Source organism: Lygodium microphyllum, chromosome 9 (genome assembly GCF_053477565.2).
Source record: "Lygodium microphyllum isolate KBCC chromosome 9, Lygodium_microphyllum_v1.1.10, whole genome shotgun sequence".
In the NCBI taxonomy this organism is placed as follows: Eukaryota; Viridiplantae; Streptophyta; class Polypodiopsida; order Schizaeales; family Lygodiaceae; genus Lygodium; species Lygodium microphyllum.
In genome coordinates, this window is record NC_141143.1 from 22,483,740 (window position 1) to 22,555,828 (window position 72,089).

The 72,089-nt window shown below is 41.6% G+C and overlaps 1 protein-coding gene across 1 annotated transcript; it reads right to left on the reverse strand.

The window, feature by feature from the left end:
- Window positions 1-19,852: 19,852 nt before the first annotated feature.
- LOC148030863 (putative ubiquitin-conjugating enzyme E2 18) lies at window positions 19,853-59,477 on the reverse strand. Its single transcript, XM_087685629.1, has 6 exons — window positions 59,293-59,477; window positions 59,022-59,125; window positions 58,139-58,241; window positions 57,880-57,943; window positions 20,450-20,538; window positions 19,853-20,206 (listed from the first exon to the last, which is right to left on the reverse strand). The coding sequence occupies exons 1-6, from the start codon at window positions 59,314-59,316 to the stop codon at window positions 20,111-20,113; spliced, it is 480 nt and encodes a 159-aa protein (XP_087541755.1). The 5' UTR covers window positions 59,317-59,477; the 3' UTR covers window positions 19,853-20,110.
- Between the last annotated feature and the right edge of the window lie 12,612 nt (window positions 59,478-72,089).

The window sequence follows — 72,089 nt, forward strand, 5'->3', positions numbered from 1 at the left end:
CATACCACAAAATTCTACTTCATTGCGAGGATTTATTGGATTATCTTCTTTCTATAGGAGATTCATCAAGAATTATGCCCATATAGCAGCTCCTCTCACTAACAGATTGAAAAAGGAAGCCTTCTTTTGGGATGCCACAACCACTATGAGTTTCAATGATCTGAAAATTCTTCTCATCTTAGTGTGCCTAGACTTTTCCAAGGAGTTCACTATATTTGCTGACGCTAGAGGCAAAGGTATTGTGGCTGTTTTATGCCAAGACCATGGTGTTATTGCTTATAAAAAAAGCAGGAATTTGGATGATAAAGAAAGAAAACTCCCTGTCTATGAGCAGCAAATGTTAGCTATTCTTCATGCAATCAAGAAGTGACACCACTACATCTATGGTAGCCATTTTAAGGTGAAGAGCAACCATTGTGTGCTGAAGTATTTCCTCTCTTAGCCAAATCGCTCTCCCAAACAAAGACCATGGTTAGCTACACTTCAGGGATATGATTTTGAGATTTCTCATATGGCAGGCAAGGATAATGTAGTGGCAAATGCCTTATCCAAGATGTGGGCATGTTCGGTTTCTATCATCTCTATCATACATAAGGATTGGGTTTAGGATATTCAAGAAGAATATCTTTTAGATTAGCACACTTCCAATATTATGAAGAAATTACAGCAAAACGATGGATTTGAATTTTCCAATTTCAAATGGCAAAATGGAATTCTTTGCTTTAAAGGGAGGGTATCCTTAGCCCCTCATTCATCATTTAGGCCTCGAATTTTACAAGAGATACATTCTTCTCCTTTGGCAGGACATATTGGATTGTTTAAAACCTTTGACAAGATCCATAAATGTTTCTATTGGAAGGGACTTTGGAAATATGTCAAGGAGTATGTGATGCAGTGCTCACCATGCCATCAGAATAAAGATTCAAATTTATTGTCTAGTGGTCTACTTCAGCCTTTTCATATCCCACATGGTAAATAAACTGATATCAGCATGGATTTTATTACATAACTTCCTACCACTAAGCAGGGATGGAATAGCATTTTTGTTGTGGTTGATCGTCTTACAAAATCAGCCCACTTCTTACCTACCAAAGTCCAATATTCAACCAAACAGGTGGCAGATCAATTCATGGAAGAAATTTTCAGACTTCATGGATTACATATAAATATTGTTTTTGACAGGGATTCCAAGTTCATGTGTAATTTTTGGAAAAGCCTTTTTACTTCCATGGATACCAAACTAACTCCAAGTAGTACTGCCTACCATCCACAAACTGATGGCCAAACTGAAAGGGTCAATAAATGGTTAGAAATCTATCTCAGACACTTTTGCCATGATACACAAAATGCATGGGATCATTGGATTCATCTTATAGAGTTCTATTACAATAATACTCATCACATGAGTATTGGTATGTCACCATTTGAGGCATTGTATGGATATAAAGTCCAAGTGCCTTCAGCATTGTTTCATGACGAAGTGAATCCTCTTGCTCAAGAAAAGTTGGAAAAGATGGAAGCCTTAATGAAGCAATGCAAAGAAAATATCAAGAAAGCACAAGAGACAATAAATTTATATGCTGATGATAAAAAAAGGCATGTGGATTTTAAAGAAGGAGAATGGGTATTTTTGAAAGTACCTAAGTCTCGTTATGTTTCTCTCAAGGGTGGACATAATAAGCTTGCACATCGCTATTATGGTCCATATCAAATCACAAGGAAAGTTGGAGATCTAGCTTACCAACTTGATTTGCCTTCAACCACACACATTTACAATGTTTTTCATGTGTTTCCAACTCAAGAAATACATTGGCCCTGACATACAAGTTCTTGAAGAACTACCTCTTGATGAAGATGGCTTAATCATCTATGAGCCCAAAAGGATTATTGGCAAGAGAGAGAAGGTTCTAAGGAACCATATTGTTATGGAATATCTTGTCAAGTGGAAAGGATTGCCTATGGAAGAATCATCTTGGCAACATGCTTCATATTTAGATCAGTTTCCATGGCTTCTTCAAGAAGATAATTAGTTCATTGCATAGTGGACAGCTTGCTATTATAATTTTTTGTCATGAAAATAATTGACATATCGACATCAAAATTGGATTTTGATGATATGAATGGATACCTTATGAAGTATACTTCATTTATATATCTCATATTCGTCATTCTAACATTTTTATCCAAAGTTATAGGTCATTTACTATCACTACCCTGTTCAGGATAGCATTCCATATTTCCAGTGTTTTGAGTTTTTTTTTATTCAATGGAATATTATATTCTTCAATGGACAATTTCAACAAGGATATTCAGCATTGGTCTCTCATTTCCTCACATTTACCATTCACTTGTCCTTTCAGTCTTCAAAGTTTTGAGGACAAAACTTTTGGCCAGGAATGGAATGTAATAAAGCAATTTTCATGCTACCTTAGTTAGATAATTGACCTATTTTAAACTGGAGTATAAAAGGCAAGAGGGTGCCAATGTAAATCATCTTTGTTAATCATTTTCACAACTCTGCTTCTTGGAGCTTGAAGGTAATTCCTTCCCCACCATTGTAAGGGGTGAGTTCCTTGCAATAGCAGTTATCGATTGATTCTCAAGCTAGCATGGCTTCAACATCTCTTGTAATTCTTGGTTGTAAGACATCTTGAATTAAGAACTGGCAAGCTATGGTTCTTAACATTTCTTGTTTTTTAGCATTTCTTGTTAGTCTTCTTGTAATTTCCATTGAAGAGGCAACTTTCATTACATCACTTACAATTGGATATGAGTCACTTGGCAATAACAATCTTGACAGTGAATTGGCCATACCATCAATTATGACGCCTAGTGCAAGGCAAAGTAGGTATGTGCCACCTCATGAGAGGCAAGCCCAGAAATACACCGCAATTGAGGAGGTCTAAAAGGGTCAGAAAACTAGTTGATAGGCTAACATACAATGGGTGTTCAACTAGACATTATGCATATATAACTAAAGTATCAGGCTACGGAAAGCCTACGAAGTTCAATGAGGCAATTACATATGAGAATTGGTGTGCTGCCATGGATGAGGAATACGCAACATTGGCTGAAAATGAGACATGGGAATCGGTATGTTTGCTTGAAGGCAAAGTATGCATTGGTTGCAAATGGGTTTATAAAATGAAATGCAAGTTAGATGGTTTGTCGGAAATGTATAAATCTTGGCTCATTGCAAAGGGATATGCACAACAGTACAGCCTAGATTATGAGGAAACTTTCAACCCCATTTCCAAGATGGCAATGGTGAGAACAGTCATTGCATTAGCGACTTCTTCTAAGGGCTGGAAATTATGGCAGATGGATGTCAAAAATTCATTCTTGAATGGTGACTTGCTTGAAGAGGTGTATATGGAGCAGCCTGAGGGTTATGTACACCCTAACTATTTGACATATGTGTGTAAGCTAAAAAAGGCCTTGTATGGGCTAAAATAGGCACGGAGAGTATGGAATGCTGACATAAGCACTTATTTGCAGAGCAGCTTGGTTTTCAAATAGGTCATGTAGATCACAGCTTGTTTACAGAGAAGAGAGAGCATGGTTATGTTTTTCTAGTGGTTTATGTCGATGATTTGATCATCATTGGAGATGATGATCATGGGATTGTTGAAATTAAAGCAATGTTACAAGCTAAATTCAAAGCCAAGGATCTTGGTGAGCTGAAGTACTTTCTCAGGATTGAGGTTGTGTCTACACCTTGAGGTATATGGTTGTTGCAAAAACAGTATGCTCATGATATGTTGCTGAAATATGGCATGATGGAGTGTAAAGCCATGAAAACACCATTGGATCAGAATGTCAAGCTTGCAGATGATGTTGGGATTGAGATCGAGAATGTCACTATGTATAGACAGATGGTGGGCAACTTGATTTACCTTTCTTTTACATGTCTTGACTTGAGTTATGCAGTGGGATTGATTAGCCAGTTTATGCAGAAACCTCATAAGCCACACTTAGATGCAGTCACGAGGATTATGCGGTACGCGAAGGGTACTGCTGATTATGGGATGTTTTATGAGCATGGAAAATCATGCAACTTGACACGTTATACAAATGCTGATTGGGCTGGTTGTGTCTATGACACGAGGTCAACCACTGATTATGCTTTCAGTTTGGGCAGCAGTATGATTAATTGGAGTAGTAAGAAGCAGCCCACCATTGCTTTATCTAGTACAGAGGGAGAATACAGGGGTGCATCCTTAGCGGCATGCAAAGCAATTTGGCTTGTGAAACTACTACATAATTTGGATATCCAGTTGGACAGTAAAGTCACATTGCATTGTGACAATCTCAAAAGTGTGATGCTGGCTAGCAACCCATCTATCATACTAGATCCAAACACAAAGAGGTTCTTTACCATTTCATCAAGGAAATGGTACTTGCAGGATGACAGATTGATCTACTTCATGTGAAGACAAAAGACTAGGTGGCAGATATCTTTACCAATTCACTTAGTAAAGAGAAATTCATTCATTTCAGGGACCTACTTGGAATATAGCACCTAGTTTGAGCTTGAGGGGGAGTGTTGAGACTTCAAGCTCAACTCATGTACACCGACACGACAACTAGTGTCAAACTTTCTCTAGCATGTGAGTCATAATCTATAAGTTGGGTACACTTAACTCTGGTAAAGTTAGTCAATGTGAGTAGTCATCAGGTCACTTTGACCTAGTTTTTTCTAGTCATTCAGTATATGCGTGTGACATACATGGAATAATATATGGGAGTTCACAACTCCCCTATTGCCTCATCTCTCTCTTCCTATCTTTTGACAACATTTGTTGTATGTATTCCACATGACAAAAAGGATAAAAATTCATTGTGGTCTCCATAGAAAAATATTTAGCCACCACATGGTCAAAACCTCAAGCAAAATACACACAACAAGGATAAAATTTCATTATGATCTTTATAAAAAAATATTTGGTCGGATGGTCAAAACCTTTATTCCAAGTATTTTACACAAGACTTATGATTAAAAGTCTTTGTGATGTTCACAAGAAAAGATTTAGCCATATGGTCAAAACATGTATTGTATGTAACCTAGATGATAGAAAGGATAATAATTCTTTGTGATGTCCATAGAACAAGATTTAGCCAAATGGTCAAAGCCTCTTTTGTATGTATTACACATGGCAACAAGGATAAACAATCTTTGTGATCTTCATAAGAAAATATTTGATCAAATTATCAAAACATTTATGTCATGTATTCCACATGTGACAACAAGGATAAAGAATTTTATGAGAAACATTGAACTCCAAAAGGAAGTAGAGTTGGTTGCATGTTCACTTTAGATTCTAGAATTCCTGCTATAAATGATGTTATGTATGCTAAAGGGAAAGGAGCAATCACAGACATAGAAATATGGCATTAGCATATTGGACATGCAAATGTGCAAAGGTTGAAATTCATGCAATCCTTCCAAACGATTGGTTGCAGGATTGCATACTTTTAAAAGTTGTAGAATTTCACAAAGTGTGTGAAGCATTTCAGTTTTGGTAAGCAGGCAAGACAACCTTTTTCACATGATAGAGATGTGAGCATAAATATACTTGATGTTGTGCACACAAATGTTTGAGGGCCTACACAAAACGTATCTCTTGGTGGCAATAAATACTTTATCACATTTATTAATGATTGTTTAAGGAAGTTGTGGGTATATTTCATGAAGAAAAAAAGTAATGTATTTGAGTTTTTCAAAACTTTCAAGGCTCTTGTTGAAATAGAAACATGCTTGAAAGTTATGTGCTTGAGATCAGATGGAGGGGAAGAGTACCTCTCTAATGAGTTTAGTCTCTTCTTGAGATCTCATACGATAAAGAGACGGCTTACTTGCAGCTATACCCCACACCAAAATGGGCTTGTAGAAAGAAAAAAATAGGCATATGGTAGAAGTTGTACGGGCATTGATGTGGCTAAAAAGAATATGTCAAATTATTTTTTGTCTGAAGTTGTTCCTACTAAGCTAAACTAAGATTTCTCAATAGAAATCCTACTCCTGAGAAAGAGAGAGCCCATAAGCAGTGGGTGGAAAGAGCTAGTAAAGTTATGCATTGGTTCTTCTTATATGCATATCATATGATATGGCCATCCAAATCACTAACTATCAAATGCCCAAGGATACATGGAAGATTCTTGTGAAAAACTATGGCAATGTCACCTATGCATGGAAAATTCAACTGAAGCAGCAATTCAATAACATGTCAAGAAATGGCGGAAGCATACATGCTTATACCACAAAAATTAAAACCATTGTAGATCAACTTCCTTCTATTGGATCAAAGGTTGAAGACGATGACATGATTGTAGGCTACTTTGAATGACTTGGGTAAGGAATACAAAGCCTTTGACACATCGATTTTTGTATGACCAAACCCTTGATTGAGACGAGTTACTTGCATTGTTGCTACATAAAGAAGTCAAACCTGGTTTGAATATAGATTCAAGTACCTCTCAAAGTAGAGGTATTTTCTTTTACTCTAGTTAGAGAGCTAGAGGTGGCAGGGCTCCTGGAGCCTCTTAAGGTCGTGATGACACTCAAAATGCTAATGGGAAACAGCAACAAAATGCTTGGCAAAATCAAAATGCACAAGGTCAAAGAGGATCAGGATCCTTTCGAGGATAGGGGAGATCACCTAAAGACAGAGGTGGTTCTTGGCAGTCTCATGATCAGTCCCTAGAGACAAAGATTTTCATTACTGTGGCTAGTATGGACATAAAGAAAATGATTTTCATAAAAAGTAGATTGACATGAAAGAAAAAGGCAAATAGCATGGTAACTATGCATCCTCTAGAAAATGCTACTGATGATCAATCATATAGACTATTTGTTATGACACATGTATTGAAGGGTATGCCTAAGAAAGTCAAGGTTGATGAAAAGTGGTACATTGACTCAAGTGAGTCAAATCATATGACCTCGCATGGATAATGGTTTGATGATATGACTACATGCTCTCATAGCTATGTATGTACTAGTGATGATACATAGCATGACATCAAGCATACAGATATTGTACCACTAGTCATGCATGATGAAAAGAAAAAAGAGGATGTATGATTTGTTGCATGTACCATCTATCACTAAAAATTTATTATTTGTAGAGAAAAATCTACAAGTCAGATTTAATAAAGATGGTTGTTTTATTGAAGAGTATGAAAGTGGTTGCAAGATTATTGCTAAAGACAAAAGGGCTGATAGGATATTTACCTTGGATACTACTATTTCTGAGTTAAAGGCATCCATGTTTTCTTATAACACTGGAGTAATTAGAGATATGAAAATCTGGCATAAGCACATTGGACATGTAAATATACAACATCAAAAAACCATGCAACAAAAGGATATTATACTTGGTCTCCCAAAATTTAAGTATATGGAGTTAGGACATGTATGCTCCACTTGCCAGTTTGGAAAGCAAGCAAGACTTTCATTTGTCAAACATGTCAAAAATAGTACTAGAACATTGCAGTTGGTGCATTCAAAATTTTGGGATCCGGCACATAATGCATCCTTTAGTGGTGCAAGATATTATGTCTCGTTTATTCACGATTTTAGCAGATTACTTGGTTATCTCTTTTGAAACACAAGGATGAAGTGCTAGATATTTTCAATGATTTTGAAACACATGCTAAAAAAGAGTTTGGATGGTGTATCTCATGGTTGAGATCTGATGAAGGCGATAAGTATGTCCCGTGAAGGATAAGTATAGCATTAAAAGGCAGCTTACATGCAATTATACTCCACAACAGAGTGGTGTGGCAAAGAAAAAAAATAGGGTGTTTATGGAAGTTGCAAGAGCCATGCAAAATTAGAAGAATTTATCGAAGTATTATTAGACTAAAGCAATTGAAACTATAATATATGTCCTAAACAGAACTCCTACATCTGGTATTCATGATCTTACATCGTATGAGAAACTATATAGGCACAAACTAGATATCAGCCATCTTAAAGCCTTTGAATGTGTTACTTACGTACATGTGTCAGATGGGAAGAGAAAGAAGTTAGATGCAAAGGCTGCTAAGTGTGTCTTTGTTGGCTATTCATAGGATAGAAAAGCCTATAAATGTTACAATTTAACAACCTGTGAGACATTGATTAGCAAGGATGTAGTGTTTGATGAGCTAGCTTCATGGTATGGTGGTCCAAATGTGGTTGTTTCTGATGGACTAGCAAATGATACTCATGCTAAAATTCGTACTATGAATAGTACCACTATTAGTGGGCCTACAAGAAGAGACACATCCTCTACTATTAGAGTCCATTGACAAGTCCCTTGTGCAGTCATAGTCTTATGTCCATCATTCCCAGTGACGCAAATATGTCAATGAGGGGAGATTAGATAAAGGCAAAGGAAGATAGGGTATGTGGTCTTGGTTATTTATGTAGATAACTTGATCATTACTGGAGATGATGACCATGATATTGCTAAAATTAAATCCATGTTGTTACAGGTGGAATTTAAAGTGAAAGACTTGGGAGAGCTAAAATATTTTCTTGGCATTGAGGTAGTGACTACATCTCAAGGAATTCGGTTACTACAAAAGTAGTATACACATGATATGCTAATTAAGTATGGAATGATGGATTGTAAGACCATGGAAACACCACTAGATCTGAATGTAAAGCTTGGATTTGATGTTGGTAGTGAGATAGAGAATGTTACAATGTATAGGTAGATGATGGGTAGCCTGATCTATCTTACCATTACTCATCCTGATCTTAGTTAGCTAATGGGAGTGATTATTCAATTTATGTAAAAGCCACGCAAGCCTCACTTAAATGCAGTTAATAGGAGGATTTTGTGGTATGTAAAGGGCACTTCTAATTATTGGTTTTTTTATGAGTTTGAAAAGCCACTTGATTTGACAGGATATACAAATGTTGATTGGGCTGGATGTGTATATGACAGCCGATCAACTAGTGGTTATGCTTTCAATCTTGGAAATAGTATGGTATGGTCAATTGGAACAGTAGAAAGCATCCGTTTGCTCTCTCTAGCATAGAGGTAGAGTATAGAGATGCAGCCTTAGCTACATGTGATGCATTTTGGCTCTTGAAACTATTACATGACTTGGGTACATAGATGGGTAGCAAGGTCAAGCATTGTGACAACAGTGTGTTGTTGGCTAGCAACCCAATTTACCATGCTAAATCAAAGCATATAGAAGCTCATTATTACTTCAGCAGGAAAATGATAATTGCACGAAAAATAGATCTACTTCATGTGAAGACTAAAGACTAGGTAGCTAACATCTTTACCAAATCACTTGGTAGAGTTAAGTTTGTTTCCTTCAAGGAATTACTTGAAGCACAGCAGTTGACTTGAGCTTGAGGAGGAGTGTTGAAAATCAAGCTCATCAATGGTATTGGCACCAACTCTACTTAGTATAGCTATAGCTAGTTGTTACCATTCATGTGTGCCATAATAATGAATCGGTTAGACTTAACTCATGTTAAAGATGTATCGTTAGTTAATGACCTACTTGTATACACTATATGTGTAACTGAGACTTAGAATCTTGTGTGTTACACAATGAATGAATAATGGAAAAGAGAGAGTACACTGCTCTTTGTTCATGGCTCCCATCTTATTTGTCGCATCTCCTCTCGTTGAACACAACATAGAGGAAAAGAAAATCAATGTGGTTTTACGTGCAAAGATGCTTTGGAGAAATAAGGAAAGCCTAGAAAGAAACTAACCATCTTATCCCAAAGGCCACATTTATTAGAGTGGTCAATGATATTTCAAATAGATGTCCACGGTTGCCACAATTGATATACTCCAAAGAAAGTGGCAACTTTCAACTATTTTGTGTTTACAAGAGGCTACAAAAGACTTCATCATAGATTTTATGAATGATGCTTACATTGTTGTTGCTCATGCACACAAGGTCACATTGATGAACAAGGACTTCAATATGGTGACTAAACTTAGGTATAGGTTATTGAAGTGAATGCCTAGCATTGATTATAAATCCTTTGAATCCTCAATGTTTCCCCAAAGTTGAGGAAGGTCATAGAGCCTATCATTGAAGATGTTAGTCACTTATATCCAACTAAAACTATAGCTCAAAGAGAGACTACCATGGATGAGAAAATCAAAGATGATGTTGAAAGTGAGGATATTATTTGCAAGAGGAAAATTGATTCCATTGGCCCAATTAACTATGAGAGGATGGGCAAGATATTTGGCCAAATGGTTGTGAATGTCTCTCGAGATCCAGATAAAGAGAATTATCTTAGCATACGTCCAAAAGACAAGACTATGGTAGAGAAAAAAGATATGAAGCTATCAAATTCTATTGTTTATTATTATCTTAGGTGAGGTTTATTTTGGTTTTATGAACTTTTTCAAAGTGCCTTGCACTTCCATTCTCTTATTTTAAGTTTTTTTCCTATATAGGGCATACATTGCTTCTCTTAGCAATGAAATTACAAGGAACATTTTCATTATTGATCCACTTCTCTCTATAGATCTTTTTTCAAAGTCTAGTTCAAATATTTTAAGATTCCTTATGTTTTTTATAGTGCGCCACACACACATATTTTCTTTGTGTATGTGGAAAGGTAAATAAATCCCTTATATATAGTTACTTTGGTGATTTTTTTTTTTCATATTTGTTGCTAACTAATATTTTCTTTATAGTGGATATTGGAGTCTGATCTACTTCAATATTGTTTCTTGAGAGGTTATCCTTATGAATTCTCTTTCAAGAATTCATGTTATGGCAAAAATATATCATAACTATTCTTCTCTTATATTCTAGATTTCTTGCAAGTAGTCTTTATTATTTCCTAACAAGTTTTTACTTCTAATGCTGCTAGACTTGTTACCACCTATTTGGATGCCACTTTCAAATCTATTGCTAGCTTTGAGAAACCTTTTAAGTTTCTTGTTCAAGAAGTGCCACTACAAATGATGCACACAATTGCAGATGGAGAGTTATCTTGAATGTTTGTAGGACTATAGACTTAAAGTTGCTGAATATAGGTGAGGTGAATGTAAGTATATTGCCTTTTGCTTTTAAGTTAAAATCATATTGTGTTGAAGAGCACCCTGCCACGGCACAAATAGAACCACAAACCGGCTAGGTAGAGGCTGCAAATACATTGCTGGCCACAAAACCTGCAAGAAACCTTTCTTCCTCACCAAGAACCATGCTCCAAAACACACAAGAGGAAGGCACACAAGAAATTGAGAAATTCTTCCATCCTCACCCTCTTCCTCTTCCTCACTCTCCATTAGAAATGAGCATGAAGCACAAGAGAGGGAAACAAGAACAAGAAAGATGAGAGTTGTGCCAAAATGAGAGAGAGAAAGAAATGAACCGTGAGAGGAGAAGATAAAGGAAGAGAGAGGGTGTAACCACCTCAACCTCCCACCTCCCCAAATCCCACGACTGCAACCACCTCCTTTTCCTTTCTTGAATTATGAAATTCAAATTTGCATACATTGGCTAAGGTCTAAAGACCCTTCATTTTTAGCATAAGACAAAAGGATTTGACCTTTCCTTTTCCTAACAATATTTTATAGTGTGTCTCTTTTGGACTACACATTTTACATTGCTTCATATTTGATTTTTGACAAAGGGGTACAATTGCAAAGTATCAATTTAACAAAAGTTGTTTCCATGTGAGCACATTTCTGTGCCTTTATTTGCACTGATTTCCTGGTCATCATTTCCTCCCACACTTAAGTGTGAAGCGTCCCCGCGAACAAATTTGAAGAAGAACCACGATCAGCTCTTGGAAAAATCTTCATCATCTTTCTTCAATCTTCATTTCTTTTCTTCATTGTCTTTGAATTGTCATTGTATAAGGAGGGAAATAACACACAAAATAGAATCACAACTAGGACGTTAAAGCCTAGGTCACAAAACACTACACAAGAAAAATTCACCAAGCACACAAAAGATACGGCTTTCAACCAACTTGCACACAAGAATCACTTCACACTAAGGATAGAAAGAAAAACAACCACACCATGAAACTCGACAAAAAAACCCAAAGAAGATATAACCTTGATGCACACCCTCACAAGAGATAAGTCAATTTAAAGCACTCCACCCGATTGTTTTGAAAGAGGAAAGGAGAGATAGGTTCAAAAAAGAAAAGACAAACTAAATTGGATTTTAGTGTGTTTCGAAAGGTAATCTTGGCAAAGAAAGGCATTTGTAGGTAGGCATTGCATATGAATGGGCATTATAGGTATTTAAGTGTTTAGATTTTGATTTTTTTCGTTTGGAAGGTTTCAAGATTTGAAAATTATAGGAATTAGAGAATATCAAAAGAAAGAGGATAATAGTGAATAACTGTTCGTGGCGCTGTGTGGACGAAACTGAGAAAGAAGATGACGACAGTCTGCCGAGGACGACGAATAATGCCTTATGGATGATGGCGAGCAGGGCAAGGTGAGGATGCCGTTATGACTATCATAAAGATCTGCCCTGACCACTTTGATGCAACCGATGCTCTCACTCCCCCTCGGCTGCCCTGTGACCGCCGTTGCAGATTGAGTTTCTCAATTGCAAAGTTGCAGATAGCCCCGTCATAAAATCCCCATCTTCATCGCAGTCTGCTCTCAATCGTACTTGCAGAAGCATAGACGCAGAGAGAGAGCACCCTCGAATGATATCGCCTTTCAGATTGGGGAGCCAAAAGATAGGTTTGCTAATTCCCGAATTGAAAAGGCAGAACCCTAGATCTCGAATTAACGGCTCTTCTACTGACCGTGATAATGAGTATTGATTCGAAAGAGAGGTCCTGCTCGTGCCACAACGAAAGCCGAAACACTAACAGACCTGCAATGTAGGTGAAGAAAAACCAAATCCTCCCCAATAGAGCTGAGCTGATAAAGGCCAGCAAAAGCAGCTACGGAGCAGTCTCTGATATTTAGTACCGGCCAAAGAAGGGGTTCTTTTGCTTCGACTTGCTGCAGATCTCTCAGAAAAAGCCCTGAAGTCCAATTCAGAGAAGACGAGGATATGGAGGGAGTTGCAGGAAGCACAGGCTACAGCATCATCTTCTTCCTTAAAATTTTTCTCTTATTCTTACATCTTTCTCTTTCTTGAGAGCAACTTGCATTTTGAAGAGCTTAAAGCCTTGTGAAACCATTGAACCATCATAACTAAGGCTATGAACAGATCTGTCATGAAATCTACCTTTGAGAATGTAGCTCTTGTCATGTCAAAGCTCTTCACTCAAAATATGCCTTCTTGGAGATTTCATAGCCACCTCTTTCCCGGCCAGTGCACCAAATGAAGAGCACCCTACCACGGCACAAATAGAACCACAAACCGGCTAGGTAGAGGCTGCAAATACATTGCTGGCCACAAAACCTGCAAGAAACCTTTCTTCCTCACCAAGAACCATGCTCCAAAACACACAAGAGGAAGGCACACAAGAAATTGAGAAATTCTTCCATCCTCACCCTCTTCCTCTTCCTCACTCTCCATTAGAAATGAGCATGAAGCACAAGAGAGGGAAACAAGAACAAGAAAGATGAGAGTTGTGCCAAAATGAGAGAGAGAAAGAAATGAACCGTGAGAGGAGAAGATAAAGGAAGAGAGAGGGTGTAACCACCTCAACCTCCCACCTCCCCAAATCCCACGACTGCAACCACCTCCTTTTCCTTTCTTGAATTATGAAATTCAAATTTGCATACATTGGCTAAGGTCTAAAGACCCTTCATTTTTAGCATAAGACAAAAGGATTTGACCTTTCCTTTTCCTAACAATATTTTATAGTGTGTCTCTTTTGGACTACACATTTTACATTGCTTCATATTTGATTTTTGACAAAGGGGTACAATTGCAAAGTATCAATTTAACAAAAGTTGTTTCCATGTGAGCACATTTCTGTGCCTTTATTTGCACTGATTTCCTGGTCATCATGTGTTCTCAAATGAGTCGTTATGTGCTTTGTTTCAATGCAAATATTATCCTAATTCATATATGTGGTAGATAATGAAGAGGTATATTGAGGTGATTTTGGATAGGGCAATCACACCAATGGACCCCGACTCCCCTCTTTCTCCTAAATCTTCCAAGGGTAAAACCAAGAGACATGTGCAAGCTACAAGCGATAAGGGCACTGCTAAGGCAACTACCAAAAAGCCTTATGCTACCTTTACAAAGAAAGGTTAACAGCCAAGCCAACCACCAAAAAGGCTTCTATTACCTCCACAAAGAAAGTTGTGTTGAAGCTTTCTTCTTTGAAGTTTGATCCATCTCCTCTAAAGCCTCAAGAGAAGAGGGTGCCCACAAAATTCAAATTCTCCCAACAACAAAGAAAACATCCTACAATGAGGAAACTAGTGATGACAGATGAAAGTGATGAAGATGAACTCGTACCAAAGATGGAGGGAAGTTCAAAGGAAGGAGAAACTGAAGATAAAAAAGCCAACTGGTCTTGTATTTGTTTCTTTGTACATTTACACCACATATACATTGCCTTTGTACATTTGTACTTCAATTTTGCAGCTCACATATAATGAAATTTTTCGATCTTGGTCACATAAGTTATCAATGCTTATGAGTATCTTTTGAAGAATACATTTGGCAATAATGTCTATGAGATAGAAGAAGTTTTGAGCTTTTTTAAAATATTCGTAGTTCAAAACTCAAAATGCTAGGAGACAAACATCTCATACAAGAGAGAGAGCATTTAGCTGTTTTGCCAATTGCAGTGCCATTGATCTTGAACTTATACCCAGGAGTTGTATTGTCTACAAATTCCAAGGTATCTCTTACATCCGTTAGACTTCAATTAGAAGTTACATTAACCTCCTTTGCTTCTTGTCCAATTACTTGCACCTCCAATTTTATTGGAATATATTCAACATTAAAAGCTAAAGAAATCCAAGTACCATATCTAAGTTTGTACCTCCTATAATTAAAACCCATAACAAGAGATTATAGAGAGATATTGTAAGATATAGCCAAAGACTTAGGGCATGCATTGCACCATATAAAGACTTTTATTAAAGGCAATTCAAGAGTTTATAGAATGAGGAGTCCTTGTGGAAGCCATGAAAAAAAGAGAGCATAGCCAATGTGCAAAGGAAACTCTGAGAGAAAAGGTCAATGAACCTAAAATGAAGGTCAATAAGACTAATAAAAATACACTCGACGCCAATAAAAATATTTGTATGCATCTCGAAAGTTACAAAACAATCATATTAATTACATCTCATTTTTATCTCATCTTTTGTCAGCTTTTATTAGCCTTATAAGCTTTGGAACTACCAAAAGATGCTAGATCTCAAAGATTTCGACCAAAAAAAGGAAAAATCCACGAAATGGCCTCTACTATCTCCAAAGTAGAGAAGACAATAATACCATATCTTTACACACGTGGCAAACTCTTATTGGCTCTTTTCTAAATCTAGTGATTAACAAGTGTCGTTTTTTAATGCATTTTGACCCTAATGAGTGGACCAAGTAATTGAGTAAGAAAGAGATGTAAATTCAACAAAAATAGTCTTAAGATGGTTGTTTACAAACTCTCATTGATGTTCCTCTACCTCAATGTACTAGAAGGGCTATTAAATAGATTACCCCAAATGCAAGGGGAACACATTTTGTGGAAAATTTACAAGTAGACGTTCTTCTTGATGAGCATGCATTCATGAGCTCACTTTTGGATGAGGATGAGTCTACTTCATTTGGTAATGCACAACAAGATATACATTGATTTAACAAGCCATGAAAGAGGAGTTGGACACCATTACTAATGTTACTTGGATCTTGTTGAGTTGCCATCTTGCAAGGAGGCTATTGGTACTAAATGGGTTTTTTAACTCAAACCCAAGGCTGATAGTTCAATTGACAAGTACAATGGACATTTGGTTGCAAGAGTCTATGCTCACAAAAAGGACACAAATTATACAAAGACTTTTGCTCCCACATCCCATATGAGTATAGTTCGATATATTACTGCTATAGATGCCCATCATGGATGGAAAGCACATTAGTTGAAGCATTTCTTAATGGTGACCTTCATGAGAAAGTCTATGTATCACAACCTTCAAGGTTCGTGGTTAAAGGCAAACAACACTTGGCTTGTAAATTAAACAAGGCTTTGTATGGCTTGAAACAAGCTCCTCATGCATGGTATTTGAAGACATGCTTATTTGAACAGCCAAGGGTTCAAGAACAATCCAACCAATCCTACTCTATACATTAACAATGAAATGTGTGTGTGTGTGTGTGTGTGTGTGTGTGTGTGTGTGTGGTGATTTGGAGGGGTGGGGGGGAGGGGGAACTTGGTGGTCATAATTCATTATGTGGATGACATGTTGCTCACTAGATCTAAAGACAAAAAATTTGCAGATTTTAAAGTTGAATTGAAAAATACATTTGCCATGTCAAATGTAGGCCTTTTACATTACTATTTGGGGATTCAATTCATCCAAAACTAACATGGTATCATCATATCATAGTCATAGTATGTGGAAAAGCTTCCACATAAGCTTAATATGTAAGATTGTAAACCTAGGAGTACTCCAATGGAGCCAAGGTTGAAGCTTTCTATACATGTTGGTAGTGAGATGAGCAATGTTGCAATTTACACCCAAGTCAATGAATGTCTTATTTATCTTTGCAACACATGCCCTGACATGCAATTTACGGTATCTCAAGTGAGCACATTTATGCATAGTCTATGTATAGCTCATTGGCAAGCTGTTATGCAAATATTTCATTACTTGCAAGATACTCAAACATATGCCTTAATATTTTCTAAGAGAGGAGACTCACAACTAAACGCCTACAGCAATTCAAATTCCGCTAAAGACTCAAATACTTATCAATCTACTAGTGGACATTGTTTCTTTTTGGGTCATTCAAGCATTTTTCATGGCTTGGCATGAAACAACTTGCAATGGCTATCTCATCTTGTGAGACTGAGTATAGGAAAACCTTAACAACACTAGAATGTGTATGGATGCACAAATTGTTAACTAGTCTATATATTTTATTGGAGGATCCTACACCCATTCTCTTAGAAAGCCAAAGTGCTATTGCAATAGTACAAAATCATGCGCTTCATGCTCACACAAAACACATTGAGATTCATTACCATTATATCACAAAGAGCTTATGCAAGAGAGGTCTTGATGTATGTTCCCACACAAGAAAATGTTACACACATTTTCACCCAAGCTTTACCATGTGAGAAGTTCGAGGTCTTCCACAAATCCTTGAACTTATTATCCTTTGGTGATTAAGAAAATGTTACACACATTTTCACCCAAGCTTTACCATGTGAGAAGTTCGAGGTCTTCCACAAATCCTTGAACTTATTACCCTTTGGTGATTGATAAACCTTGTACTTCATCACATTGGCACTCTAAGGGGATGTTGGAATTTTCCAATTCTAGGTAGTGCTTGATGTAATTCATGTGGTGTGTGGACATTTAAATATTTAAGTGTCAATGTGTGGTGTGGACACCTTGTGTCTTGGGACTTTAATGTGGTGACACTAGGCCCTAAAGTTAATTAAATTAACTCTAGTGTGTAGAAGGTTTGTTACACCAACCTTAGACCTTAGTTGTACACTCATTCAATTGTCTCTACAATAGTGAATACACTCTTCTGCTCTCACTATTATTGTCTATGGTCTCTCACTTCTCTCTTCTCCATAGCCAATTCCAACATCAATCTGGTCATACAGATATAAGTGTGTACTATATTTTCTTTGACCCACTGCGTGGGTCCACCATAACCTGTGACCACTCATCAATGGCCAGCACTAATGCACTTTTCTTTATATCTAGTAAGTGCAAAGGAAACAAACTTAACAAACTATTAAATATATAAAATAATAGAAAGGATACATATTCTTTGTCTGTTGTGTTATGACAACTAATGGCAACTCTTAACATCATCAAGGCGGAGTCGTCTTCAGTAGAGCTGATGGGAATTTATGATAATTTTGCTTCAATGTCTGGTTCAGTCATTGATAAGGAAAAAACTGAAGTCCTACTATTGGATTAGGATGATGATCTTGGTCCAGTTCAAAGGTATGGCTTTAAAGTGATTGATAAAGGACTAGTGCTCAGGTATCTGAGGGCTCATATCAGCCTAGAGATCACCTTATACCAGCACTTTAACTGGTTTATGCACAAGATTGGGGAAAAGTTAGCTAAAAGGATCGAAATGGCTTTAGGGCTTGTTGGAAGATTAACTGTCATTAAAAGTATCCTTACTCTTTAGGGCTCGTTGGAAGATTAACTGTCATTAAAAGTATCCTTACTCTTATCATTACGTTCAATACTGTTGTTATGCCTTTCTCCAAGTCTGCATGGATGAAGGTGGAGGCCTTATTTAGGAACTTTTGCTGGTCCTGCAAAGGTGCTAGGGGACAGGTGGCCATATATTGGGACCAGCTGACAAGGCCCTGAGTAAAAGGTGACATTGGATTGGAATACTAAAAGAAAAGTCAATAACATTCCTCTTCCACCTGCTTAAATGCCTCAGTTCAGATCAGCCTTGGGCAATTACGCTCAAGACCTGGATAGCTGTTGGGAAAGTGTCTTGGTGGTGATTGTGAGGGTCTTGGTGTTTAGGATGTCATTTTCTATAAAGACATTAAGGTGAACATTAAACAGTCTACCATTGCTCAGAAAATTGTGGATTCCCAGAAAAGGGTTACTTCCCCGTAAGAGTGGTCATGTGATACACTAGGCAGAAGTGACGGATCGTTAACAACTGTGGTGGCAAGGTGCAGCCTTTGACCAGGGGCATTGTCCTGCAATTACAAAGCCCGCTCTTTCCCAAGGCCATCAATGCTAAAGGCATCCACAGATGGAGACACATATGGGATCCTGGCAAGGTGGCCCTTCATCAGATTGACTACTTGCAGGATCAGCACCATCTGAATAGTGACGAGACTGAATAGTTGTACATAGTTCTCTCCAAAAAGGAGAATTAGCCTACAGCCGTTTTAGAGTACCTGCTTAGGTGGTGGGTGTCGACCAGTCGGAAGAGACTCTTTGACTTTTGATGATACATGGATGGATCATCAAGACCAGTAGGATCCGGCAGGAGGATCAAAGAAGTTCATTGCAAACTTGGAAGAAGCAGTTAAAGAATGCATGGAGGGCCACACTATCCTTCAAGCTGAACTTGATTATGTGGAGGATTGTAGCTAACGTGCCAAACTAAGGATAAAGTTAAGCATGCGGAAGTTTCTCCATTACATCCTTTTTGGATAAGGCAGGAAGAAATTGTTAACATTTATTTTGGCACTGTATTGAAAGCCAAAGATGCTGGAAATAATGCAGAAATGTATGGAGAACATTGGAATGCACCACTGTATCAGCTGGAAACAGGCTCTTCTTGATGATAGGGACAGCCCGAGTCCTGGAAGATCCAGTCCATTTTGAGGTCTGTTATGCGTAGGTCACTTTGGTTGACTAGGAATTCTATCCTGTCTGGTTGACTCTGTGTTTATCCACATCGGGGATGAAAGTATAGCTACCCCTCGCTGTGAAGAAGCTGTGAAAGTATAGCTATCCACATCGTGGATGAAAATATCCAGCTCCTTTAGGGCTGTGAAGAAGCTGATTCTGAAGCTGATGGCACCAGTTTAATGATATTGTACATATTACCCTTGTAACATTATTCAATTTGCTGTTTTCTATTTTTTCTAAACTTCTAACTTCAGTTTATCATAATTCCTCTAACCAATAGTGCGCATCAACCATACAATATAGAGCTGGCTTTGGGTCTGCCTGTATTAACTTTAACTATTACTTCTTAATTAGAAGACGTAAATAGATTGTGACTCAAATACTCCATGATCATTGTTTGGATGTACTTGCACAAGTTTTAGATTTTCCGGGCATGATTATTTTTGAAAGAATGTTGTCACAGTTAACCGAACCAAATCATTATGTACATTTGGGCACGCTTTCAGCACACTTAACAAGTTCATACAGTGGGTGCTCTTATATATAACGTAACAGATGTTTTACAGAACTTATATGACCACGTACAGAAGCTGTATTTATGCTATCTATCTTCTATATACGTCTTTAAGATGTCCAGAACTTGTAAAAGCATCTGTGTTAATCTGTCACACTTTATTGTCATGAAAAGACCACCTTACATCCTTAGGTGATCTTCCATTTTGACAACTTCTTACATAATGGTCATTCCCAGGAGGCCGTGCCTGCCAAACAGTAACCACAGATTCGTCAAGGAGTAACATATAATCTGACAGTGGATGTATATGCAGCAGCTTAGTGAGAACCACACTAACAATTCTTGACATTTTCATACAATCCATTCCATGATTCATTGACAGAACAAGCGAAACTTATATATTGGTTTCAGTAATCATCAGTCTTTGATTAGCATGTTTGAGACGATATCACAGCAAAGTATATGCACACATGAATACAAGGTCAAGTACCTTTACAGTTGAGCTGGAAAGCATTGACAGTAAGCTGAAACAGACAGAGGTTATGTTCATTGCCGGTGACCAAGAATCATACAGGATATCTGTTTCATGCAATCACAGTCAGTATTTAGTAATTGCATGAGGAACCCTTAATGACAGAGAAAATTCATGTTATCTGACTACCTGGAATCATACATCTGCATATTTCTAGAAAAAGTACTTCATAACCCAAATCGGATGATTTTATACAAATACAATACAGCATCTACCCAAGATGTGAATAAAAATGCTTTAAAAAGGATACGTAAAGAAACTTGGTTTGCAGCCTTTTTTAGAGCATATGCCTTTCAATAAGCTTGCTGAGGACCAGAAAGCTTAAGAGAGAACAGTATATTCTCAATATGCTTTTGATGTAAGCCTTTCCATACGGGAAAAATGAGCAACCAAACAGAGAATCCATGTTCGCAAGCGTACGCCCACCTTTATCCAATGAAGGGATCCGACTAGCAACACCACAGTAAAGAAGCCCACTTCAAACAGCATCAACAGTGCACACACTATTAGAGAATGGTGGTGTACAGGGAGAGAACATGACAGTGTTGGAGATGAACTGCTCTCTCCTTAAGCATCAGAGCTAGCTCATACTCGAGGCTAACACTCTCCAAACCAACCATGTAGTTTAGGTCTTGCCTAGTGATCGTCAAATAGATAAGGCTGCCCACAATCTTCCAATACATTGTGACATCCTCAATCAAGTCACCCTCGTGTGTACTAAGCTTAGCATTAACATCCAAAGGTATATAAATAGGCTTGCAATCAGTCATACCATGCTTCTTCAATAAATCCAACGCATATTATCTCTATGACAACCATATACCCTTTGAAGTTTTGATTATCTCTATGCCAAGAAAATACCGTAGCTCTCCCAAATCCTTTATCTCAAATTCAACCTTGAAAAGACCCTTCACATTGTCAATCTCTGTCTCAATATCACCTACAATGATCAAATCATCCACATATATAGTAATGACCACAATATCTACATCACTCTCACATACATAGAGTGAGTGATCAACTTGTGCTCTACAAAATCCAATGCTGACAAGGTATTTTGCAATCCTATCATGCCATGCCCTAGATGCTTGCTTCAGCCCATACAAGGCCTCATGAAGCCTACATACATAATCTGGATGATTCTTATTTACATAACCAGGTGGCTGCTCCACATAAACTTCTTCTTGCAACTCTCCTTGCAAGAAGGCATTTCTAACATCTATTTGATGCATGATCCAATCTTTTAATGCAGCCACTGCTATGATAGCCCTTATAGTGGCCATTTTAGCCACTGGAGCAAAGATCTCCTCATAATCAATACTATGAGTCTGCGCATATTCTTTGGCAACCAGCCATGCCTTATAGCTCTCAATAGATCCATTTGACTTATGCTTGACCTTGTAAACCCATTTGCAGCCACTAGCTTTCTTGCCTTCAAGTAAGGGCACTAACTTCCATGTGTCACGATTCATAAGTGCAGCCATTTCTTCATCCATAGTATGATCCCAATACTCACTATCCATTGCATCCTCAAAACAAGTGGGTTCCACATCCTGCACAACCTTAGCCATATATGCATAGTCATGAGCTACATAGCTATCATATATCACTCGTTGCATTGGCTTTCTTACACTACTTGACCTACGTGGACTTAGATCACTTCCAGGTGCTTTAGCATCCTCTTGTGTCTTCCACACACTAGGTGTTTTAATAGAGGGAATCCCAAACTCCTCGTTCAAGCTTTGCTTAGAGCCATCTGAATCAACATCAACATGAGAGAAACCTAATGATACATCTATCACAACAGGTGAGTCCCCAACTTTCTCTTTCCTTTTCTTAATATCTATGATGTACTTGGTGGTGTAACCTGTGATCTCAATTTGCCACTCCAAGGTCTATCAATAGAACCAAAAACACTCTTGTGGTCCACTCAATATCTGTGATGATTGCTGACCTATTTTCTACATAGTCACACTCTCATGCTCATCAACCCCAACTACATTTTGCACATTACTGTATCAACTACTCATTTCATCAAAAACAACATCCCTACTAACTCTCAGTTCACGTGTAACAAGGTTATAACATCTATATTCCTTCTGCTCAAGAGAATAACCAACAAATACACATTTTATTGCTTTGGGATCCAATTTACTGCGCAACTCATCAGAAATAGCACATAAGCAATACATCCAAATACTTCCAAATGGAATAGATTTGGCTTTCTACTCGTAAACTTCTCTTCAAGAATCATACCATGTACAGCAACAATGGGTGTCCTATTCATAATGTATACATTAGTAGCAACTGCTTCAACCCAATAGTAATGAGGCAAGTTTCTTTCTGGCATCAATGCACGAGCCACCTCTGCAATATGCTTGTTTTTCCGCTCAGCAACTCCATTTTGATACGGAGTATATCTACATGTATATTGTCTCTGTATACTATTTTTCTACAAAATATCAAAAAACTCATTGGAGAGATATTCTCCCCCTGCATTCAATCTTAGGTATTTAATATGCAACCCTATCTCTTCAACCAAAGCCTTAACGCTTTTAAAGTGAGTGGACACCTCACTTTTCTCGCACATAAAGTAAACCCATACTTTACAAGTATGATTATCAATGAAGAAAACATAATACCTACACCAATTCAAGTGGCTTCTTGCATACATGCTTTTCATATGGAAACGTGTGTCTTGCTTGCTTTCCAAGTCGACATGCTTCATATACTTTGTGCATCCCATCAACTTTAAACTTAGGCAAGGCATCCACAATCTGTTTTGACTACATGTCTTTCAGCCGCTACACATTCGCATGACCAATTCTCTTATGCAAAATTTCAATATCAGCCACAACACCTAAACCTTGTGCAAATATGGCAACATCCATTTCAAGTAGATTTACATCAAGAGTAAATAATTTGTCAGTAAATTTCCCTTTTGCAATCAACTTGCCATTACTTTTTAGATCTTCTACATAATAACCATCAAATGTGAACCGAACCTACAATCCCTATTCTACTATCTGACCAACAGAAACCAAATTTTTTGTAATATTTGGTACATACACACATCAGGCAAGTACTTAGTTTTGCCATCCTCAATGAAACATTTCAAATACGAGTAATTGGGTGAGCTATATCATCCCATGTCTCCACATAGCCCGGGGACTCTAGACTACAGATCTCTCTAAACCACTCTCCATCAAAAGTCATGTTGTTAGAGACACCTAAATCTACATACTATACATCATTCTTTGATTAACCATCAATAGTCATAGTATTCATAAAGTGCTACATAACAAACAATTGTTCACTTCTATCATCATTGTTTCTACTACTAGATGTATAGTTATCTTGCTGCTTTTTCCCATTTCTAATTTCAGCTTTCTTTTTTAAGCAATTTTGAGAAATGTGACCTTTCTGACCACAATGCCAACACTCTCTACTATCAGTAGTCACAGGTTGGGCACGGAGATCGAGACAGACAGTCGTTACGCACAATGAGAGACAGAGAGAGTGAGATAGAGCAAAGTAGAGAGTGAGCACATTCTTAGGTATAATGACGAGAGAGTACCTTTAGGTTTTTAGATAGATATATATGTGTAAGTACGAGTGCTAAGGGTGTATTTATACCCGAGCACATTAAAAAGGCACGAGGGTCTTTATTCCCAACAACGTCCCACCTAAAGGCAATGTGCCTGAAGAGGAAAAAAGAATCAGCTAAGTCTAGGTATGTACAAAGCTGAAATAAATATATCTATCCAACTCCCATCATCCGTCGACAATGAGCAAACCGCTCTGCTGGAAGACCCTTCGTGAGAAGGTCTGCAGGATTATCATCTATATACACTTTGACAAGCTCAATGCTCTTGCTATCAAGCATATCTCTAATGAAGTGGTACTTCACCTGTATGTGCTTTGTCTTTGTATGAAAGACAAGATTCCGTGCTAGCATGATAGCACTCTGACTATCACAATGGAGAACAAGTAACTCTGAGATGCCAAGCTCTCCCACCAGACGTGAAAACTATAAATCCTCTTTGCATACCTCAGTGGCAGCCACATACTCTGCCTCTGTAGTAGACAATGCAACACACTTTTGTAGCCTGGAGATCCAAGAGACTGCTCCTCCTGTGAAAGTAAACACATACCCAAAAGTGGACTTCCTATAGTCCGCATGACCAGCATAGTCTGCATCCGTAAAGCCAACAACAGATGCCTTCTGCTTTCCAAAGTAGATACACAACTCCTTTGTGCCTTTGAGGTATCTCATAATACCTTTCACTGCATCCGAATGCTTCTTGCCAGGGGTTGCCATATATCTGCTAATCACTCCAACTGCAAAGGCAATGCCAGGACGTGTAGCAACCATAGTATACATCAAACTGCCAACAGCTGAAGCATATGGTATCTTGGTCATTTCAGCCTTCTCATCATCAGATGTAGGGTTGTCCTCTACACTAAGTTTCACATATAGAGGCAATGGAACCCCAATTGTTTTCCCCCCCTCCATATTGAAACGCTGCAAAACTTTGGAGATATACTCCTGCTGAGATGGATAGAGTAAGTCTTTCGATCTTTCTCTGAGTATTCACATGCCAAGAATGTGATTTGCATCACCAAGATCCTTCATGTCAAAGCTGCCATGAAGACTTTGCTTCAGTGAGTCCAAGGCATGAGTATCCCTGCCAGCAATCAGCATGTCGTCAACATACAAAACCAAGATAATTAGGCTACCCTCTGCTGCCTTCTTGGTGTACAAGCAGTGATCCACTTGACTTCTATGAAAGCCTTGGGACTGCATGAATGTGTCAAACTTATAATACCATTCTCTTGGTGCTTGTTTCATCACCATGTACAAATGCAGTCTTTACATCCATCTGTATAAGCTCCATATCCTCAACTGCAACTAAGCCCAAAATGGTTCTCAATGTAGTCATCTTGACTACAAGAGAGACAATCTCATCAAAGTCAATTCCATGCTCTTGCTTGTACCCCTTTGCAACCAATCTTGCTTTGTACTTTGATGAGGAACCAAAAGTGACCATCTTGTAAACCCATTTGCATAGAAGTGTTTTCTACCCTTTCGGCAACTGCATCAAGTCCCAAGTGTCATTTTTCTCAAAAGATTCTATCTCTGACAACATGGCTTTATACCATTTCTTGTTGTCATGTCTGTTCATTGCTTCCTTGAAGCAAGACGGTTCACCACAGTCTATCAACATGACGTAATCAGCCACATTGTTTGCACCAGGAATAAATCTGCCAGGTTGTTTAGTAGCCCTAGACGATCTCCTAACCCAATGGTCATTGTTTGCTGGCTGTTCCTGCAAATTTCCATTTTCAACATGCTGTCCTAGCATTTCAGCTTGCAAATCAACATTAACAGCTTGTTGTCCTGGCTGTTCCTACACATGTAGTGGCTCATTATCATGGGCAATAGCTGACTGATCATTTTCAGCATCATTTCCTACATTTACAGGTTCATTTACAGCAGGTATTTGCTATTGTACATCAGGCACAATTTGCTGTCCAAAAGGTATTTCTTCTCGGAATACAACCCTACCGACCTCCTCAGTCTTTTCAGGCTGTTTATGCATGCAATCTTCCCAGAAGATAACGTCATTGCTGCGTACTACTTTCCTTTTCTCGGGATCCCACAATTTATATCCCATTTCACCCTCGTCACCATATCCTAGGAAAATGCATTTACAAGACTTTGGCTCAAGTTTGCTGCCTTTTTCTTTACGAATGTGTACAAAAGCCTCGCAGCCAAACACTTTCAAATGAGCATATGAAGGTGGCTTGCCCGACCACACTTCTTGGGGAACTTCCCCCCCCCCCCCAAAGACCTGTTTGGTGACCGATTAATTAAGTGAACGGCTGTCATAACAGCCTCTACCCAAAAACCATAGGGCAATGTAGCATGAGACAGCATCGTACGGACCTTATCCTATATAGTCCGATTCATACGCTCTGCAACTCCATTTTGGGGCAGATTATGAGGGGCAGTGAGCTCCCTCTTTATCCCTTTGCTGTCACAAAATGCTTGAAAGGCCTTGGACACATATTCCCCACCATTGTCAGAGCGAAGACACTTAAGTGTCTTATATGTCTGATTTTCAGCCAATACCAAGAATTTTTTAAACTTATCAAGCACTTCATCCTTGCTACGAATAGGGTAAACCCATACCTTGCGTGTAGCATCATCGACAAAGGTGACAAAATATTTCTTTTTCCCTAAAGATAATCCTGGCATTTGACATACATCCCAATGTACTAAATCTAGAGGAGAAGATTTCAAAGAAAGAGACTTTTTATGAGACGTCTGTGCATGTTTGCCATAAATACAATGATCACAGTGCTCAAAATCAGCATAACGAAAACAAGGCAAGTAACCCAAACGATAATCACTTTCATTCATGTTTGACTCGTGTATCCCAACCGACCATGCCACAAAGAAACGCTTGGCTGCTTGGTCACGGTAACAACATGGTCATGCACACTAGATACATGAAGTGTTCCTTTCTATTTCTTCCATTTGTAGCAATCACATTTAAAGTGACCCTTCTTGCCACAATGATAAAATTCAACATCTTTGCCACGTGATTTATTGTGTCCCTTGCTATCATATTTGCCCTTTTGCTGTGATCTGTCCCTAGTATGCAAAGCACTGGAAGACTTATTGGATGCATTATTCTGTCGATTCATCTCTTCTATAAGTAGAGCACTCTCTACATCAACATACAAAAGGATCACATTAGAATTGCTCATAGCAGTCCTGAATGTATGCCAACTCTCTAGTAGAGTGCAAAGCAAGAAAGTAGCCTTAAATTCCTCGTCAATCATGAACTTCAAGGCAACCAATTGGCTGAAAATGCAGTTAAACTCACTCAAGTGAGTAGACATTGCAGTACCCTCTTTCATACGCAAATCCATAAGCTTTTTCAGCCAATACACTTTGCTTGCAACACTCTTTTGTGCATACAATTCTTCCAGTCTAGTCCATGTAGCATATGTAGAATCCAAACCTTCAATGTTGAACAGCAAGACATTAGAAATCGATAGCTCTACGGTTGAGCGTGCAAGCTCATTTAACCCATCCCAATCGTCCTATTCCATGTCCACAGGCTTTGCCCCTTTGGTTTTGATCGGCTTTGTCTGCTTCTTTTGCAACAGGATATTGTAGCACTACTTTTGCCAAATTGCAAAGTTATGTGCGCCTTCAAGCTTCTTTATGTGCATCAGATTACTGCTGTCATTGCTGCCAACCATGATTTTCAGCCCGAAAGTGACCAAAAAACAGCAAATGCAGGCCCAAAACTGTCACCCAAGTAACCAAGGTACAAACAAGTACCAATCAGCAATAAATGACCACGCAGAAGCACAGATTTCAGATGTGTAATTAAATTTTCAGAAGCACCAAACCATGTGCTACACATTCCACAACTGATTACAACTGTTCCAAGGGCATATGCATCAAATTATATGAGAAATCCCAATTTTTAGCTGCAATTTCTGTTGTGCATGTACCCACGGGCATAAAATTTGACACTAACGGTCAAAAGCCCCAAAATTTTTGTCCTCAAAGCATCAACCACACATCTGCATTTTCTCTGTCATGCATAGAACAGGCCAATTTTGCCAAAATGGAGCAATTTCAGCAAAACCCCCAAATTTTACCAAGTGTTGATGTCCAAATTGCGTGGAATTCAACTTGCGTGTACATAAAATGACCAAATGTTGCATAGATTTTGCCCAAACTACAAAAGCCCCAAATTGCACACGGTCCAATGTGCATCAATGTCAAGAAATTGGGCAAATTTCAGCCCAATTTGTGCATGTACATGAAAAGCCCCAAATCTCGATGGACAAAATGTCACAAATTCCTGCAATTTCGGAGACAGATTGTCCAATTCTGCGTTGAGATCCCCAAAATCGGGAAAAGCCCCAAATTTTTGGGCTTGAATAGCACGGAAATTTGTGTTGTGCCTCCAGTGTGAACCCTCGGTAGGGAAACTTCAAAAAAAAAAAATTTGAAGGAAAAAAATGTTGAACGGCAGGTCAACGGACCCGCCATGCAGGTCGCCGCCTGGTACCTGCTGTCGCGTCGCGTGTGGAGGTTGTCAACTGTTCTGTCGCGTGTGCAGCTCGCCAACTGCTGCCCGATACCCTGTCCCGTCCGTTGGAGTCGCCCGTTGGAGCCGTTCGTTAGTTGCAGTCGCCGTCAACTGCTGGTCGCCTGTCAGCTGTTACACCACTGCTGCCTGCTGGTCCACGCTGGACCAGTCGCCTGGTCTTGCCCGTGTCGCTGGTCGCCTGAGACTGTTTTCTTTGCTCATGAGCTTGCCTGCCGCAACCGACTGCTCGACTATGACAACTCCTGCTCATCGAGTCCACCTGAGACTCCTGCAACACCTAAGTTGTTTCTTGCCAGCTCAGATATCAATTTGTAGTGACAGGTTGGGCACGAAGATCGAGACAGATAATCGTTACGTGCAGTGAGAGACAAAGAGAGTGAGATAGAGCAAAGTAGAGAGTGAGCACGTTTTTAGGTGCAATGACGAGAGAGTACCTTTAGGTTTTTAGATAGATATATATGTGTAAGTACAAGTGCTAAGGGTGTGTTCACACCCGAGCACATTAAAAAGGCACAAGGGCCTTTATTCCCAACACTATCACTAGAATTCTGTTGCTTATTAGAATCTACACCTTGCCCTCTTTGGCTCCCCTATCCTCGGGATTGTCCTCTATTTTGTTGTGCATCATAACCTTGACCACAACCACCACCTTGGCCTCTGCTAGTAGAGTCAACAACTGTTCAGACTTGACCGCGACCACGACCTTTACCTCTGCTAGTAGACCGCGACCACAACCTCTACCTTTGCTAGTAGAGTAAACACCACCTTGACCATGACCACGACCACGACCACGACCTCTACCTCTGCTAGTAGAGTAAACACCTGTTCAGACTTGTTCTTGCTTTGAGAAAAAAAGGAATCCAAGCCAAGGTTCATTTCCTCAAGTATCAGCATAGAAATCAAGTCTGCAAAATCAGAGATATCATTCCTCGTATTCATAGATGACCTGAAGCTCTAGTATTCATCTCCAAGTTCATCTAAGCATGCAAGCACAACATCATCATCAACTACCACACTGATAGATCCAAGAGCTTCCACAATACTCTTGATCTTCAAGGCATAATCATTAATGGACACGTTTTCTCTTTTCACTTGATTCTTGAGCTGCAGCTTTCTAACCTTTGTATTTACTTCGAATGGCCTTGCTAAATTTTTCCATGCAATAGCGGAGGTTTCAGATTCCTACAGATAGCCCATCATGCTATCTGTGACACTGACAGACAACCAATACATGACTTTACTCTATGTTTACTCCCAATCTCTCTTAGTCTTTAACTATTCTACAATAGCATTTCATGTAGAAACTTCAAGTGCTACTACCATGTCTCCTTCAATGTAATTCCAAACACCTTTGCCTTTCAAGAAATTTATCATCCTAAACTTCCATATAGGATAATTGTTCTTATCAAACTTCTCATTGACAATCTGGTTGAAGTTGTCAAACATTTTGACAAAACTGAAAACCTTGCAAAACTTGCAATCTGCAGGCAAGCTAATACCAAGTACACCACAACTAAACACATAAGCCCTTTTTACTGACTCCACAACAATAACTGCAATCTGCAATATGTATACAAATGCTTTTGTGTCTACAACCTAGCAAACACTTGAAACCTTACAGATTTGAAATCTGTAACCTGTACACCTGTAAACAGTATCCAAAATTGCAGTGGACCCAGAAACTGCTGCTAGAACCACTTGCAAGTCCAAAATGGAGGCCGAAATAACCTCACATGCCAAAAATCACCACGGGATAGCCTTGAAGGGCTAATGTATATACACTGTTCTTCTTGCTCACCAAGTTTCACTGCAATCTGAGATTGCAGCCCTACCAGACTCAAGAGCCTCCTATGGCTATAACCTATGGCAAATCGAGCAAGGTGAAAGAGCTTCTTACCCGTTGCTCGCTTGCTTGCTTGCTTCCATACTTCAACGCCTTCACCTCAACCTTCAATCGAGCTCCGCACAGTTGTGGGATGGCTCTAATACGATGAAAACAGACAAGAGGAAAGGGAGGTGAAGCACCCAAAAGCGCACACATATATACAAAAGCAATGGAGACTTGAGCACACAAAGAGATAGAGTTAAAATCTTCTTCTTCTACACAAAAAAACAAGTTTACAACATGATAGAAGACTAATATGAAAGTAACACCACATTTGTACATGCAGTCACTAAGTGTGAATCCGCTAGAAAAATAGAGATTGCACAATAAATGTGCCATAACCAAGGATGAACTACATGGATGTAATCCAACTGTAGAATCGCTGGTGTATCCTCATGTCAGTCACCTAACACACCAGTAAATAATATTGTGCCACATCACCAAGGAACATAGTGGATGCCAACTCATGTAGAGCTCGACATCTCAACAAAAAAGTGTTGAAGAATGACAAAAAAGGGTTGAAAAATGACTGAAGTGGTGTGATAATGAATGAAGTAACTCTCTATTTATAGGTATAAGCTATCTAGGCTCAGTGGTGCGTCCACTCAGAAAGTGGCTAAAATAAGTATACCATTCCTTTTTGGGACTGTCAATACGAAACCCTAAATGAAGTGTATATACTAAAGAAGTGGTTTCTCAATAAGAGCCAATACACAACTAGTTGCATTTAAGAGCCTTGCATGATGTGTGCAGCTTTTATGAAGTATATAAATGGTGGACTAGTAAGCTAAGGGAATCGCATGGATCAAGATTGCAAGGACTATCGAAGTGACAATCGAGACTGCAAAGGCCTTCATTCACAAAGCCATCACCATGAGAATTGTCATTCAAACCGTCGAGATTGACACAATGATCATGAGATAGATCATAGGTGGTCTACAAGGGCTAGGGGGATCACATGGATTGGGACTGCAAGGACTATCGAAGTGACAACTCAAACCGAGAAGGCTGGCATTCACAAAGCCATGGCCATGAGGATTGTTGTTTAAACCGTTAAGATTCACACAGTGATCGTGACATAGATCGTAGGACAAACCATGGCTGGGTTCCTTACCAACCACCATCATATCATTCTCTCCTTGTTTCATCTTCCATGGCCACCAGTCCACAATTGGCTTGTAGGAAAGAATGTGCAATAGAGTGTGAGACAGAAGTGGAGCAACAGTGTTGAGAGAGAGAGAGTGTGTGTGCGAGTAAGTGAACATAGAGAGATGTGTACTTGATTGTGATGGTACACAAAGAATAAAGAATATATTTATATGTTAGGGTACAAATAAAGGGTGTGTTTACACCCATATAACTTTAGACGGAAACGAAGAAACTTTATATCCAACAACCTCCCACTTAAAGGCCTGAAGTGGTATCTTTAAGCTAACCAACTCCCGCTCATATTGAGCCTTTGCAAGACTCTTAGTGAGAACATTTGCAAGGTTATCTTGGGTTTTGATCTTGGTCAATGTGATAAGACCATCATCCAAGACTTGTCGAATAAAGTGGTGAACATCTATGTGTTTGTTACGTGCATGGAACATGGCATTCTTAGCCAGACATACTGCACTTTGGCTATCACATCCAAGCACTGGAGTACGTGAAGAAAGACCAAAATCCTTGACCAAATGACTAAACCAAATAGCTTCCTAAGAAGCTTTTGTGGCTGAAATATATTCAACCTCTGTAGTACTCATTGCCACAATTTTCTGCAACCTTGAATAACAAGAGATAGCCCCACCAACTGTAATATTCCGCGTACGAAAACAATTTGGATAAATGGAAATTTTTTTATTTTCCCCTATCCCTCCACCGGACGGACGAGCTGGAGGGGGAGGGAAATAGTAAGAGCTATTAAGCTCCTTGTTGGAGCCTTATGGAGGGAGGGGGGACATGCGTGTCGACACGTAGGGAGGGAAGATCCCCCTCCCCTCCACTATTTAAATGAGGGGGGGAGCGCTGGAGAAAAGGGGGCTGGAGCCGTGCGGAATAGAGGAGGAAGGGTCGGAGGAATCCATGTCACTGCTGCGTCGTATGGAAACCAAGAGAGAGGAAGGAACGGAAGACACTGAGGCCTCGCCGCCTGACCATCACGCCTTCACTCGCCGCTGGATCAGCACGCCTCCACTCGCCGCCACAGTTTGCCTAATAAGCTTCCCCCCTCCCACGTGGAAGCTTTAGAAGCTTCCTGGGGGGAAGATTCTAAAGAACCTTCTTAGCCCCCTTTCACCCCCCTTTATGCCTTTCTTTTTAAAACCCCCTTTGTTTCTCCCCCCCCCCCCCGGTTTTAATTTTCCCCCCCCTAAAAAGCCCTTGTTTCTTTCCCCCCTCTTAGCTCTTTAGGCTATTCAAGTCACACCCATAGGCTACTTTGTCCTTAGGCTACCTTGAAGACTTTCATTCTCTTTCATTGATTCCTTCATTCACTTTTTAGATCTTTTTGTGCATGTGCTCTCTTAGTTGAGCTTTGTGTTCTTAGTTTTATCAAACAAGCCGGTGTCCACACACCCCCATGTCCTAAAAATCCAATTCATCATCATGGCCTCGTATGATATCCCGTAGGGGAAAAGTAGCCGTGAGAGAAAAGATAGGGAGGGAAGGTAGAGGGAGTGAAAAGAAGGAGTGAAGGAGGAAGAGTAGGAAAAAGATAAAGGAAAGGGAAGGAAGGAGATTAAGTGCTTTCTATTCCTTCTACCCCAAGTCAAAATCCTACAAAGGTTCCGTGGTTGCAAAACCACACTTCCCCATAAACTTTTTTTTTGGATCCAAAGAGACGGTGGAAGTCCAGAAGAAAGAGAAAAAGGCTACCTCACATTCAAACTACGATGCCGCCGAAGAAAGTCCAAGGTGTAGCTGCGGGAGGGTCATCTCCCGGTATCCATGTGGATATCTCACCCCAAAACCAGGTTTTTTCTCTTGGCTTTAATTCGGTTTTAAGTCGATCATGCAAAGGAAAAATGTTAAGGATAGGATATATTTGTTCGAGTTATTTGTAACGAAGGAGTTTAGCTTATGAATGACAATGTATAGAACTTAGCTTTCTTCAAATTGCATCAAGCATTATAAATTACGAGCAAGATTATCCATTTACTATAGTAATATATTTTAGTTAAATCCTAAGGTGTAGAAATTATATCTTGCACCATTAGTCTTATTCCTTTCGCAACGAATCATGGTAAATGGCTAAATTCATGAAAGGTTTCTTTCGATGCTCAAATTACTAGGGAGTTATCTTTGCTAGTTGCACATCTTAGCAAGGCAATTGTTGTTATTTGGCATGAGTTCATCTTTAAGGAAAACGGAAGTTAAATGTTAGGAATTAACAAGTATAAAAATCAGATATACGAACTCATTTGGAAAGAAAATGTAATGGGGGATTGCTGGATGACACTCTATTAACACTTTTCCCTTGCTATTTGAGGACTTGGGAACTAATAAAGTGTGTATACACCAATTTCACAGCTAGGCCTTTTTGTCCCAAGGAGTATTGTCGCTCTTTGTATCACCTTGGCATTATGCTATATGCCAAATTAAACTGTATTGATTGGGAAAGTAAATTGTCACAAGGATAGTAAAACCGTGACAAGACGATTAATATTACCTTCCAAAAGATAACTGAACCAATCTAAACATAGAAACATTCATACCCTAAACACTTGACTACTTTCCTTACCGTAGGGACAATAAATTCATAAAGATAAGAAACTAGGGTTTGTCCCTAAGGTTCTTAAAAGAAGAAACCCTAGGCCTGACATACGTCAGCTTAAAGAATCTAAACAGATTATTCCATCGCAGGACTTGCGCAACATGTATGAAATCATTTAGTCTTGTGATTGATTCACAAGGAGAAAGGGGAAAAACCCTCATCAAGGACGACAGATCCTTACGCAAGTTATCTTGCAAAAAGACGTATTTTTGGATATCCTTCTAAATAAGGAAAGTTGTAAACCAAAAACTAGCATATCTAAGGCACCTTAGGGTTAACCAAGTTGGATATGCCCTACATCGGAATGTAAGAGATATTGCCAAGTTATAAGACACCTTGGGAACGAGTGCTGATACACTCAAAAAGGAAAGAACACTTCCTTAGCAGTTTGCCAAACAACTCGGTTGATTAACGGAAATGTTTGTGCTTGCTAGAGATTTTAGAGCTCTGTTTGAATTATGAATTACAAATTAAATGAGTACCTATACTTCAGGTTAAAGGCCTGAAGGGAGAGGCAGCTTCAGTTACCCTCGACTGCCTGCCTAACCCTAACCAAGGGGGTTGTTAACCGCGCCGGGAACATGGACCGAACCCGCCGCGAGAGGTCTCTCCGTTGAGTTCTACTTAGAGCAGGAGGACGCTTGGGTGCCAGGGGGGGCTCTGGCCGTAAATCCCTCGCCTTCCGGATCCTGCACAAGAGGCTAACGTGACTCGGGATTGGATCTCGAGGCCCGCATACTAGTTGACGCTGGAATAGTGATCCCTGAGGATTACTGGATAGCCTTCGGGCGGATTATGGACAAGCCTACGGGCGGAACTCCTTGTATTTCAAAGATAAAATGATGAAATGTTAAAAGAACTTGCTTGATATTGTTTTTCTATGTCACATGATAAGATTACGTGAAGGAACCAGTGCTTAACATGGTTAATTAAAGAAGCTGATTGTTATATGTCAAATTAATGTGCTAGATAATTACATAACTAAAACAAACCGAGGAAAGTGCGGAGGATGGGCCGTGGGTCCGTCCTACGGTTGGGTGGTCCCGGTTAGCCGGGAACTTTTCTCAAAAATCTCGAAGAACAGCGGAATGATCATCATCATCAAAACAAATAACAAGAACGATGACCTAAAGTTACGTCTTACCCGATTTACGCTGTTTTAGGGAAACGAAATGGGACTATGCCTTATGGCAGAGAGGTTGAGCTTTATATCCCTCTCGTTTCCCATTCTCCTTGAACCAAGTGCAGCGTGAATCCGCTTCGGACTTGGCGTTTCTGCGTAAAGTAGTTCGCTCGGGTCTGACGCTAGTTGCTGTTAGCTAATGACCAAACAGGAAAACCCTAATTCCGGTCGATCCTAAGTGGGAAACGGCCAGGATACTTCCGCTACGTGGCAGACGCGGGAAGACCTAGATCGCAAACCCCGTAACATTCCTTGGGAGTGCCGGGCGGAGTTTTCTAGACATCCTTTCCGATGGACTGCTAAGACGTATCCTGGATGATACCAGGGGACACGTTACACCAATCAAAGTAAAGATATACCCACTAGTAGATTTTCTAGTGTCAAGATCTCTTGCCGTGTCCAAATCACAAAATCCCTGCAACTCTAGTGTACCCTTTCCATAGCATATATACTTCTCTTGTGTATCTTGTAAGTATCTAAAAATACATTTCACTACTTCCCAATGTAGCTTGCCAAGGTTAGTAGACATGAATCTACTAACAACTCCCACTGCATGAGCAATGTCGAGGTGAGACGCAACCATAGCATACATTAAAGATCCACAAGTCGATGCATAAGGTATGCCTTTCATACCACTAGCAGTTGCATCATCCTTTGCACAATCAACTTTGCTAAGCTTTGTATGTGGCAGTAAAGGCACACCAAGGGGCTTAGCATCAGCCATATTCAACATGTCAAGTACTTTGCTAATGTACTTGTCTTGTGAGAGAAACAACAAGTGTTGCCCTCTATCTCTTTTAATACACATGCCCAAAATGTGTTCAACTGCCCCCAAATCTTTCATAGAGAAGGCTGAACTTAGCTGCCTTTTAAGAGCATTCAAAGTACTCTTATGCTTTCCTGCAATCAACATGTCATTCACATATAAGACAAGCATAATAAGACTTCCATCATCAACCTTTTTAGTGTATAAGTAGTGATCTGCATGATTGCGTTTAAATCCATGGTTGAGCATGAAGGTATAAAACTTTTTGTACCATTGTCTAGGGGCTTGTTTCAACCCATATAAGCTATGTTTCAGCCTACAAACCAAATGCTCTTTCCTTGGAATGGCAAAATCTTTTGGTTGTTTCATGTACAGCTTTTCATCAAAGTCACCATGAAGAAAAGTAATCTTTACATCCATCTGATCCAACTCTAAATCCAAGGATGCAATGAGAGCAAACAAAAAACGGAGCGTAGTTACATTTACTACTAGTGAAGAGACCTCTTGGAAGTCTATGCCTTCCTTTTGTGTATAGCCATTAGCAACCAATCGTGCCTTGTACTTGGGCTTCCCATCAATACACTTCACTTTATAAACCCATTTATTAGAGATAGCTTTTCTATCCTTGGGCAAAGGTACAAGCTCCCATGTGTTTTTTGCATACAGAGACTTCATCTCTTCTTGCATAGCAAGCTCCCACTTTCTCTTGTTTTCACATGATTGTGCCTCTCTACATGTCAAAGGCTCGCCCTCTTCAATCAGCAAAAATGCAATCCAAAGATAGATGACACGTGCACACCTTCTTACCCAATGATTTGTATTGTCATGCAATGGGCCTACATCCTCAGGTACATGCACATCAAAACCAAGTTGCTAACTTTCAGCATTTTCTTGCTGTTTTAGCATGTTTTCAGCATCTTCTTCTTAGTGTCCTATTTCATCTTATGCATTTATTTGTTGTCCATTATCTTCTAGCTGTAGCACGATGGATTGCTGCTCATTTTCAGCATCAAAAGGAACAAAATCTTTAGCTAATGGCTGCTAAATGGCTGACTGTTCATGCTGAAATTTGACCTTTTGTCAAGGTCACCTTGTGTAGCATGTTTCAACAACTTTTCCTCATTAAATACTACGTCTCGGCTGCGTACTATCTTCCTACCTTGAGGAAGCCAAACTCTATAACCCATCTCTCCCTCGTCTCCATATCCCATGAAGATGCCCTTGATGGATTTCATGTCTAGTTTAGTCCTCTGATCTACAGGTACATGCACAAAGATTTATATTACAACCAAAGACACGCAAATGGGATGCATGATTTGGAGAGCGATTGCATACATGAATTGCAATTTTAAGAGCCTCTCCCTAGAACTGTTGCTAGAGATTAGCGATGGACACAGCATGCATCTCACTCTTACAAAGTGTGCAATTATATCTTTCAACCACGCCATTTGATGCAGGATTATAAGGGGCTGTCATCTCCCTCTTAATGCCATGCATCTCACAAAACTTTTTGAACTCATTAGAAACATACTCACCCCCATTATCCGTTCTTATAGCTTTTAACTTAAGTCCTTTCTATGTGGTAACAAAAGCATGAAATCTTTTAAAAGCATCCATTACTTCCTTTTTGCTCTTTAACACACACGCCCATGACTTTCTACCAAAATCATCAATAAAAGTGAAAGTACCGTGCACCCCCATATGAATTAACAGGCATAGTGCACACATTAGAGTGTACTAAATCAAGAGCATTGGACTTCTTAATGACACCAAAATGATAAGGAGACTTCACATGTTTTCCATATATGCAATCATTACAAAATTCGAGACCAAAGCCTTTTACATCAAATCTCGCTAAAGAGGAGAGAATCTGAAGGCCTTTTTGGCTCATGTGGCCGAGTCTTTCCTGCCAAAGCTCCATCTGTGAATGAACTTTAGCCACAACCAAAAACTTACCAAGTAATGCTTTACAATGCAAATAATACGATGTCCCCTTTTTGCTGCCTTTAACAATCAGCATAGAGCCCTTGTGGACCTTCCAAGAACCCACCAAAGGTGGTAAAATACCCTCTTGCATCAAGCTGCCCAACTGACAATAATCTTTTCTTTATGCCATGTACATATCTGACATCTTATAAAATCAGCTCTTGGTTGTTTTCAAGGACCAAATGAATGGTACCTACACCCTCTATCTCATATCCATAGTTGTTGCCTAAATAAACCTTGCCTAGACAACCTGCAGTGTATTCAAAAAATGACTCCAAAGAGGAAGTAACATGAAAAGAGGCACCGTTGTCCTCCATGATTGAGACAGCCCATCATGAGCTGAAAGTAAGGCATCAATTACCTCCTTTTTGGTGATGTGCATATCACATGCTGCTACCATAATGTCTACATCATTGCATGAGGCTGCAACAAGTATCTCTCCACTATCAGAGAGCTCTTCAATGACCACACTAGATGCAACATTTTCCTTTGCAACTTCTTTTGAGGGAGACATGTCATCATCTTTCTTCTCATCCTTCTTTTTCTTTCCCTGTTGTTTCTTTCTTTCTTGCTCTTTCTTGTAATACCAGTAATCGAGCTTTTTATGCCCTTTACACCCACGCTAATAGCAAGTAGCATCATCCTCTCTTCTCCGACCTACCTCTAAGTTGATAGACTTAACCACTGCTTTCTCCACTGAACTGTCTTCTGATCTCCTCATTGAGGATAGAGCCCCAAACACCATCAAAGGTTAAAGCGGTGTTGTTGCTAAGGGAAACATCCAAAGCCTCCCAGCTATCAAGTAAAGTCATCAACAAGAAAATAGCCTTCAGTTTATCATTAAACGGCTGCAAACCAGAGTCATGCATAACTGACTCAAAATCCCTATGAAAGCACTCAAATGCTCAGATGTTGGCTTAGACTCGTCCAACTCCATGTTCACAAACTTGCGTATGAGATGCACTTGATTCACTCGAGTTATATTTTCATACATATCCATTAGCTTTTTCCATATAGCATAAGCTGTATCAAGACGCTTAATGTCTGTAAGTACATCATTAGATACAGCCATTTTAATGTATGCAATGGCCTTCTTTTTTAGTCTAGCCCAAACCTAATCTACCATAGCTACATGTTGAGAAATAGACAAATGATGTATGCTCCAAGAGGAGCTGTCCTGAATCCCATATGCACAGTGAGGAGAGTGGAACAACTCAAAGTCTATAAAGCATTGTACTTGACTATGAAATGAATACAATATCATGATGCTTTGTACTTTCAATTAAGTGTCTTATCATTGTCAATTCTACACAAGATTGTGTTTATGAGTCCAAGCTAATCTATCTTGGAACCTAATTCACTTATGTAATAGTTTGTCTCTACTTGTCCATGTCATTATGAACTTGGTTTACATCTTTGATCCACCATAGCTTGTGTCATGTCCTAGATCCACATCGTTTAACATGGTATCAGAGCCCAGTTAGGAATGGCACAGCTCATACTTTGAATCTCTAGTCTCCCTTCACCTCTGGTGATCTCTAACCAGCTCATATTCAGCTCATGTCTCCAGTTTCAACTTCAAATCTCAGTTGGACCTTGTGGCAGCCATAGCCAGACTGCACCTACCCACCTTGGAGCACTTGGATCTCTCTCTACGGGCCATATCTTCAAGTGAATCCTTCTGGAAGTATCTTCCCTTGCTCAAGACGCTTCAGCCTATCACATCGGACGGCAACATTATCATCCACAGAAGGCAGCATTGAGTGATCTGCAGAAACGGCGCAGTCTGCAACAGCGTGACGATTCGTACAGCTGCATGCACAATACGCAACGCAATTCTCGCAACCATCATAGGGCTTTTGTAGCCCATGAGATAAGCTTCACTGCCATGTAAAAAGTTTTGAGAATGATCAAGTGTGTAATCCACACAGACCAAAAAACCAGGCTGCTACAAAAACCCTAATCCAGGAAGCCATAGCCATCAAGGTCCAGGCTCACTTTTTTCTTCAAATTCTTATTCCCTTCAATTTAGGGGACACACTGCCACTCTTATCTGAGTTTGAACTCAATTCCCAGCAAGATTAACACTTCAAATCAACAAGCAAGAAGAAGATCATGTATCACCTAATGCGGAAAGACTTGTGGGACCTGTTTGAAGATGATGCAGACAACAAGAAGGAAGATGATGAAGACGGGTTTGTTGAAGAAGACCAGTTCAAATCCAAAGAATGGAAGAAGATGAATAATAAGGCACTAGGCATCATTGCCTGGGGACTATATCCGGCATTAGAAATGCTAGAACCGCCTGGGAGGAACTTGATAGAATGTTTGCTACCCAAGCAAAGAATTCAAAGGTAAAACTTCTCATGCAGTTTTATAAACTGGATATCAAAGACAATGCTTCTATGACCATACACATTAATAAGTTTAAGAGTTTAAAAACTCAGCTTGCATCTCTTAAAAAGAATATTAATGAAGATGAAGCAATAGCCGTACTGCTTGCAAGTGTAAACAAGGATCCATATGAGAACCTTGTGTCCACTCTAAGTAATGTTCCGAGTCTCTCACTCAAAGATATTGAGCACTCGCTGCTTGATGAAGAAAGCAAATTTAAAAGCAAAGATGTAAAAGAAACTAGCTCAAGGGAAAACCTCTTATACACTAGAGGAGCTACTGGACCCAAAGGAAGAGGTCGAGGATTCAACACCGACAACAGGAATAGAATGACATGTCATTATTGTGGTAAAACTGGCCATATTGCCAGTGAATGCTTCCACAAGAAAAAAGCACAGCAGACGCAGAATAACCACCACCAAAATCAATTCATGAATGAAAAAGAAGAAAAAGATACTTCCGCTACCATCAACAACTATGACAAACTGTTCTAAGGAATTTGTTCCCTTAGTGGATTTGATTTGTAAAAACCCTTGCCAAAGATGTAAAGTCTCAAGCTTTAACTTGACTAGGCTGCCTATGAGCTAGTCTTCCAAGCCATGTTATCATGTAGGGGGGGCTGAGGGGGGGTGTTGAGAAATAGACAAATGATGTATGCTCCAAGAGGAGCTGTCCTGAATCCCATATGCACAGTGAGGAGAGTGGAACAACTCAAAGTCTATAAAGCATTGTACTTGACTATGAAATGAATACAATATCATGATGCTTTGTACTTTCAGTTAAGTGTCTTGTCAGTCAATTCTACACAAGATTGTGTTTATGAGTCCAAGCTAGTCTATCTTGGAACCTAATTCACTTGTGTAATAGTTTGTCTCTACTTGTCCATGTCATTATAAACTTGGTTTACATCTTTGATCCACCATAGCTTGTGTCATGTCCTAGATCCACATCGTTTAACACTACAAGCTCAGTTTCCAAGAGAGTATCATCATAGTCTTTGAGAAACCTTGCATCCTGTCCTTCCACAAATCAAAGCCAGTGCCATCAAACCTCTTGATTTCAAGGAGGGATTTAGTGTCAATGCTACGAGAAGCATTAGCGGCCATTTGTCAGCAATGCACCAAAAACCAATGCTGTAATTTATGACAGCAAACAACAAGTTGAATATTCAGCTATTTTCAGCCTAAAATTTCAGGAGATAATAGCAAAATTTAGTGTCACTCTATTACTCATAGTGCCCAAATACTAGTACAGCACTAGAAAGGATGACTTTCAGCAATATAACTAAAATTTCAGCATACGTTACATGCATACATCACTGCCAGGTGACTCCCACTTCAGCAATATCACCAAAAAGTACATCTACAACAATCCCAAATCTGCAAATGATCTCTAAGACTACTGCACCATGAATATTCAACAATACATCAACTCAATAGGAGCTGCCTAACATGTATACTACATACATATGTGGCCGAATCAACTTCTAATACACAAAATACCCATAAATTCTTTGCAATTTCTCCAAAATCTCACAAATGCGAGATAAAAGACTCAAATTTCACTGCTTACAGAACCAAGGTTGCTTCAGAAATGTCCCCATAGTGATTTCACACATCAATTTTGCCAAAATCCACAAATTTCAACAAAAGCCACAAAATTTCATTGACCAATCTGCCCCAATTGCATTAATACATGTTCCTAAGAGCATAAAACGAGCAAATTTAGTAAAATCTCACGAAATTTTGCAAAAGCCCCAATTTCTCAGGCCAATGTCAATAAATTCAGCTCAGCTAAGCAAAATTTCACTGATACATTAAAAGCCCCAAATTTTTCAAAGCCAATGTGCACAATGTTTGCAATTTCCGGATCAAATGTCACTGTCATGCATGAGCTGCATGAAATCTGGGAAAAACCCCAAATATTGGGCACAAATCTCTAAATTGTGCTTATATGCGCAAACCCCAGTTAGTGAGCAGGGGTTCTGGTTGCAAAAATATTTTTAAAAATGACAAACTGTCTTGGAAAAATATGGTGTGCGCAACCATTGACCTATTGCCTAATTTGTCTACGCCGATTCTACCTGCATGTGACTTGAGCTGCCTACGACTCGCCAACATGACCTGCACTGATCTACATTTGAGCTATCACTACCTCGAAACAGTCGCCTCACCTGTCGCTACCTGCCCCTAACCTGTCGATTGCCTAGAAGTTGTCGCCTGCACTCACATTGGCCTGACCTGACATTTCTTCGCACGGACCTCACACACAGACTTCGGGAAGCGTGTACACCTTAGCCGCAGATCTAAGACCAGTTTATAGGGAAGGGTGCACAATAGGAGTGCGAGACAAAAGTGAAGCTGCAATGTTGAGAGAGAGAGAGAGAGAGAGAGAGAGAGAGAGTGTGTGTGTGTGTGTGTGTGTGTGTGTGTGTGAACGCAGAGATGAGTGTACCAAATTGTGATGGTACACAAAGAATAAAAAATGTATTTATATGTTAGGGTACAAATAAGGATGTATTCACACCAATATAACTTTACACGGAGACGAAGGGACTTTACACCCAACATGGCTATTATGGCACCCCTTGTGCAGGTGCTTATGGGATACAAACACTCTCTAGAAATACATTTCTTTTTAAATAAACAAGGTTTCTTTCTTAATTAAGGATGTTTTGGGGCTGTTTAAGTGAAGCTAATGCATTTTTAGCTCAACAAGCGAGAGATGCAAGATCATTTGGAATCTCCTCCATCTTGTTGATGTGGTTCCTCATCATAGGGGAATTTGCGACAGAGAGTTGTTGAGGCTTCAACCCGAGGGTTATGCAATGTCCGAATGTACGAACTTGGTGAGGGGATGCCAGTCTCTTCTAGATCTTTGCAACGGTGTGGATGCATCTTATGTATATGAGCAACGAATCTGCACAACTCAAAAAGAAAAAAGAGCGGGCCATGGCATTTATCCAATCCCATAAAGCTATTGAGTTTATGACCCCTCCAATGTGGGGATCCATGGTAGATTAGGAAACATGGATTATCAAGAAATCCCATATGTCAAAGGCATCAAGTATACACTCGACTTTGCACAACCCTAGAGGGTAGTTTGTCCCATCCAACTTTTCAGAGACAAGAAGAGAGGGTATCTACAACAGTCTGGTGCCTGTTTCCAACCTACCACACACTGTTCGAAGCTGATTTCAGCATCCTGACTACTACTGCAGGTTTTTCCTGCGTTTTTAGTCTCTCTCTCTCCTACAGCCTGCGTTTGTTGTTCTCTCTCTCCTACAGCCAACATTTTTAGTCTCTCTCTCCTCACCTACGTTTTTAGTATTTCTCTCTCCTACACTGCTGTCTATATCAAATTCAGCCTTCCCTGGCTGCATTTGCTGGTGTTCGACATCCGGAGGCTGCCTTGTTGCAATTCGGGATCCGTTCAAAGTACGACACACTCTCTGGCTCGGTACCCCTACCCTGATCCTTGAGATACAAGAGTTCGAGGTACAGTATTGGTTGACTAAATAGTGTGTTTGCTGCGTGAGCATTGTATATTCAATAGTCATATCATTTCATTCATTCTCTGTGTTCATTGTCTCTAAGTTACCCTAACCCTAACTGTATTCTTCTATCAGTTTGTGCTTTGTCGTACCGTGTTATTTGTGTTTTTGTGTTAGGGTATTTCTTCACATGGTATTAGAGCCAAGTTCTCCGAGATAAACTTAGGCCTTGATCTGAAAGCTCTACACAAGGAGCAAGAACAATGAAAGGGCAGATGACTTGGACTCCTAAAGTCCTCTGACAATCAGGTCACATTGTTTCTTAACAAGCTACCACGTAAATACTTCAATTTTATGCAGCAAGTGGTTTCTCTGCCCAATTTGCCTACATTCTATGAATTTGAGTGTGAGCTATTGCGTTATACACGGCTACTTGATCAGTTTCATATGAATAATCCCTCAAAGGAGGCTCTTGTTGCTCATTCTAAGGAGCAGCAAGGAAAAGATAAACCAAATCAAACTCCAAATCAAAATCAAAATCAAAAACAAGCAAGGGAATCACAAGGAAACTCCCAATCTCAACTCAAATCCAAGTGGCGAATGTACCTAAGAATGATAGGTATTGTCAACATTGTAAAAAGGCTGGTCATTTTGACGACAAGTGTCAATCAAAGGCAAGAAGCACAGCAACAAAACCCAAGTCACAAGCCCCCACCCCTTAGTCGAGCAACCCCCATTAGTGGAGGCAGGGTGATGGCAAGGGGCAGTGGAAAGGTCAAACTCACACTGCCACCGTTCTGTGAGAGTGCGCAATAGAAGAAGGAACACCAACACAGAGAGAGAGAAAGAAAGCAAAAAACAAAGGAAGAAATACTGCATTGACTAAAATGAATGCTGAATACAAAGCTATGAAATGATCAGTCCTTACACACAGCCTGGAGCGTCAGTGAGGGCACCAGATCAGGCCGATGATGACGGCAGCACCGAAGACAAAGAAAGATGATGAAGTCAGAGTGTGCACCTGCCAAGGAAGGACGGAAGATGATAATACAAGTAACTGCCAAGTGAGAAATGGCTATAAATAGCCAAAAAACCCAAAAACTGACCGACCTAAAATTTGAGGCCAAGCAAAAATAAGTCCGACCAGCATTTAATGCTGGTAAAAATGCCAGGAATGCTCAATAAAATCCCGAAAAGGGTGGACAATGTCCAACAAGTGAGGCAGGTTGAAGAATGCAGAAAATGCCTCGAAAAATGCACATAAAATCCCAACTGGAGGAGAAAATGCACTGAAATGCAATAAATTGAGTGCTCTAGAATGAGCTATCTCCTCCGTCAAAACAAGTGATAGATAAGTCAGAGCTCCTAAAGTCCTTGTCTACTCAAACTGAGGCACACAAGCAGGAGATGACAAGGCATGACAAACATGACTGCTAACACATTCAACCATCTCAATTGGCAATATTCTCAACTCCAAAGGGCTTGTCCGACTGGTCTGATAAGGCCCACATCATAGAGACATTCGATGTGAGTTTCATCCACATCTCTGAGTTGCCTCCCAACGAGGTTACCGCAGAGGCCTACTCGTTTCACAGCCAAGCACATCAGCACATGTTTGGATTGTGGACAATGGAGATACATATCACATGACTCCTATAGAGGGCATCTTCCATACTCGAGCCCCTACAGTCGGGCGGGTCCGCGTAGAAAACAATTCCTTGGTCAAGATCCACGCTCAAGGTTGTGTCAATTTTGCAACTGACAAGGGTTCGAATCTAGCTTCGTTTAACAATCTATACCATGTCCCTCATCTTAGGTGAACTTATTATCTATTCAGTAGCTTTGCTGGTTGGGGCGAGCAATTTTCTTTACCGCGACCACAATCACAATCAACATCCTTGACTCTCAAACTAGTTTAGTGATTGCTCATGGTGAGGCACAGGCTAATGGCCTATACCACATGACCCATTTTCTTACCGAGCCGACAGTCGAGGGATCTGTGTTCCATAGCTTCCAAGCATTAGCCACATCTCAGGAGCCTACGAACAATGAGCGTCTTTGGCATTTCCGCCTAGGGTATCTTGGCTATGACTCTCTTTATGAGTTCTCGCCATGAGATGGTTGAGGGTCGTCCTCACCTAAGGCTAGCTCGAGATGTCTATAAAGCATGTCATCTCAGGAAGCAACACTGTACCTCATTCCCTCAGCAATCTACAAATAGAGCTGAGGCGCCTCTTAGATTAATTCATGTTGATCTTTATGGGCCAACATCCACTGCCGCCTTGAACTGCACGTTGTACTTCTTTTAAATAGTGGATGATCATTCGAGATACATGCGGGTGTACTTCCTCAAGCATAAGTTTGATGCTTTCACATATTTCTCTACTTGGGTGTTGCTAGTTCATAACCAGACGGGGTCGTTGTGTTGGTTGTATGAGGAGTGATAGCAGTGGTGAGTTTATCTTCCACGAGTTTTCCAAGTTTCTACAGCAACATAGCATCTCTCGCTAGCTCAACTCTACCAACTCCCCCTCTCAAAATGGAGTCATAGAGCGTTGGAACCGGACAATCATGAAAATGGCACGCTCTATGTTGCTCGCAGCAGAGCTCCCAAAGTGCCTTTGGGTTGAGGCTACTAACACTCAGGTGTACATCCTCAACCAGTGCCCAACTGCAACTCTTCCTTAAAAGACCCTGTACGAGACATTCTTTGGCTCTCGGCCTATCATATCCCACTTCAAAGTCTTCGGGTGTCGTGCATACACACACATGCCTGATGATAAAATAGGAAAACTTCTTTGGTTAATTCATACTAGGTTAGACTTAGCTTACTCACTCAACATTCTCAATCAGTATTTTATAGCACCTAGGATGTCACATTGGATTGCATGTCTTTGTGTGTTGTGTTATTTACAATATACTTATTCGTACGGCCTCACTTATGGTTCTGGTTTATATTTATAGGGGTATACTAATTCTAATTGGGTAGGAGATCCTGACATCCGACATTCCCATGGCAGCTTTCACGGCCGAGGCTGAGTATAGGGCTCTCTTCGATGGTAACATCGAGGCCATCTACCTAAGGAGCTTACAGGCAGTGCTTCACTTCCCTTGTCACTCTCTTGCCATTGTCTACTGCGGCAACCAAAGTGCCATTGCCCTTACAAGCACTCCGGTCATCACACCACGGACATGGCATGTGGGAGTCCACTTTCACTTTTCCAGAGATCAGGTTGAGCTAGGCACTATCCATCTAAAGTTCTTACCTTCATCAAACAATTTTGCAGACATTTTGACCAAAGCCATCAACTAGCCGGTTCTTCAATATCTTTTACCCATGGACACACCCTCCCCTACTTCTTTAGATTGACGAGGAGAGGGTGCTTCCCTCTTGCTTTCCCTTCCAGTTTAAGAGGAGACAGCTACTTCTCTTAATAGTGACAGTGATTATGCTTACAATTTTTAGGCATTCATTCATTCATTTATTCTTTTGTATTGTACTTATGGACATTTGTAACTTTATCCACACTATCAAGATGACATGATTGTAAAAGGGCACTTGGACAAGTGAACAATTTCCTTGCGAGGGCGCTATCCAAGTGGCACTATTACATTGCATTTTACCTGAGCATGACATCTTGCATCTCCCTTTGCATTATCCCATGCATTGGAATTCTGCTCATGAAAACATGCACATATACTCATTTATCTCTTTTTGGTCTTTTGGAGTGGTCGACTTTGGATCCACCATATTCGTGGCATTGCATATGGCAACCTCCAAGGAAGTTCTCCCTAGCTTGCTTGCTTGATTTGCTTGCTTCACATCTTTGCTATATTTGTGTCATCCACACCTTAGCCATTTTCCTTTTCCACCAACACCTAGTAATGGTAGGGATAGTATGCTTGTTTTGTGAAGATCTTGGATCTAACCATTCCTTATCACTCTCCCATTTGGGACACCAATACTCAATAGGACGAAAACTGATTTGAAACACTCACTTAATGTTAAATCCATCAAAAACCTCCAAAAAAAAATCCATAGTTGATTCCATCCACCTTTGCAAGACTTGGTAGGCCATTGGGCAAGGCAACCGACATGCACCCTTTGTCCGATGCCCTAGCCTCTCTGGATTGATCACTTGGGCTTCCTTGGTAAGATAACCATTGCCTCTGTAGTCTTAGTAGACCACTGGGCAACCGACGCACACCCTTTGTTCGATACTCTGGCTGCTTTGGAATGGAACGCCTTAGGGTAAAAGATAAAGGGGAAAAAAAAGCTTGGCTAGCCTACTTCTCATGGCACCATTGTTAGACTTGAGAAGGGGATGTTGAGCTAAAAATGCATTAGCTTCACTTAAACAGTCCCAAAACATGCTTAATTAAGAAAGAAACCTTGTTTATTTAAAAAGAAATGCATTCCTAGAGAGTGTTTGTATCCCATAAGCACAAACCCACTTGGGAGAGCCCAAACTTTCTATAAATAGGTATGCTACCCTCCATTCAGCCTTAATCTCGTTTTTGCATATTTCAAGTATTTAAGCTTGCTGCCCACACCTCGAACGCGGAGGACATTGCAATCCAAGCTGGCCATTGCTATCTACAACAATTTGGCGCATGTTTCCAACCTACCACACATTATTCAGAGCTGATTTCATGAAACATGTCGACTGCTACTGCTAGTTTTTCCTACGTTTTGTCTTTCTCTCTCCTACAACCTGCGTTTGCTTTTTTCTCTCTCCTACAGTCTGTGTTTTTTCTCTCTCCTCACCAGCGTTTTTAGTCTTTCTCTCTCCTGCACTGCCATCTGCATTAGATTCAATCTTCCTCGGCTACGTTTGTTGGTCTTCGACATCCGAAGGCTGCCTTGCTGCAATTCGAGATCTGTTTGGAGTACGACACACTCTCTAGCTCATTACCCCTGCCTTGATCGTTGAGATACAAGAGTTCGAGGTACAGTATTCATTCACTACATAGTGTGTTTGCTGCGTGAGCATTGTATATTCAATAGTCATATCATTTCATTCATTCATTCTGTTCATTGTCTCTGAGTTACCCTAACCCTAACTGTGTTCTTCTATCACTATACTTTTCGTACGGTGTTATATGTGTTTCTGTGTTACGGTATTTCTTTACATCGCTAAGATCGTGTCTTCGAAGGACCTTACTATGGCACTTCTCTCACATCTCCCATCACCAAAGCATGACGTTTCTACACCAGTCTTCTCACCTCTTTACAAGGGTTACTATCATTTGGGAGGAGCCAGTCCAGATGGTGCTTGAGGACAACGCGCATCACAAGCAAACGGATTCTAGCCAGAGCCAAAACACAAGGCCGTGTGTTTGCAACTTTATCTTTAATAAAGAACAAGCCAAATGATTTAGTAGAATTACCTCATTTATTGTAGCTTTACCTTAATCCTTTTCAATTGGAGACCACATTAGTCCAAGCTCAGTTAGGCTTAGCAAACCACACATCTAGAGCATTCCATAATGCTCAAGAGAAGGAGGTGCTCCGACTTCCTTAGTATAAATAGGCTCATGAATCTAGAGGTTGTTTCAAGATCTTTCAAATTTCATATGGGCAATTCTATGATCAACCTAGAATACACATGTTTCGATAGTTATGCTTGATTATTCACTAGTATAGTGTCACCAAAATGAAAAATGAACTTAATAATTTAATGAAACTTCATGAAGATTTTTAATTGAAATAAACTTTAATTCTAGTACCCCTAGCTCTTAGCACAGTGACCATTGCACCAACAATGAAGAATTTGACACTGGGCACACAATGGACAAGTGTACACGCTATACAATACAAGAGTAAGACAAAGTAACAAGGTATACTTTCATTAAATTGAAAGTTTGCATCTTAGAATTGAGTTACATTGAAAGCACCCAATAAGTAGCTCACTCAGTGTACTTGAGTTATAAAGCAAGCCTTAAGCTTAAGTTAGTCCAGAGAGTAGCTCACTTATGATTAATTACTAAATCTTTGACTAGCCCTTAATCAGAAACGATATCTGATAAAGAAGCAATTGGTTTCTCATTTGGAAAGCTTATCTGGGTTATTTAGGGCTCCTACTCTCTCATTTTGAGCAATCTAAGTTTAGACACAATCACTATTCTCTTCTTTACAATAGAAATTACAAGTTTTTGTCATGAAATATGAGCTGACAACATGGATGGAGCGTGGTGTAGGGAAATCAGGAAGTCCCTCCACCATCTTCCTCCGGGAAGCCAGCCTAATCGCATCAAGATCGAGATGCCCATAACGAGCATGCCAAAGCAGCCCAAGCTCGTGGGAAGCCCCCGTAGCTAAGGCTGTAAGCTTGTAAAGCCCACCTTTCTGTGTACTGGTCCAAAGACCATCACTTGTAGAAGCATCCTCCATTGTGACGGCATCCTAGGTAAAAATGACTCAAGTACCTAGCTGAGTAAGACCATGCACAGACAAGAGGTTAAAACCCAAATCAGGTACATAAAGAACTTTGGTGGAAGAAGACCGCATGTCTGAGAACATAGGTAAAGTTTCCACGCCTCAAACAGGAACTATAGAGTTGTCACCAATGGTGACAGTGCCCCCTCTCGAACGAATGTCCCGAAGTCAATCCTTCCTGAAGATCATGTGAGAAGACGCTCCACTGTCCACGAGCCAAGGCTTCTCCTGAGTGGAAGAAGCTAGGGATGTATCCTCCTCAACAGAGACATGCGCAAAGGCAGACTATCGTGGCGAGGGCCGCCTTCGAGACCTTCTCCTTAGACTTCAAATGAGGGTACTTCTGCCAACACTTCTCCTCGGGATGAGTGCCCTTCCCACAGTGTGGACACTTGGGCGGCTTCTCCTTCGCATCCTTCTTGTCCTTAGTCTTCTCCTTCTACTACTTCTTCTTCTTCCCGCCACCAGTACTTGCGGTAAAAGCCTTGGTGGAGCTAGAGCCATTGGCACCCACCTCTCGAAGACACTCGTTATGCTCCAAGACCAGCAAAAAAAGCTCCTCCCATAAGAGTTTCTAGCGGGTCCTTGAGGTGATGAGACTGGTATAGAAGACATCAAACCGAGGTGATGGCAACTGAGTCAAGAGAATCATTGCCATATCCTCGGAAGAGATCACCCGACCTAGAGAGGCAAGCTCACCTCTCATATCCTCCATCTTCATGATGTGCTCCTTTATAGATGAAGAATCATCAAGACTGAGCATTTGCAATTTCTTCTCCAAAGAGATCTTGTGAGCAAACGTCTTATGTTGGTACAAAGACGCAAGCTTCTTCCAGACTTCCGCCGCAGTCTTCAACCTATAAACATGAACAAGAACTGAGTCATGAAGACTCATAAAGAGAAAGGAACGGGCTCGTGAATTGAGCCGATCCCACAAGGCTGCACGGTCCAGAGAGGCCCCATCAAAAAGATCCACCGAGGAACGATCGATGGGTGAAGAAACCAACTCCCATAGGTCGAATGTGTCAAGGATGCACTCCACCTTGCACGACCTGAGGGAAAAGTTGGAACCTGTTAGCCTGCTCTTTTATCATTCTCAGTCTGTCATCTCCTGGTTGTGAGCTCCTGTCAGAGTCTGACACGAGACAGAGGAGCTCTGTCAGTCTATTAGTTGCTGTTTTTGTCAGTCTTCAGCCTTCGGGAGTCACACAGCCCATACTGGGCTGTTTTTGTGCAGTCGGCCCAGTTTTCTGGGCAGGTCAGCTGGGCAAGTCGGCCAAATCTGGCCAGGTCGGCCAGATTTCTGGCCTGGGGCTATATATAGCAGCCCCCCAGTCATTCCCAGCATTGTATTCTGCAGGTTCAGCACTGTCTCCGTCATCTCCCGCTCCGGCATTGGTGCTGCCAATGCCTTCAGTCTGTTCTGGTGCCCTCACTGACGCTCCGGGCTGCGTGCAGGGACTGCTCTGTCCATTTCAGTGTATTCAGCATTCATCTCAGTCAGTGCAGACTTTCTTCCTTCATTCCCTGCTTTCTCTCTCCTCTCCTCTGTGTTCGTGTTCTTCTTCCGTTGCGCACTCTCACATGGTATCATCGCCTGATTGAGAGCACGGAGGACATACCCTCTGGAGAGAGATACCTCACTGCTGCTGTCATCTGATCAGCAACTGCCCAAGCGACATCTTCTGGAGGCTTTTCAGCCTGCGTTTTCTGTACACGCTGACTACAGAGGCTGCCACGTCATCCAGCGACACAACAACCCTGCGTTTTCCACCAGGCTATCCCTCCTTCTGCTGGGCGACTCGTCTACAGCCTGCGTTTTGCTGTTCTGCTGGTCGCTTCCACTCCAGGCGGCACATTTCCTGCTGGCGACTCATTTCCTGGCTGTTTCCTGGTGCTGGTGGTCTCTTTTCTGGTGATCATCATCAGTTATCTTTGCATTTTGCAGATCCAGGTGTTTGTAGGCATTCTCAGCCTGCGTCTTGGTGGTTGGTGACCACACTGCTGGTCATATTTCGACATCGGCACAACTTTCTTTGGTATTTTGCAGATTGGAAGATGTCTTACCAGTTTTCAGGCTTTGATGACTCAGAGGATGAACTTCTTTCTCATCATTCCTCTGAGCGGAGGCGAGATTATCACGAGGTACGACGTCGGGAAGAACCTCCTCGCACTCGTCCTTCTTCAGTCCATGCATCTCAGAGGGTTCCATCTACCGTGAAGGTATCTTCCGTGAAGACTGCTTCAGATGTGCGGATGCCTTCCTTGATTCCCTCCATTCAGGTGCCGATTCTCCCTTCCTTTCCGAAGGAAGATAGGTTGGATGGTTCCAGCTACTCCCTCTGGTCGTGCAAAGTGGCCTGCATCCTAGATACATTTGACCTTTGGGAGCTTGTTTCTTCACCCATCGACCGTCCCCCCGCGGATTCATCCGATGGCACCTCTATGGACCGTGTAGCCTTATGGGATAGGCTCAACTCTCGAGCCCGTTCCTTTCTTTTTATGAGTCTACATAATTCCGTTCTTGTACATGTTCACAGGTTACAGACCGCGGCGGAAGTGTGGAAGAAGCTTGCGTCTTTGTATCAGCACAAGACGTTTGCCCACAAGATTTCCTTGGAGAAGAAGTTACGGATGCTCAGTCTTGATGATTCTCCTTCTATGAAGGAGCACATCACGAAGATGGAGGATATGCGAGGCGAGTTAGCCTCTCTTGGTCGTATGATATCGTCTGAGGATATGGCGATGATTCTGTTGACTCAGCTGCCATCACCCCGTTATGATGTCTTCTATACCAGCCTCATCACCTCGAGAGAGAGAGAGAAAGAGAAAGCAGAAAATGAAGGAAGAAAATCTGCATTGACAGTAATGAATGCTGAATACAAAACTATGGACTGATCAGTCCCTACACGCAGCCCAAAGCGTCAGTGAGGGCACCAAATCAGGCTGGGGACAATAGTACCAATGTCGGAGTGGAAACAGAGGAGTGTGTGCTGGAATCTGCAAAAGAAGTAAATGAGGCTGACAGGGGGGGCAACTATAAATAGTCCCCCCCATCATCAAAACTGGTTGACTTGCCAGAAAACTGGCCTGTCCGACCTGCCCAGGCCCCATACTATCTGACCTGCCCATATTATGGACCAACTGCACACAACACGAGCACAACAACCAAGAGCTGACCGACTGGCAAAGAAAGAAGACAGGCTAACATGTGGAAGTAGCCAATCATCTCCTCTTAGCATGGAAAATCCATTGGGCAGCTTTGTAACTCCGTTTACAACAAGGTATACTGCTGTTTTTGATATACATATCAAAAAAACATGTTATCACAACACTACAAGCTAAGTTCCTCTCTTCTCCTCTTAGATCTCAAGCCTAGTGCACTTTTCGGGCAATTTTGTTGCAAAGAAAGCAATGTTCTTACAATTTCATCACAAGAAATCCTTCAGTTTGCAAGAGGAACAATATGGGATTGCATTTGGGCAAATGCTCCATACATTGGGTTCAAATGTTGATTATAATTTTTTAGGTTTGGCAGGCTGAAGTTTTCATTTACATTTTTAAGCACTCTACAATTGGTTGGAGGCCAACATTAAAGGTAACACAGTCATTGTGCACTTGTGGATCAATTGTATCACGAGAAATCACTGAAATACAGCCATTTGTAAATCAATTTCAAGCATACATCAGTGATCTAAAAAAATACCACATAGGGCACCAAGCTTTGTGGCTAGCAGGTGTCGTGTGGTGCAAGAGTACTCTAGCTCCAATTGTGTGCAGATTTTTCTTACTAAATTTATATGAATTAAGAGTTTGCTAAAATACGATCTACTATCCTTTGGGCTTCTGAAGGCCAATTTCATACAGTGAGTACCCATTTTGAGAACTATGGATTACACAATTGTGATTGGTTATATACTAGTGCAATACCTACCATCTTGATAAATGTCTATGACGCTACATGAAGTAATAGCAATGTACTTGGATACTTGGAAACATGTATAAACCATTGTACATGGACAATACGTGCAATAGTGCTAGTATGCTTGATTACTAGAAAACATGTATTGGTTATTTCACATGTTGTCTTGGATCTTAATTGCATACAATCAAGGTCGCTTTAGAGGGTATATCACCAAAATGAGAAATGAATATAATGATTAATTTCATCTTCACCAAGATCTTGCTTAAGATGAACTTTAATTATAGTATCCCTCACTCTTGGCATGGTGACCATTGCATTGGCAATGAAAGGATTTGGCATCAGGAATGCAATGGACAAGTATACAAGCTACATGGCACAAGGGTAGAGCAAAAGGAATAAGGTGCAATGTGAAACTTTCATTCTATTGAAAGTTTGCACATTAGAATTGAGTTACATGGAAAGTTTTACCCAATAAGCAACTCAAGTTATAAAGCTGGCATTGTACTTAAGTGTGGTCTAGTGAGCACCTCACTTATCATTAACCACCCGAGTATTAATGAACATTTAAATTCAATTAAGGAGCAGTTGGGTACTCGTTTAAAAAGTCGATCTTGACTATCTAGAGTCTCCTCCTCTTTCTTTTTGAGTAGCCCAACTTTAGATACAACCATCTTCTTTTCTTTACTACAAAAATTGCAAGTTTCAGCAATGGAACATGAGCTAACAATATATATGGAGTGAAAACACTAGCCAATCTTCTCCTCTCAGTATGGGGAATCCATTGGGTAGCTTTGCAACTCCATTAACAGGAAGGTGCACTACTGTTTTTTAATCTAAATTTCACCACCAAAACATGTTACAGCACAATGGTCTAAGATTCTCTCCTCTTTCAAGATCTTCGACCTTGCGTACTTTCTAGACACCTTTGTCACAAAGAAAGTGAATTTCTCACAATTTCATCAAGAGAAGTCCATTTGTTTGTGAGAGGAATAGTGAGGAATTGCATGGAAGCTATGCATGACAATTGTCAAGGCAAATGCTCAACCAAATTGGATTCAAATCCTAGCTATCATTTTTATGATTTAGCATGTTGAAGTGTTCATACGGATTTTTGAACGCTCCACAATTGGTTGGAAGCCAACCTTGAAGGTGACAAGGTCACTGTGCACCCATGGATCAATTGTGCTGCAAGAAATCACTGAAATACAACCATTTGCCATTGATTTTGAGCAAACATCAATAATCTAAAGAAATACCAAAAGGAGCGCTAAGCTTGGGGACCAACGAGTGTCATGTGTGGTGCAAGAGCACTCTAGCTCCAATCATGTGTGGATGAGCAGCTATCATACTATATCTACTACCATTTACATATTCTATACCTCTTCATTAGCATGCTTGATTGTGGTTGTGTATTATTGGGTCTTACCTTTGTATGAACTCTGGAGCTAGTTTAAAACAACTCACTCACAAAACCAAAAAAACCAAGTCCCATTTGCTTGGGAGACTCAAAAGAATGTATCCATCACCTCTGCGATCCTAATAGGTCCTTGGGCAATCCAAAGTGACACACTTGGCTTAATGCTTTGGTCTTTTTGGGTGAGACCTTTCAGGTCAAGGCTGAGCCATCTCTTCACTCTACTTGGTCTCCCATTCTGGGACTAAGAGGGGGAGTTGAGAAACCAAATTGTGCCTCCTTAATTATGATGTTTTTCGAGCATTTTTCAGCTCATTAAAATGACCTCAAAAATGCAACTTTTCCTTTTTGTATGACGTGTCACATGTGTCACTCATCATTGCTTCAGCCCACAATTATTGCCATCATCAATTTACCCTCACCTACACCATCCAGAGGTGTTGCCCTTGCTGTCACTTACTGCTATTGTTCCAGGTCTTCCAAGTCTGCTACAGACATCACGATCTGTCCAACTGCCTCACTCCAGACCAGCTGGCAACCTATTGCAGACTGCCACACAACATCTCAGTTGCTGGGTTTTTTATCTGCACTACTACATCTTTGCTGATTACGTCAAATCCTGATCTACATTTTGCTGCATGACATCTCAGTTGCTACATTTTCGATCTGCATTACTTCGTCTTGGCTGATCACGTCAAATCCTGTTCTACGCTTGCTGCTCCAGCACTTCATCATCAGACTCTGCATCATCCTCATTAGATTTTCAGTCATTTTCTTCTCTGACTGACCCTCAGCTGCTGCTTGACATCACCCTGAGTTTTTGTCTACTGCATCTACATCAGATTTGATAGTATTGCTGCACCAGGGCAGAGGACATTACTCTCTAGCACTCTCCCTCAGTCCACTCCCACGAGTGACAAAAGTCAATGGGTGTCCAACATCTCCAATCCTTGAGCATCTCATTTGTATCATCTTCTTCACTCATTCATTTACATCATTCGTTCGTTCATCAGATGACTTCCCCCTTTTCCCGTCTTGTGTTCTCATCTGAGTTCGTTGTGTTTTAGTCATGTTCTGCTTCCCACCTGCCACAAGCCAAATAACATCATCACCAGCTTGTTTACTGCTGCTCAGTCAAAGAACATTCTCGCCAGCCTGTTCAGTGCTCCCCAGCCTGTCACCATGCATCTGCAGCCTGTATTTGGCTTCACAATGTTCTGATCACAGGCAATTGCCTGCGGGCTGCGAGTGCAAGGCTGTTTAATGTAAAAGTAATGATGAGTGCAAGGAACATTGGACAGCCATAAATAGGTGCCCACTGCACCAGCCCAAGTGCCCAGAGTCATGCATCAGCCTATTTATGCTCTGTGCAGCTGATCTCACTCGACTTGCATATGTCCCACTCATCCACAATTGGTCTGGCAATGGATCTGGTGCACAATCTGCATCCTTTCCTGAAGCTATGAGTGTAGTTCATGAACTTGGACTACATTTTCCACTTAAACACACTTAGTTGTGGCATCTAATTTCACAACTATTGTCACAGGTACTGCAAAAGGAGTAGTAAAAGACAAGCAGCAAATTCTCATTTTCAACAATCCACAGCAGTTTCCAATTACCCATATCTATTTTCAAGTATGTCATTTTAGCATTCAGCAAATTTAGGTTTCAGCACTAGACATCTACATACTAAGCAGTAGGTATGCCTAGCAGGTTCACAATACAGCATCTGTCGTTGTTGTTGGGCAAATTTAGAAGCATAGTCATCACTAAATTACACATATGGGGGAAAAAAAAACATTCAGAATTCTTTTCAAACAACCTGCTAAGAATCACTTTGATCGCTTCTAACATTTGGGTATAAAGATGAAAGAATGTGTATTTTAATCACACACATGATGCATTTGCACGTGATAATAGGAGTCACAAGATCCTGACTTAAAGTTCTTGTGGTTGTTAAATTCTGAAAACAATCATGTATTTGCTAATGTTTAAAGGTTCTTACCCAGGCATATATGACCATTGCTATATATGTGAGGGTGCAGTGGCGCAGGTGGTAGAAAGATGACCTACACCATCATTATGCACATATAAGTATACATGGGTGCAGGGGAGCAGGCACCCAATTCATTACACCATCATATAAAAGTATAAGCATAACAATATATGCAAAAGATGATATAAAAAGATGGGGTGTAAGATGAGTTCCCCCCCCCCCCAAATTTAGTATCAGAAAGAGACAGCTTGAAATGCAAGAAAGATACCTGAGGAGTTTCAATGGGGTACTGTTCAGGAAAATCAATTTGTAGCTGAAATAATTCATCCGCATAGAGTGTACCTGCCGCCCCTTTGAATTCAATAACCCACCTGTATGACACAATTGACATTAAACAAATAAGAGTCTTATCTGGAATTACTGCTTCAAAGCCATGGCTTCTCCTATTTTGTTATGCACTGTTATTGAATAAGACGTAATCCATTATCAATGCTACAAAATGCAGGCAAAATCTTAGAAAGCATTCAGAAGCAACAAACCTTTTCAACCTCTTTGGACAGTGTGAAAAACTGAATGCCTACTTTCTTGCTTCAGACAAGCTGTCTTGCCCTGGAAGAGCCCATTTAGCCAGCACTGGAAACATATAGGAGCTATTTGGATGGTGTTTCTGCTACTAGTGTTTACAATATATGACCTATTCACAGGTAGATTTTCTAGATAGATCTCATTTTGGCATAAGAGTATCCTGCATTACATGATCAAGAAATGATACTAGTGCTTAAAATCTACGAACTTAAGTTTTCAAGATGAATCTTATTAAGATATAGGGGAAATCCTTAATTTCATAATTAAACGGTAGTAGAAATGGACAGCCCTTTGTCTACTACATGCCAGAAGCCTTAAGAACGCAATTATAGTTGAATTCAGCAATCCTATAGCTTATGATAATTTAATCAATTCAAAACAAATCACTCCGATAGGTAGAGATTCAGCAACCCCATGGCTTGCAACGATTTCATAATTCAACGCACAAATAAACAGGACTTGATTCACTTGAAGATTGTCGATGACGACAGATTGAATCTGGTAGTTTGACTTAGTACTTTCCATGACATCGAATGGCATCAATTTAATGGGACCATTTGGCTTACTTTTGAAGATCATCCATGACAACGGGATTGAACTCGGATGGAGGATTTACTAGCCACTCCATCAACTCCGTCTGGATTCTGTTGATCGCCATTTTGCTCAGGCCCTAGATTCAACAAAGTGATTCCATAAGGTGCATGCGTACAGAATAACATGGCCATTTCATGTCCATCCTCATCATGATTAAAACAAGTTGTGAAGAACAAAAGATCGTGGAAAGATATGGTGGTCACAAAGGGACTGATAAATGCGAGATAGTTGAGTAGGCAGCACCTGCTGAGCCGATGATGTGCTCATGGCGGACTCTGAGATGCAAAGCAACCTGCAGAATGCCGGTCTCGACAACAATGCCCAGGCAAGGCAACCTGCAAAATGCCACTTTCGGCAAATAATGCGCAGGCGGCAAGCTCGCCCTTTTCATTTTTTTCCCGAGTGCCCTTTTTAGCTAACTTCAAGAATCACGCTGCCTCTTTCCAAATTTTTAAACCTTCGAGCTGCCTCAAATCTTATCCACGCACGGCTTCACACGTATTGCTTTCACTTTCTCAAGGACTCGGTGAGATAAATCTCGCTTTCTTTGAAATAGCTTCATCTCTCACACCCCCTCTTTTATACTTTGGTAGCTTTGCTAGGCACAAGGTTAACAAGAGATATTGTTGCCCTTCTTGAAAGTAGTTCTACAGCCAATCTTTTGATAGTGATGATGACGCCATCCTTGCCCTAAATGTCTGCGATGCAACTTTGAGCAAGAGAACATGCATGTGCATGCAAGTACAGTGGACTCACAGTCCATTGATAAATCCATGGATTAAATCTTTGAACAAAAAGAGATTTTGATATGATGGTCTATTGAAACATTGTCATCATTGGCATCTACCAATATACATCATCTTTATTTAGCAAGATCCATTTCATTCTCAATAATACTTCATTAGCAGCATACATTACTCCTCTATCAAGACCATAACTTCTTCAAAGCTAGTTCATTAGGATCATCCGAGCATTCCATGTCTGTAGTGCAAAAACCAATGCTACCTTTCGTTAGTCTACCATATTTTGTATGTAATTCATCTCCTGGGTGTGATCTTCATCAAAGTCTAATAGAGGCATTGGAGCTCTAACAATTCTAGAGCACTCTGTTAGTCTGTATTACTTTTCCAACAAGTGTTGCTAACACTATGCAACCTACAATTTTCTAGATTTTCCGGCAGTTAAGAGCCTAGTCATTTGCAATTTGAGCTAGGTGGTATGTTTATTAGTGGGTAGTAATATTTTTCATCTCCATTTTGGCTAGTCAATCATACTTGGCATGTGAACTACATTTATTTGCCTCCCCTTCAGCTGATCAATTAGTTTCAACCTCTTTTGCCTATTTATAGCTAATCTCAACTTGATGGGTAGATCATTTTTGTTTTCTTCAAATTGCACACTCCAACATTCATATCCATCTTCGTCTCCGATGCTGCCATTATCTTCAACCTAATCCTATGCCCTGTATGCTTTGGGTTGCATGTAGCAACTAATCAATCCATCATTGTATTTTGCATTCATTTCAAATTCAGTGTTGATTTCTATTCCTTTCCTACTGTCTTTCTCTTCTCCTTTTCTCCCTATGTTCATGTTTCTCTTTTGTTGCACATTTTCACATGGTATCATAGTCGAAGTAGGGACATGGAGACTCTAGACAAAGAAGACCACCCTACCACTCAAAACGCAAAATTCAACTATTCTTTTCTATAGAAACTACTGATTTTCTACATTCTTTGGGTGCTTTCAACCAAAGCAAAATATCTACCATTGATATTGTGCAGATGTAGCTCATTAGTCTCTTTTTTTGGCCTCTTCTTTAGCAAAATGCAGCAAATTTAGTGCGTTTTGCAAGTCTGGAGACATGGAATATTACCAGCTCCAAGGTTTTGATGACTCAAATGAAGAGTCTAATCATACTCCCTCTAACAAGTATCATGAACATCATGAAGATTGGAGGTCAAATGCCCATTCTAAATGGGAACCGTCTCCTAATAGGTATCAAAGGTTGGAGGAGCCTTCCCTTCCTCCTTCTCTCCATGTCTTCCATAACCTCTACGCTTTTCGCCCTCAAATGCCTAATATGGCACCTTCTATTCAAATGCATGTTCTCCCTTCTCTACCCATGGAAGATCAATTGGATGCATCTAATTACTCCATTTTGTCCTGCAAGGTTTGTTGAGATTTGCAATCATATCCATGCTGCCTCTTTGTATGAAGCAAATAGGCAAAGGGTATGCATGCAAATTGAATCCCATAGGCATAGAGGGAAATTGAATCCCATAGGCATAGAGGGAAAAACTACCACCTACCCTATTCTATATAACATTGTACTTGGACGTCACTTTCATGATGTGATGAGTGCAATGTCATTGTTATTTTGTCCTTTAGTCTAGTGTACTTGGTTTGCTTGTGTTTGTACTTCTAGTCAAGTCTTGATTCCTGTAATGTCTAAGTACTCATGAATCTAGTGTTGGTCTACGTGCCACCATAGCTACCATGCTCTAGATCTGTGTTTTTACACAGTATCAGAGAGCAATTGAGCATGGCTTAGCATGTTTTAGCTCACCTCTCTACTTCTACAGGTCCCCTCTCACTTCTCTCAGCTCAGGTCCAACTTGGCTCAAGTGCGTGAACTCATTTTACACCTCCATCTTCACTTTGCCCTCTAGTCTGCCATGGCCAGATAGTACCTAGCCCACTTGGAGCTTCTTGATCTACTCCTACAGCCCATATCTCTTCACACTTCCTTCTAGGGAAATGTTTCTGAAGTCAAGGCGTAGCTTTCCATCATGAGAATGCCTAACATTGATTACTCTGTAGGCTGGCATTGTGGAAATTCGTGGTCGTAGTCCTTGAACAGGCATAGCTTGTTTGTACCATCTTTGCACTTCTTGCATGCTACGATCTGGACCGCCACCATGGGGCTTTGAAAGCCCATAAGATAGGATTTCTACCCATGTAAAAAGTTTGGGAAATGATCAAGTCTACAATGCACACGAGTAGAAAAACCAGTCGCTAGAACCCTAACTCTCAGTTCTCCATGGCTTTTTGAGCTCAAGCTCATCTCTCACTTCAATTTATCTCTCCTACCACTCAAATTAACATATTGCTACTTTGATTCACTGATCTACTCAGTCACACACACCAAGGAAGCAAAGGTCCTTGGAAATTTTTAGGAAGTCTTGGTGATTTTATTTAGCAAGATTAAAGCATAGTGTCTCTTGACACTGATCTAGTGACTCTTATCACTTGTGTCATCGAAACACAATCAGCTTTACCTCTGATCAAATCTGAGTTTTTTTTGCTACTCCAGCATCAAATAAAGGAGGGGAAGACTCGGACTTGCAAGACCTTGAAGACCTAAAATATCTTTGAAGATTTCAAGTTCAAAGGGCATACTAGTCACTTAGTATCTCTTAATACTAATCACCTAGTACTTCTTGGCACTTGTGCTCAACTCTTCTACTACTGAAATCAGAAGTTCTTTGGAAGCTGATTTGCCTGCTGATCTTGCAACCTCAACATGGGCAAGGACTCACCAATAGTTCGATTCAAAAGAGTCGGGTTTCACACTTGGCAAACCTACATCAAGCTCATCCTAATGAAGAAGGGTCTTTGGGCCATCACAAATGGCAAAGAGAGGAAGCCTCGGGATGCGGACCTTGCAATCACATGGCAAAAGAATGATGATAAGGCACATGCCATTATCGAACTAGAATTGGATGGTAGCTATATCCACCATGTGGATACCTGTGAAACCTCTAATGATACATGGAAGAGATTAGATACTTTGTTTGGTGCACAATCAAAGTCATCTAAGTATGGATTACTGATTGAATTTTTCAGGCTAGATATGAAATCAAACACCTCTCTTGCAACACACTTAAACTACATGGAAAGTCTCTTAACTCAGCTTGTAGGAATTGATCTCAAGATGGATGAAGATATTTGTATTGGTGTGTTGTTGTTAAAAAGCATGCCTCTTGACTATAATAATGTGTCAACTACATTGATCAACATGCCTAGTCCTAAACTGGTTGACATTAAGGCCTCCCTGCTAGAAGAAGAAAAGAAGGTAAAATCCAAAGAAGAACCAAGCACCTCTAAAGATGAACAAATGTTATATGTAGGTACCAAGTACAAAGGCAAGAAAGATCAACTGGTATGTGACTTTTGCAAAGGATTGGGCACACGGAGAAATTCTATCATGCTAGGAAGAGGTCCCAAAAGGCCTATCTAGTTGCTGTTAAAGAAGAAGAATACCATGGAGCAAAAGAAGAAGAAGCAGAAGAAGACCACCAAGAGAAGGACACACCTCATTAGTCCTTCTATTTTGATAGACTTTTTTAGCCTTGTATTGCCTAGCCCTAATGCTTTTGACATAATCTTGTAAACTCCTCATGTAACCTTGTACTATAGCCTCTGTACACTTTGTGAGACTCTTGTTACAACCTCTGGATGTCCACCATGTCTTTGGTACCCATACTTAGCTGTTTCTGCGACAGCCTCTATGTTTACCATGTTTGTGGTGTGCCCACACTTTTCAGGTGGTTGCTCACTAAAGCCTCTACACACTTTGTACTTCTCTGGTTGTGATTGAGGAGGGGTGTTGAGATTTGCAATCACATCCATGTTGCCTCTTTGTATGAAGCAGATGGGCAGAGGATATGCGCACAAATTGAATCCCATAGGCATAGAGGGGAAAACTACCACCTATCCTATTCTATATAACATTGTACTTGGATGTCACTTTCACGATGTGATGAATGCAATGTCATTGCTATTTTGTTCTTCAATCTAGTGTACTTGGTTTGTTTGTGTTTGTACTTCTAGTCAAGTCTTGATTCCTATAATGTCTAAGTACTCATGAAAGGTAGCCCGACTGAAGAAAGAAGAGGAAAAAAGACCAAAAGCGCAAGGGCAACCTTAAAAGTCCAAGGGAAATGCAAAAGGGGAAAGGCGCATTTTAAAATAAAAAGGCATACCCTGAAATCTTGTAAAAGAGCGCTGGGCTCTTACCCGTGCAATTTGTAAATGTAGACAGGCGGTGGAAAGGAAGCTAGGAAGATAGAAGGACAATGAGAAAAGGGGCCTAGGCTAATGGCCGGCCATGTAAAAAAGAGGGATGACCGCCCATGGAAATTAGGGCATGTATATAAAGTTGAAAAGTGAATGAGAAGCTCATTCTTTGGTGTGTGGCAAAACGAGTCTTCTTCTTCCTCTCTTCTTCTCTCCTTCTTGCTTGTGTGTGCTCTTGAGAGAGGGAGTGTGAGAGTGTGAGGGAGTGAGTGTGTGTGAGAGTGAGGGATCAAGAGGGTGAAGCTCTTCACCATCTCCTCTCCTCTTCTTCTCTTCTCTTCTCTTCTCTTGCGCGCGCGGCTATGGAGGATGGAGCTTGGAGATGGAGGAGGCTTGAGGATGCTTGAGCTAGCATCTAAGATCGTGGAGCTACCGGAGTGCAAGAGAGAGGAGGGTACTCGATCGAGCATCAAGGTAAGCTCACTACACTTGTAGGATCGACGGCGCGTCGGCTAGGTGAGAGATAGCCATTAGAGCTCGCTTGAAACGCTTGAAAGAATAAGCGGTCCGAGGGTCGGCGGTTGAGCGAAAGCTCCCACATTTTGGTTCTGTTGCCGGGACCAACGGATTCAAGCTTGAGCACTTGCACGCCTCATATCGAGCATCGAAGTAGGGTATTCATCCCCGAAACGGAGCTTGAGATAGGTAGGAAGTTGGGTGTTTTCGATCTTCAGAACACGTAAGTATTTTGGGATATTCTAGTTGTTTGATGATTGGAAAACATGCAGAAACTAGTTCAATGTTTTGCTTTTGATTTATGTTGTGTTTAGGGTAGATTAACAGTAGGAAATCACACACGAAGAGGCAGAGGGTTGCTGCTGTGAAACAGGGAGAAAATCAGAGAAAACAGGGGGGAAAATAGCAAGAGAACCCCCATTTGCAACCAATGGAGAGAGAGAGAGAGAGAGAGAGAGAGCGAGCTTGGCGACCATCCGATCGACCAGGGCACAGAGTGACATTGCATTCGGCGATCCCCAGGTACACCAATCTCCCCCTCACCACTCCAACTCCATCGCTGGTGAATTTCGTGGTCAATAGTATAATAGACATCTGGAGATATTTGGGCAAATCCGTGTGCACAAGCTCGTCGGGCCAACGGACTCAGACGTCCGACCCAGTGTCTGATTCCCAGAATCGGACACTCGGACAACCGTCCGATCGGACGCTCGGAGACTTGGACGCTTTGACTCGGACCCACCCTGTCCGATCGGATGAATTAAGACATGTCAAAATCGGACCACCTGCCCGGTTTGATTCCCAGAATCAGACTCGCCCATAATCGGACCACTAGGATCGGACACTCTGACCAGTCTGCCCGATTCTAGAAATCGGACCACCCTGTCCGATCGGACCATTTGGACGAATCGGATCACCCAAAATCGGACCAACCTAGAATCGGACCCCCCTTGTCCGATTCATTGAACACTTGCCTGTCCGATTGTTAAGAATCGGACACTCGGACTTTGAGACTGCCACTTAGCCCTGATACACCTGGTCCAATTCCCAGAATCGAACCATTGGTAAATCGGACCATTGGTAAATCGGACGTCTGATTCCCAGAGTCAAAAAAAAAAAAAAAAAAACTTGACCCATCCAGGGACACACTGGGGCACTCCCCAGCGACCCACCCCCGTATGAACAACAGGAAGCAGCACAAGACCCTAGAACCCGTTAGAACGGCCAGGACTGGAGTAGCAAAGCCTATCAGGCCCGAAAAGAGCGAGAGTGAGTGAGACGCCGGGGAATTGCTTGCAGCACTCATGTTGAATTTTCGCACTTGAAGTACACATAGGAAAGCTGAAAGCCTGATTGAGTACAAATGCACGAGGAACAACACACTCACGAGTGACCATAAGTTGAGCACTGCATTCAAAAATTAAAGGAACTCACTCAGATAAATCACTCAAAAAACCCACCAATAGGAGAAGACCCAAGGTATAGGCAAACGCGCGAAGCGCAGGGTAGAATCAAGCAAGGAACGTCAATGACAAGGATCTGTCTCACGACCGGTTAACTTGATCGAGAGCGCAACGAGGCGCAAGAATTCAACCATGACAGAGGAAGGCTCGGACCATCGGTTTACCGAGGAGCTCGATGTGAGCACATTTCCAGACGCTATACAGTAGATGGTGAGCAGTTACGATGCGCATGCCCGGTACGAGCACCATGGCAGGACGGCAGATGCAATCATTGCGGACCTAGAGAAGGAGAGAAGGCTAGCCCGCAAGGCATTGCAGGGCATAGCCGAGTATAATAGGGATCAACAAGCCAGGAGCCTAAGGCAAAGCATGGAGTTGCATGAGGTGCAGCGAGTGCTGAACTTGGCTGGCCGGAACTGGACAGACCAGGAAAGAGCACTAGAGGGAGACTTGACGACGCTGAGTGAGCTCCTCATGAAACGGCTGCTCGATAACACCGCGGTAGAGCAAAGTGCCACTGCGCTAGCAACGTCGTTGCTTGCAGGGTTGGGGGCAAACCAGGGCTCAAAGAGCCAAGCCAAAATACATATTGTCGCCAAGCAACTCGACAAGTACCAGCCACCTGACGACCCGTACAGCTTCGTCGAGCAGTTTGAGCAAGTCTGTGAAGCCAATGGCCTCAACGACCAGGCTCAACGTTCGCAAGCATTCGGACTTTGCTTAAGCGATAAGGGTAGGACGTGGTATACAAGCCTGGACGCCATAGAACGAGCCAACTTCAATAACCTCAAGGACCTTTTTGTCAAGAGGTTTGCCGAACCCGGATACTCTGACAACTTGCTAGTACGCCTGATGAACGTCAAGCAGAAGGAGAAGGAGGGCATCCGTGACTATGTGACCCATGTGAGAAGCCTCCTTAAAAGAATCCCCTTAGGCGAGAGACCGACTGACAGGGCAGTATCGACTGTATTCATCAGCGGAATTCGAGATGAGGAATTGTACAAGGCACTGGCATGCAACTCAAGCTTGCAACGAGATGTGGTGTGGCTAGGGTTTTTGAGGAAGCCATCAGAGTTGATGACCAGCTGAAAGAGCGGAGCTCCAGGAGCTCAAACCTAGAGGAAACCAACCCACGGAGTTTAGAGAGAACGCCAGCCTCTAGCGAGCGGTCGAGCCCATCACCCCAAGATAAGGGGAAGACCACCGAGACGGACCTTGGCCGAGGTCAAGATGGAATTGGCCAAAATACAAGACATGTTGAGGTGACCGACGCGTCCGCACATCCAGTGTGTGTACTGTGGAGGAAACCACCTTCCAGCAGAGTGTCAAGACCCTAGGTCAAGACCTTGCACTAACTGCGGTAGGTTCGGCCACGATGCCGCACACTGCAGACTACCACAAAGACTACCATACGCGCAACCCTATGGCCAGCCTTATCCGACTAACAGGCTGCAGCCATTCTTCGGATGGGGAGCCCCGCTAGCCCTACCTGTGCCTAACGATATGAAACTAGCTGTCCCTAGGCTGGACATAAATCCTACCGGCATTCCTAGACCGCCTGGTCCCTATGTGACCCACCCACTGAGCGACGCTCTCCGTACACTACGTGGAGGAGCCCAGTGACGAAGAGACCTACATATACCCTTACGTCTCGCATGACGACGAGGGCAACACAGTCCTCATGGATTATCGACCCGTGTCGGTGATGGCATTAGGACGAGGACGGGGTAGAGGCCTAGGAGGGTAGCCACAGGATCCGGTCACTTGTTGGACTTGTGGACATCCCGGTCATGTCTCATCGCGCTACCCCGAAAGAGCAGCAAAACAGGGACAAAGCTGACCAAAGGTGCGCAGAGTGCGGAATCACCCATCTTTTCATAGACTGCCCAAAACGGAAGTCACCCTCCGGTTCAGCTAATTTGCCATCCGTCCCATTGGGGCTGTTTGGTGTTGAAAACCCCGATGGGGAGGCCACACCTATTCCCTTGCGAGTTATGACCCGAGCACAAATGAAGTAGGCCGACATCTCTCTGCCAGGACCTAGCAATCTTGACGTGACCTCAGTAGGAAAGAAAAGCCGTAGGCGGAAAAAGGAGAGATCGGAAGCTAAGGTCGCACTAAAAACCGACAGTATTACGACCTTACCTAATGGGAAGAAAGTCTCAGACGCAGAGGCAGAGACTTCAGCCCCTAAAACAGCCCAAAAGGGAAGCGCTAAGATAGGGGAATACCCACACCCCAAGCGGTAATTAGAGGCCATAGAAAAGGTGAAGGAATGGGTGAGGGAGGCTCAACAGCACCTCAAAGATGTTGAACCCATCACGGAGGACGAGATCGATGATCTCTCCAGCATAAGCACGCCAATGTCACCGCCTCGATCTAAGTCGGCCGAGTCTACTATGCCACAAGCAGTGCCATTGAGGCCAAGCCTAGACGCAACAGAGCCGCAGATCAGCCGCGGCCATTGGCCCGGACAGTCTAGGCTAAAGGAAGAACGAGTGTTTAGCAATCTCCTGACCACATTAGTGACCACCCTTGTAACGTTTGGCCTGGGAGATCTGCTTAAGCAGCACCCTGCCCTATGGCAAGACCTCAAGCAGTGGGTCGAGGGATCACAAGAGCAGGCCACGACAGATCCTCAAGACCAGGATGTGGAAACGCAATTGCCAAGTTTGATGCTACACTTCGGGCCTAAATCCTTACACGTCAACGCCTTCTGGGAGGGCTCAGAGATGCATGCAGTCCTGCCGGTCCTAGCCCTGGGGGACACAACGAGGAAGGGAATTGTAGACACAGGAGCTGGGGTTAGTGTGCTTAGCCACGCAGTGCTGCAGACGTGGGGAAACCCGCCTGTCGAAGCTACTCGGTTTAATGTCACGCTAGCAAACGGTATGTAAGTGAAGCCATTCGAGGTCTTGAAAACTTGGCCAGTAAAGATTGCAGGAGTCCAGTTCTCTGTCGACTTTATAGTCATGAAGGGAGTGGACTATGATATCCTATTGGGTCGACCCTGGATGCGCAATGCTAGAGTCATCGAAGATTGGGGTAACAGCCTGATCTTCCTTGGCAACCAAACTGACACTGTGAGAATAGAGATGGACACTTGGAAGACCTCACCAGTCGACCTAGGCACCATCTCTACTATGCTCAAAGGCAACACTCAGGTCAAGGAACCCTATGGGTCCTTAACTAAGTATATCCCATTCCCAGAGGACGAGCGGGATTGGATGCATGTTCTCGCTACACTTGACCTGCCGTTCTCAAACTATGAGGCGTACGAGCAGGCTATCAAAACATTTGGCAAGCCAAACGAAACACTCTCTACACCTGTCTACATGATGGCAGCAAGCCTCCATGAAGGGCCTAAGCCTGTCATCTTCCAAGTACCATCCAACAAAAGGGAACTCCAGGGGGTATTGGAATATCTAGTAGACTAGTTAGCGGGTAACCCGGCTGCCAACTTCAAGCTGCTCCAGGATCTCTTAGAGGATCCTAAGTGGCAATGGACCAGAGTGCACGAGCTGAACCTCATGTATAACTGGGCCCTGATACGAGACCAACGAGACGGAGCACTCCAAGCCCTAGGAGATGATGGGCAGTTAAACGACAAAGATTCCTGCGATGAATACGAAGATTGCCAATCTTTCAACGGTGAGAGCGAGGGTAAAGTGGACACCATAGAGTACGACACGGATGGACGCGAGATTGAGCAGATACGAGCAGACGCCAAGCCACAGCAAAGGCAGGCCCTTAGACTGGAGCACAGAGTCATGCGCATGGAATGTGATTGTGCGTGGTTGGAATGTATGGGGGCCATAGACCTGGAGCAGGCAGGCCTAGCCCAAGCAAGAACGGTGTCAATACTTAGAACCGAATCGCCATCCGAATTGCTTCCACTAGGGGACACCGCCTCTTCCAGCGAAGATGGAGGGTTTGACTCCGAATCGGAAGTTACTTCGGATAGCGACCCAGAGATCCCTAGGCCGCCCATGACCAGACTCACCAAGGGGGACTTACCCGTCCACCTGAGACGCAGACGGCGGTCTCACCAGGATAGGGCAAAGCACCCCAAAGATACACGATCATACGAGCAGCGGAAGCCGCAGGACCTCCCTAAGCGATTCACTAAATTCAAAAAAGGGGATAGGGTAGTGGTTCTGCTAGGCGCCAAGCGTCAAGGGCAGACAAGCGAACCGATCGAAGGACCAGCCAAGGTCAAGGAGGTTAACCTAGCCCTGGAAGGGGGGACACCCCGACCAGTGTTCATTGCCAGTGACCTAACTAGTAAGGAAGAGTTGAGTCTTGTCACTCTCTTGCGGGAGTACATGGACGTATTTGCCTGGTCCTTAGAAGAGCTACGGGGGGTAGATCCGAGTGTTGTGACTCACAATATACCCATGACATCGGACGCAACGCCGGTCAAGCAGCGACCGTACCCCATGAATCCAAAACACGCCCATGCTGTCAAGGAGGAAATTGACAAGCTAATGACAGCTGGATTCATTTACGAAATTGAGCACACAGACTCCGTGTCACCCATAGTCATTGTGATGAAGAAAAACGGCAAGATCCGAGTGTGCGTCAATTACAAAAAAGTGAACGTCGCTACAAAGAGAGACAATTATCCCTTGCCGTACACCGAGCACATGCTTGAGAGAGTGGCAGGCAAGGAAGCCTATAGTTTCCTGGATGGCTTCTCGGGGTACAATCAGGTGCAAGTGCATCCTGCAGACAGGCACAAGACCGCCTTCGCCACTGAGTGGGGCGTCTTTGTGTATGTAGTCATGCCCTTTGGGTTAACTAATGCCCCCGCCACCTTCCAACACCTTATGTGCACCATATTCAAGGACATGCTTCGCAAGGAGTTAGAGGTCTTTGTCGATGACATGTGTGTCCATTCGACCTGGATTGATTACCTAGACAAACTCCGCGCGGTCTTTGAACGGTGTCGCTTATATCGTCTCTCCCTGAACCCCTTGAAATGTCAGTTTTGGGTGAAGCACGGATGCATCTTAGGACACGTGGTGTCAAAGAACGGCATTGCCACGGACTTCTCGAAGGTCAAAGTTATCGTTGACCTTCCACCCCCAAATAATTACAAAGGAGTTCAATGCTTCTTAGGTCACACAGGATACTATCGGCGGTTTGTACTGAACTACGCGCTGATCGCTAGGCCATTGTACAAGCTGCTAATTGTCTTCGAGTGGACCGAAGCATGCCAACGGGCGTACGAAGAATTAAAAAAGGCTCTAACAACGGCACCTATTCTACGAGCCCCAAACGGACCATTACTTTCCACGTACACATTGATGCCTCTAAGTTTGCCGTGGGGGTAGTGTTGTGCCAACCTGGTGAGCATAACCTAGATTACCCAGTAAGTTTTGCTAGCAAGCAACTCACTGAGACGGAGATGAATTATTCGACAATGGAAAGGGAGGGATTAGCCATGATGTTCGCCGTGAAGAAGTTCCGGCATTACCTGCTGGCCACCCCCTTCACCTTCTTCGTAGACCATCAAGCCCTGCTCTATTTAGTGAACAAACCTTGTGCTACAGGATGTATAGCTCGATGGCTTCTCCTGCTCCTAGAGTTCGATTTCTCCGTGGTGGTGCGGAAGGGAAAACAATATTACATGGCTGATCATTTGTCCCGTATATCCACGGGAGAAGCCGCTGGACAAGGCATCATGGATGAGTTACCGGACAGCCACTTATTCCATCTGTCCAGCGAAGGAGACCTATTCAGGGCCGATCTAACACCATACTAGGCAGACGACATAGTCCAAGTGCTCGAGCATGGGCTGCCCGAACAACCAATAGAACGGGCACGGCTTAGGCACTTGATCCTGAAAATCCAGCCCTACCAGCTGATTGCAGGCCAACTCTATAGGCTGGGGCAAGACGGATTGCTATGTAGGTGCGTATGTGAGCATGAGATGCACGATGTGCTCTCAGAGGCACACAACGTTATTGCAGGAGGACACTTTAGCGGAGACACGACAGCACGGGAGGTGCTGCAGTCCCAGCTATGGTGGCCCACACT

Coding starts and splice junctions, on each gene's coding strand:
- LOC148030863 (XM_087685629.1), bottom strand. CDS start 59,316: ATGAGCACATCATCGGCTCAGCAG. Junction 58,242..59,021: donor GTCATGGATGATCTTCAAAA/GTAAGCCAAATG, acceptor TGTGTCATACAG/GTGGGTTATTGAATTCAAAG. Junction 20,539..57,879: donor CAATGGTCATATATGCCTGG/GTAAGAACCTTT, acceptor TGCATGAAACAG/ATATCCTGTATGATTCTTGG.